This window comes from Falco cherrug, chromosome 8, assembly GCF_023634085.1.
Source record: "Falco cherrug isolate bFalChe1 chromosome 8, bFalChe1.pri, whole genome shotgun sequence".
Lineage (NCBI taxonomy): Eukaryota > Metazoa > Chordata > Aves > Falconiformes > Falconidae > Falco > Falco cherrug.
The window spans coordinates 50,556,932-50,629,020 of record NC_073704.1 but is presented as its reverse complement, the minus strand read 5'-3'; positions in this window follow the sequence as shown (position 1 = coordinate 50,629,020).

Sequence of the window (72,089 nt, the reverse complement as noted above, 5' to 3'; positions counted from 1 at the left end):
GAACCAAAATCCATTCCCTGTTACCTGAATTAAAATTAGGCTGAACAAAGAAGTAAGATGATTAAATAGGCCTTATTGCATATGTTAGTTTGTTGTTTCCAGACACCAAATTAACATAGCCGTGCGCTTTCGTAACTGGACTCCTAAAATACATACATCAACAATTAATCAACACTGAATTTACTACGCTACCTGTGGGAACTTCGTAATAGCAAAGTTCATGGCTGAGAGACAGATGAGAAGTCATGCATTAAATTTGATTTTAAAGTAACAAAGTCTAGAAGAGTAATATATAACTAATAACAAGAATAATTTTCTGTAATATATTTTTGTTTAATGCAGTTAGGTTTCTTCTTATGCATATCCAAATGCTCATACAAGTTCTCTTTCTTCTGGGTTTTAATCAGAAATTCGCTGAAGAACAGGGATGTGCCTGTTTAATTATGTTTATTTCCCTGGGAGCATAATGAAGCAGTTCAGCATTGTATGGAGCTGCTCAGACAACTTTCTTCATGCTGAAACTTGATAACTTTGAAGGCTGATCACTTAACTTGGAGGATTCATTATTTCAGTGTGAAGGGGCGGTTACATTACTGGCTCTGTCATAGCTGGCCCTAGCCCAACAGTGTCAGAAGTTTAGCATTCAGCTGTTTCTTCCTTTGGTCATCGCTGTGTTTATTGTCAAGGAGACATCATGACCCATTCAGTTGTTGTCTCATTTTACTGTGTTTAAGGTTTTTTTTATGTTAAATCCCTGACACACATGCAAGCTGTAGGTTTCCTCGATGTGCTTCAACATTTGGCAGGCTAATTTAAAAGTTGTTTCACTTGGTTATACATGCACTGTGGGTTAAAAATGTGCCTCAATTTCTTAATGGCTAAGGATTTTTGAAAACAGTGCTGTTTATTGTAAATTTGCAGGATTTGCTAATAATAGTTGTACTGGCAGACTTGGCTGTGGCAACGTGTTTGACTTTAAACATAGAAGGAAAGGTGCAGAGTGGTCAGAGCCAGTCCAGAGGATGGAAACAGATATGATCACAGAAAATATGATCTCTCAGAAAAGACTGACACAACCAGGCTTGTTTAGACAGGAAAATACAACTGACCTGAGAGAGGATACAGTCTTAAAAGGAATAAAGGTTATCACAAATAGGAAGGTAATAAATTGTTCTCCATGTCCATTGCAGATCAGGACAGGGGATAGGACAGAAAGTAATGTGATTCTTTTTCAGCGAGGGAGCTTTAGATTGCACATCAGGAAAGAAAAGCAACCAAAACCACTTTTCTAACTGTAACAATGGTTAAGCACTTGGATATGTCACCCTGGGAGGCTGCAGACTTTTCTGCACACCAGAGATTTTCAAGAACAGATTAAGGAAACAGCTGTCAGAAATCATTTTGGTGTAGCTTATCCTGCCTGGTTGAGGGAGATGGATTTTATGGCCACCTAAGGTTTTGAGGTACCTTCCTGCCCTATATTACAAGACATGATGAATTTCACTTTTTTCGCAGAAAAAACCCCTTTGCTTAAGTGAACATAACTATCAAGCTAATCAAATTCTTTTTCATGGAATATGTGGGATATAGGGATGTGTATATATATCTCCAGATTTATTCCCAAATTATTGCTAAGTCATTGCTAAATTACTATCCAAGCTATTAAATATTTTCCTCTCTGCTCTCCGTTCTAAAAATCCTATCATACTTCTTTCCAGTTCTGCCTCTGAGAAATGGGGAGCAAAAATAAAAATGGAAAATGTTAACCCTTTGTTCCTCTGTCAGCTGTAATCCCTATACAAAATAGGGTCTTGATTGCTTTATAGAGAGAAGATTCAAGAAATAAATTAGATTTTTGATTCCAATTCCAGTGAAATACTTCAGTCAGTCATAGTTCTACTGTTTAGCAAATGTGTCACTCCATGACCTGAATTCCAGTGTTAAGTTGCTGTTTATTAATCAATAAGCTAATGTTTGGCTTTTCCTTTAGAATTTAATATTAACTCAGCTGTCAAAACTAAAGCATTTAAACGCTATCCATGCTTTCCATAACTTAGAAGTGGCAAACCATCATGGCTGGAAATTGCAACAAATTGTCAGTCTTGATGCGGAACTGTAATGCTCTGAATTTTTATCTACAAACTGCCTAAATATAAAAGAACATTAAATATTACATATAGTGACTATATAGAAATTAACTTAACTTTAGTCCAGTTGGTAGTCTCCTCTAATTTTGACTATAAACGCTTATTAAACTCAGACAGACAAAGGAACAGTATATTAAATCTATGTATCCCCAGATTTTCTAAAATTCCTCCTTTTCTCCAGATTTTCCTTTCCCTCAACCTACAAAGTTTCAAATATTTTCCAGCGAAGCCAGGAATACTTTCTAGATGTTTCAATAAGTCTTGTTCACTAGAATTCTTTGATGAATAACCTGCTTCACTTGATTTTTTTTTTAAATAAGTTGAATGCATGTAAATATGTTAGCTATTTCAAAAGCATTTTATCTCTAGTCTCACAAGTGGTCGTCGTTAGGAGTTCATGTACTTTCCTAGTATTTAAAAAATAACAAAATAATAATAGTAGTAGTAGTAGTAATAATAATAATAATAATAATGATTATGATTATGATAATAAAAAACTCACACAAGTATATCTTGCAATTCAGGAAAGAAGGTTAAGCTATTTAACCCTGAAGATTTTTATAAGAAAATACTTGTGCTTTCTTTCAGTACATCTGGACTTAAATACAAAAGTCCAAAACTGCAAAGTTCCCATATTTTATTGGTGCATACTTTGAAAATATGTAGAGGAGGAACATGGAGTCCAGCTGATTATCCTTGATTTTCTTTTAGAACTAATTATGATTGTAGTTACAGAGCTATGGAGAAAGCTTTTCCTATGTTACTGGAAAATTTTCTATGAAGGAACAAATAAATTTGGCGATACGAAAGTGGAATGTTTCCTTTCCCTTTCCTTTTTCAATAGACTTCTGAGTGCTTGCTTACTTTTATGTGGAGAAAGATAAAAAAAGGCAGGTTTTGCAAAATGTTTCTTATTTGTTTGGAATTGGTAGTTTTACATCTGCCTTTCTTTTCTCTTGTCTGTATGATATATACCTTCCAAAATATTTATTACTTTTCTTGAAATAAAAAATAATTTTCAGCTTCAATTACAGCATCACGGTTATATAGAAATGCAATATTGCAAATAAAATATCTAGGGAGGAAAGTGTCCAGCCAGTGATGAGAGCCAGCTCAGCTGCTTGTTCTGATCTGTACTTTTATTGTTCATATATCTTCTTCAGAGGTGAATTCTGAATTTCTTCTTCAGTGCAGGGTAAAGACTGTAGCTGATGAGTAATTAATGCATGCTCACTAAAATAATTCTAAATTCCAGATATGCCTTCCACCTATCTTTGAAAAAGACTTTCAGTACTAATCCTGTCTTAACTACATCTTGGTATATGGAGTAATTATGTATTTTATCTAGTAATAATGTATAGATACACTGTGTGTACTTACATATCAAAAAATGTCATTAATAACCATTCCATCTCAATAAAAAGGAAAAGATGCTACTTGGTAGGTATTATTCTCCTGCATAATATGGTATTTTGGAGAACAAGATCCTAATTATTGTGATAGATTCAATATGGGACCTAGGATTCTGCTTTGCACTTTTGAATTTGAAGATAGAGAAACTGTTTTTTGAAAGGGCAGCAGGGGATTTTTTCCATGTTTACTTTGTGAAATATTGTATGCCCAGAAATCGAGTATGAATGTATAAGCACACACACAAATCAGGTAAAAATTTGACTTAAAAAGCATGCTGGCCTTAATACCAACTTCATTCTTTCTACGTTTGATTCCATTTCTTCCTTCTTTTTGCAGCTTTTATGAAATGGGAAACTAATGAAAAATGTTCGCATTCCTGATTATGGAGTGCTGAGCAGTGCCAGCTCTGAGCGCACGCACATATGAATCACAGCTCAAATGGATCTTTGATTGCTCATGTGGCTTTATACAGGTTATGATTTGTGATATCAGAAATCATTTTCAATACATTACATTACAGTGCACTTTACATCTGCTGTTGAAAAACAAGTCAAGGGTTCTTCTAGCCAGTTGCTATCCCTGTTGTTATGGAATCCTTTAGGATATTTCCTTGTATTCGTATCAGCTGTGTGGTTTAATTTAAAAGTAATACCAAGCATCTAACTTACTCCCTTCATTTTGAAAGGGTACTTCTTAAAAATTGAGAGAACTCAATCATTGGTTGGAGACAGAGACATAGTATAAATAAGCCCTTGTCATTGCATGTCTGATGATTTCTGATTTAAGTAGGTTTTTATTAAATACAAAATGTCTAAATTACTTAATCATTGTTGGTTGCATGATAAACCATTTTACAGTACTTATTCTCCAGCATCTTATCTCTTAGCTGCAGGATGTTTGTTGATAATGCTGCCTTCGTGTTAGACAAGCAAAGAGTAATTTGAGTGTTCTGTTTGCTATGTTGTGCAGAGCAGTACTTTAAAATTAAATTTTTCATGTTTTGTGCTGTGACAAAGTCTTTTGCTTTTATTTGTTCATACGTAGAAAAACTTCAATATTATTATTGTAGATTTTCTTTCCTCTTTTTTTTTTTTTCTTTGCCTTTTAACTTTTTCCTTGCCGTCTGTTTGATATATGAACATTGTTTTAGCCTTATACTCACACGCATGCTAGATGAAGAGTGTGGAATCTTCTGTCACCCAAACATGCTCTTCAAGCATTCACCAAGATAGCACCAGATGCAGAAAGAGTGGCAGAGATGGTTTCCAATATGAGAAAGTAGTCAGAAGTAAACTGAGAGTTGTTAATCCTGTTGTTGTTATAGGTTCTGATGGATATGATTTTTCTCAGACAAGATAATCATACTTTTAGTGTCTTTTGAGGTGAAAAAATATGTTGAAGAATTTTTTTAATATATATTTTCAGTGCCAGCATAAAGGTACTTGAGTAAACACTGAGTATTGCAGTTCTGATCTCAAATGACAGCAACAACAACAAAAAATCACCCCAAACACATTTTCAGTCAACTGTTCAAACGATGATGAGTTGGTGTCTAATTTCAGTAGAACCAATTTTTTTAATTACTAAATGTTACACAATTTCATAATAAAATAAGGATGTTTATAATGATATCTCAGTTCAGAGGCTATTTGAAACTATGAAACTATTTTCTGATGCTTATGATCTTCACTGCTTCTGTTGATAGTGGGTTACAACTTTGTCAGGATATGTCAGACCCTATCCAAGTTTTTGCTGGTGCTGTGTTGGAGAGCCTGGTTCGATTCCATCAAAGCCAAAGAGCCATTTCCAGTTGGTTTTGGCAAATATATTCACTACATATGTGCATTCATTGTCCTAGAAGGAAAACACAATACTACTGGAAGACAGATGAGTGGAGCATATTTTAATTTTCTATTACAATTCCTCATCTACTCTTGGTGAAAACACAATTTTGAGGGTTATAGATGCTCAAATGGTGGCAGTCTTATTCTGCATCTGAATATATGACTGCTTCCTGACTTCGCCCCGGTCGCAGCCTCTGTACTGAATGCCTTCAAAACAAGAGGCAATATGGCATCTACCTCCAGCTTTGGAAACCATCCCAGAATGTAACCTGGTGGGCAAAAGGACGAACTATCTGATTTTCTGAGTGTGACAGGTTACGGTTATGGTGCTTGTCTACTACCTGTTTGTACCGTGGCAGAGATTTCAGGCCCACCTTATTTCCTAATCTGCATATGCTGTGTTGGGCATATACAAGTACCTGTCCCATCTGTAGTCATGTTTATTTGTTTTAGAGAATTCAACTGGCATTAATTTACAAAAATGAGGAAGGGTTGCCATCTACAATTATTAATTAGCATGCACATCTGCTGAGAAGGTGTTTCCATAAGCCTGTCTGAAGTACTTTATTGTTGTTGTTTTTTTCATTTGAGGGGGATCAATGCTAATTTTCAGTGTTTACCAGCAATCATAGATGACTTGCAGTTAAAAAGCCATCAGCTCTGTCACATTTTTCAGCGAACAGAATCCCTTTCCAGATGGCCCTTCATTTGGATAATGGACAGCCTAAGGGGATAAAAATGTCACCTGTTGTAGCTAGTCAACAATATTAATAAAAACAGAGGAATAGATCATTCATAAAATGGGCAACAGCCCAAAAATAATTTGTGAATTGTATAGTGAATGTTTTTGGTAGCAATCTTGCTTTAAGAATTCACAGACGTCCTGAAATCTGGTCATTATTGCCTTTGCACTAGCTGTTACCTTGCTGTTTAATCATGAATGAATCTTAATTTTTCTTAATGTCTTTTCTGACAAAAGGCAAAATATATGAATGATCACATCGTGATTATGATTGCAAAAAAAATCATGATTAAAATTAGGTAAATAATAGATTTCTTGACTCGCCTCGTACAGAAAATAATTTTGGAAGGTGCTGCAGGTTTAATGGAACACTGAGATTGATTCAAAATACTGAAATTAAATGATTTATTTTCTTTTTATTTTGGCTGACTTAAAGTAAGAATGAGTGAGTGATTTAAAGTAAAATTTGATATGGCAAATATTTACATTAATATTTACATCGGTAAATATTTAAAAACAACTAAAATTTGAAATTCTTTAATATAAAAAAAGTATTTTTAAAGAAAATTCAGAGGGTCCCCCTCCTAATCTGGCAAAATTTAATTAATTTCAGTTTCTGCAATGGCTTAGTACGGATTTTTTACCAAATAAATGTTTTATCTGAAATTTTTTCTACAACAGTTTCAGCAAACATGACTATCTTGTGTTAACAATTATAGCTGGGAATTCTCAAAACATATATTTCAGAGTTTCCTGATAGATATAAATAAAATTGATAAAAGCCCAAGAGAGGAAACCAGTTCTCTGTGTAGCAAACCCAGAAGGAGGTATCTCCTACAGACTGTTCTGAGAATCTTTGAGGTCTTGCCCTGCATTAGCCACTGGAGGACAGAGTCTGCTGGAGGACACAGCATCTCCCCACTGCTGAAGAAAAGAGCCTGGAGATACAGAACTCCTAATTTGAGCGTGAAGCCAGTTTAAGAAGTCTGAGTGTCACTACATGTCACTGAGTGTCAGTGAGCAGCAGCAGCAGAGCATCAGCTGGCAGTTAGAGAAATAGAATTTTTTGTGGTGGGTTATTGTAGCACATTTTGAAAACCTTCAGAACCCATTTGTTTATGTCAAGCGTGAGTATGCATGGGTGGCACAGGTTTAGGCAGACAGATCTGAATAGAAGTGAAATTACTGGTACAACTGAATTACTACTTAAAAGTGAAATAGGGTATTCATTTCCCTGTGAGTCTGAACAGTTTTGAAAGATTATTTAAAATATGTTTGTGCATTATGAAAAATCAGTTAAAAATATGGATTGTGTCAAATTAGGGTCAAACTGGTTATGTCTACGCCATCTACCCTGGCCAGAAGGAGTGGAGATTTCTGAGTTCTCTGTCCACATTTTAGCATGTTTTCCATCAAATACCCTTTCTTTTTCTCACACACTCTCTTGCACTTCACATAAAAGCAAGAGTCAGTTTATTAATAATCCATCTTTTTAGAACTTGAAGGCACTCATTGGCAAACAGGTGATGTACACACAGGAAAATGACTGATATAAGGAATTCACTGGAGCAAATGGAAGGAACCGTGTCCTCTTTTTATTTTTATGTATTTATAGTTTCATAGAAATTTAGATGATGATTCCCTGTGTTCCCATTCAGAGACCTCAGGTTACTCTGCTGCAGTGGAGTTGTTTTTTCCCCACCTGTTGATCAACTCATTCAGATCAGGCATAAAATTTTGACCTAAGTTACTTGACCAGGTCATGCAGTAGGAGGAAAGCCCATGTTTTTCTTTAATAATAATGCTGATTTCCATTGTATGTCCTTCAGCAGAGAAAAAAATGTGTCAGTAACTTGTTCTTAACTCCCAGTCAAGAAATAGATCTTGAATACATAACAGATACCGTATAATTTCCACTCATAAGAACAAGAATTTTTTTTAAATAAAAACGTTTCACTCATGCTGAGCAAAATATTTTAACTAATTACTAGTGGCTTTCAAAAGACTCATGCTGGGTACTCAGCTCCATCCCTTTAAAGGAGGCAAATTTGGTACTTTAGGTATATATTAAGTTTTGAAAAATCGTACCAGTCTACCGAAAATGCATAGGTGAAACCCATGAAGTTACAATGGGTTGTCCTATAGTAACTGAATTAATGTAGTACATGTATCAGTAGTAGTGCCTACAGCTGTGAACAGCTTCATGTGTAATAAGTTGTATGTGTTTTTTGAAGCTAAAGCGTGTTAATTGGAAGTCGTCTTTGCAGGTGAACAAATGCTGAAGATGTTGTGCAGCGATAACCCTCCAACCATCTGGAGAAGAAAGTGTTTTCTCTTGATATTTAATGATCCCTGGTTAATGTAAAAGCACTGTTTATGGGTTTAACTGAGATCAGTAATTAGCTTTTTGTAGGTAGGAGGTAGATTGAGTTAACGTAAACTCTGAGTGGTAATGGAAAAAACAGAGTGGAAATCCTTAGAGTGGAAATTTTTTGAAGCAGTGTTCTCAGAAAGGAAGAGAAGAAAACCTGAGAGTTTCTGACGGACTTTTGAGCATATTTTGGAGTTGTGAACAAGAATAATTGTGTTATAATTTGTAAATGGCTACATATTGATTGAAACCATGTTTTGTTTATCTGACTGTTTTTTCCATTGAATATATAAACAGTGTAGATTAGGCAGTTTATTTTCATGGTAGAACCATTTTTTTTCAAATGGTAGGTGTGTTTAAACATGCAAATATATGTCAGCTTTACAGTCTGACTAAAAAACCTCTAAAACTAAGCATTGTCATCATCAGAAGCTGATGATTCCATTCACTTCTTTCCTCCCTCGAAGCTGCTTATAGCCAGGCAGGCAGAGGTGGCCATGTCCCAGAAGCAGGAAACCTAATCATTTCTTCAGGGTCGCTCTTGCCATTGCTTTTATTTGTTCTTCATATGAATTTCTAGCCACCAGTCATATGAATATATGATCATTATAGGGTCAAAAGAAAAACGTTTGTCATTTCTGAATCTGGAGCTTTATGGTGGGTAGAATGTTGTGTGTGTGATAATAAAAGAACACTTCAGTTTCATAAAATAATTATTTACTGATGTGAACAGGATACATATCTACCTTTGTGGTACTAGAAAGGTTCTTAGAAATAGGTAGCTTTTATTTATGAAATAAGTATGTAAGAAATGTATTTTTATTTAAAAATAGAGAATAGCCAAATTTCTATTTGCTACCTGCGGAAGTGGCAAATATAATCTTCTGCTTTAAATGTATTATAAGGAATTTAGCAGGAATTAGATACAGAAAATTGCAAAGAAAATCACATATACAAAGTTCCAGGGAATTTCCTGATACTAATTAAATTATACTTAATTGGGCAATATTTCAGTCAGACCAGCTTTTATTTTTTTTATTTGCACAACAGAGAGTGTGTTTGTTAAAGGAGCAAATACTTTGAAATTTTTCTTAAGTATTATGTCATGTGATGTGTCTTTTATCAGATGCTATGTTTAGTGCTTTGGGTTTTCGCCTTATTCTGAGTATCTTCCTCATCTGTGTCTGATACTGAAAAAAATCTCTTGCAGAGTATTACAAGGCTATTTTTCCACTTTGAAGCATATTTTCTCTCTCAGATCAGAGTACTGTGAAAATAAATAAATTCAATACACCATCCATATAAGAACGTGGCAGATTAAATTTGTGGTTCATTATGTGGGTGCCAAAGTACTAGTCCTCTTCTCCAGGTAGGGTTTCATGTCATAGGTATACAGAAAGCGAGTCTTATTTCCAAAGAGCCTATTCTAACATTTACTGTTACTGTTCAATATTTAGCAACATTTTAATGTTGGGTCAACAGTGAGATTCAATAAAATATTTAAAAAATAAACAGTGAGTTAAAAATTCCTCTCCATTTCTCCAGCATTTCCCTGGAGTTTAGGTGTGCATTTGCTGCACAGATGGCGCAGCAGCAATATCACACAGTGCTGTCAGATCCCTGATATACGTGGTGCAACACCATGAGTGCAAGATAAATGAAAGCCTGAGCTTCACATTTCCTAGTGTTTTAGGGATTAATTCTACTCTTTATTGATCCACTGATGCCTCCTGGAAAACTTCAAAAAAATATCTCTATGAGAATATAATTCCACATCTGTATTATACTAGATGGTGTCTTAGTTCACTTTAATCATTTTTCATTACTATTGACATTTCTTTGCATTTATATGATATTTTTTATCCTGAGGAGTTTGTCAGCCATTGGGTCTGATTCTATCAGGTATCATAGTCATGGTTGTTGAGGTCAAAGGCTTCCACAATTTATCTCTGCTATTACAGAGCCATAGCTCAAGTATTTAATTTTGTAAGGCCTTGCTTAATCTTCAAATTAAATTTTTGGGGATGTATTTATTAACTGCCCATATTTTTTTTTTAGAAGTTTCATATGTTTACTTATTGTGTGCATATATGTTGGAGGTAAATGTTAATTATTTGGTATACAGTATACTGCACTGGGGTTAATACAGACACAGTGAATGACTATGATTAACAGGTTAAGCTTTGCACTTTTCCAAAAGCAGTAACGTGTAAGAGCTATCTGAGCATTTCTTGTAGGATAAAGTGGACCTGGGGTCCTCCTCATGCCTATTGGAATTATTTTAGTACTGTCTGGTCAGTGCTGTTATTTTATTTGTGTTGTAGTAGTTTCTAAAAGCATCTCTGCATATTGACAGTGAGGGAGCCTCACCTTACAAAGAATTCAAAATGGGCAAGGAAAAGAAAAAGAAGTTACTTTCTCTGCTGTACAAGTAAGGAACTATGTTGCAAGAAAATAGGTAGTTTGTCCAAATTATACAATGAAGCTATAGCTGGTCTAACAAGTGACTCCTTATCTACAAGGTACAGTGCCTTAAGTCAGCTCTTCTCTGGTACTATTGATGAGTTTGTATGTATACACAAATATTTGGTTTGTGCTGTCACCCTGCTGACATGACAAATGATTACAAAGGTAAGGCAACCAAAGATGAGGTTAGCAATAGGCCATCTCCACATCAGGATTTTACAGCACCTCTTGTATGTTTTAAAAATTGCTTCTCATATTCTGTTTCTATTACAAAATGAAGCATCTGACTACACCAGGTTACCTGAGGTGATGTCAGATCACAGGACACAAATTAAAAATAAAAGTCTTCATAGAGCCAGATGCTGGAAATCGTAAAATATTTATCATTCTCATAGGCTGGTGCTCAGCCAGCAGTTACAAAAATATGAATTATACTTAATGTGCATTATGGGTTCAGTAGTATTTTGCTAGAAGGGAAAGAGATTTTGCAAGATTTCAGGGAAGAGGTGATGCTGCAGTATTTCTTACCTAATGTAGTATAATACCACATACATATATAATGGGCCACATTTCCCAGTTGATTACTGAAGGGTAGTGTTCAACATACTAGAACAACATGACAACAGATACAGTGGCAAAGTTAAAAATAAAGCAGAAGGTTGTGGATGAAATATATTGACTTTGTAGCAGTGAGAAAGCAGTTCTACCAGATCAGTGCTGGACTTGGTCAGAGTTGTGGCATAGGTCTTTTCTCAAGCAATCACTTTGTTCATTTAAGATCATTGGTCTGGAGATGCAACGAGAAGCTGAACAGGTATGAAATACCTTATTGCATACTGCCTGCTTTCTTCTTTATCCTGTACTGGAGAATTTAAAATGTGCCTAGTCTGCTATGAAATAGGACGAGGCTCAAAGAATCTCCACAACTTAAGACTGAACAAACAAAATGCTAGTGTAGTAATTTTCAGCCAGTGAGAAACAAAATAATCTTTAGTTTAACTAATTTGGTTCTGGTTTTATCCCTTTAAAATCAGTCAAGATGATACATTAAACATTTGTATTGGGTCTGGCTGAGCCCCACAGCAGCCCTCACAGTGCTGGGCTTGTACTGGTGGCTTGAAAGGTGGTGGCAGCACACCAGGGTTTGGTCACTGCTGAGCAGCGCTCACACAGCAGCCAGGCTGTCTGTCACTTTTGACATGTGGTGCCCTTAAATAGGTACAAAGCAACCGTGTGAGGTACCTCAGAGAGGGGTCGGGTAGGCAGCTGGGGGTCAGAACCACTACAGCCTGGGGAAGAGTGGCTGGAAAGCTGCCTGGCAGAAAAGGGCCTGGGAGGCTGTTTGACAGCCAGCTGGGCAGGAGCCAGCAGCGTGCCCGGGTGGCCAAGGAGGCCAGCAGCACCCTGGCTCATAGCCGGGACAGCGTGGCCAGCAGGGCCAGGGCAGTGCCCGTCCCCCTGTGCTCGGCACTGGTGAGGCCGCCCCTCGAACCCTGGGTTCGGGTTTGGGCCCCTCAAGGCCAGAGGGACATGGAGGGGCTGGAGCGTGTCCAGAGCCGGGCACGGGGCTGGGGAAGGGGCTGGGGCACAAGTGCTGGGAGGGGCGGTGGGGGGAACTGGGGGGGTTAGTCTGGAGAGGAGGGGGCTCTGGGGGGACCTTATCGCTCCCCACAGCTGCCTGACAGGGGCTGTAGGCGGGGGGGTCGGTCTCTTCTCCAGGTAACAAGTGACAGGACAAGAGGAAAAGGCCTCAGGTTACACTGGGCGAGGTTTAGATGGGATATCAGGAAAAAAAAATTCTTCACAGAAAGGGTGGTCAAGCCTTGGAACAGGCTGCCCAGGGAGGTGGTGGAAACACTGTCCCTGGAGGTGTTTAAAAAACACGTAGGTGCAGTGTTGGGGGACATGGTTTAGTGGTGGACTTGGCAGTCCTCGGCTAATGATTGGACTTGATTTCAAATGTCTTTTCCAACCTAAATGATTCTGCCCTTCAGTTAAGCTAAGGAAATAAATCAGCTATTCAAAGACCAACATGTATGTGGAATCCTTAAAATCGCATGCCTGGAGTGGCAGTCAGCTACCATTCACTTCATGTTCTCATAGACCTTTTCCCACACATCATATAGCTAACAGTTTGAAAGAGGACATCATGAAATCCAGTGTGCATATAGTAACGATGTTTCACACAGGCATGAAAGAAAATAAATTTACAATTTGTGCTTGAGCTTACAATTATGTACAATGTTTATTTTTATCCAAAGATATCAAAGATGTTTTCATATCTGAACTGTTCTTCCCTTGTATTCAAATTGGCTTATAGCAGAACAAAATGATTATGAAGCTCATTAATCTTAATTTTTCACACTGGGATTCATTTTACAGAACTGGATGCTAGAGAAATGGAACCATCCACTTCTTTCTCTGTCACTAGGATATCTAAATGTAATGCAGATTGAAAATTAAATGCAAGAGACAAGACAGCAGTTCTAATAACCTAGTAATTTCTAAATAAATAGACATATTGATGGAAGAGAAAAAGTCTGTTATCCCAATAACAGAAGATAGTAATACTTGTATAAAAAAAGTCTCATGTTGATTAGGATTTTCTAAAGACTGAAATATATTCCACTGATCTATTTAAAAGTATGTGGAGTAGCAGAGACACTTACTCTGCTGCCTCATATCTTCTCTAGCCACTAACAGGAGGTTGTAAACCGTGGCAGATGTGTATGGCAGTATGTGCTGCTTTCGGCTGGGATAGGGTTAATGATCTTCGCAGCAGCTGGTTCGGTGCTGTGCTTTGGGTTTGGTGTGAGAACAACGTTGGTGACACACTGATGGGTTCAGTTGGTGCTGGGTGATGTTTATACTAAGTCAAGGGCTTTTCAGTTTATTGGACCCTGCCAGTGAGAGGGTGGGGGGGGCACAAGGAACTGGGAGGGGACACGGCTGGGACAGCTGATCCGAACTAGCCAAAGGGCCATTCCATACTGTAGAAGACAGTACCGAGTATATAGACTAGGAGGGGGTTGCCCAGGGCATGCGTGTCACTGCTGGGGGACTGACTGGGCATCCGTCAGCGGGTGGCGAGCAACTGTATTGTGCATCGCTTGGTTTCTTTTCTGCCTTCCCTTTGGATTTCATTCCTCTCCCATTCTCCCTCCTTTTCATTATAACCGTTGTTGTTGTTATTATTATTGTTTTAGTTTTATTTTATTTGTTATTAAATTATTCTTACCTCAACCCTCAAGTTTTACATTCTTTTCCGATTTTCCTCCCCATCCCTCTGGGTGGTAGGGAGTGAGTGAGCAGCTGCGTGGTACTTGGTTACTGGCAGGGGTTAAACCATGACACAGTATTTCAAATCTCCTTTGTACAGTTTTATCAAAAGGGCAAGATAATCAAGAACTTGGCTCTGTATAGTGAATAAATGTTCGCTTTTCTTAACTCGGTATGTAATCTTCATGAAGTCCATACTTCTATCCAGTAATATAACATTAAATGCTGTGATATTTTAAGAATAATTTTTAGATTCTGTTTTACTTAGTTCATATAAATTATTATCTAAGAAGATAACAAAAGAATGTTATTTCCACCAACGTTTTTACAGGAGAAAAAAAGGAATAATTTTCCATTACTGAAAGGTTTGTGTTTTGCAGTGGGTGTACAATAGCAGGATAGGATTCAGAAAATTATTGGTTCAGAGGTAACCTGTGTGCTTTTCTGCAACTGAATGAGTATTATTTTTCATCTTTTAACTTGCTTTTGTAATGTAATGTTTCAGTAGCCCCCAAAAATAAAAATGCAAAAACCTCACTTCGCTTCTTTCATTTAAATTCAGATCAAGTGTTCTAAACCCATCAAATTCATCTGACATTGGTGGAAAACTAGCCCAAGGTACATTAAAATTTGGCATTTTCACAGTTGAGTGCAGCAACCTTGTTACAAAAATTTCAGGATGTTCGGGTAATTTTTGTAAGTGTTGATTTTTTACAAACTTTAGGGATGTACTATGAACTTGTCACACACATTTATAATCAGTAAGCAATTACTGGGTATGTTCAATGGGAACTTTGTATCTTTCTCTTTGATTAGGAAAGCATTAACATACTTAACTCATGTGAGTGCCTGTGAGACCTTTGGATATGTCAGCAGCTTTTCAAATTGACTTTACCACTGGATGATAGCAAAGGTGGATTGGAATCATGTTTGAGTGCTTCTGTTCCTTACTTTTGAGAAATCCCAGAGGAAGGTGCTGGGTAATTGCTCATTCACTCTGAGAGCTCTCTCTTCATTATAAAATAAATAAATGAATAAAAGTGAAAAAGGAAATTGCACCATTTCCTAAATAGACCAGACGTTACTTCATAATTGTTCAGCAGAGAAGAGGGGGAATCAAATCCTGTGCTCTAAAACATGCAAGCACAAGAGAAGAAATTAAGGAAGCTTTTGTATCTGTGCTGTAGACAACACTGTCTGTGTTTCATCTACCTATCTACCTACTAGGTAAGGATCTTGCCCTATGTAGGATCAATATTACACTGGAATAAAGAAACAAAACTGCAACAGAACAGCCCATTTTCTGAATTATGAACTCCATTACAGTTCTCTCTTGGTAAATCAGTATATACGTGAGAGGTTTTTCGGTATGTCAGTTTATTATGACAGAGATTTAAAGAATGTATAAGAACCAGCTAAGAGGGACATACTACTTAAGTCTAGTGGTAATTTATTCTATATTTTTTGTTTCTTGATTTACTTAGCATACTCCAGTGGAGTGTGATAGAATAGCGAGGACTACTCTCTCTCGGACATGTTCTCTAATAAGGTGCTGTGGCCATTTAAATCTGAAACAGCAACTGTCAGAAGCAAGGTTGCCCGTGCAGTGGAGAACCCAGGCAGCAGCAGAGGAGAAGGCTGAGGTACAACTGATGTACCACTTGGTGCCTAGGAAAGGGAAAACACAGGATTCTACTATGGTTCTTTTTAAGTCCATGTCAGGTGCTTTGTTGTGCAGTAGATGTGGCAGGGTGGCTCAGGGATCTCCTTTCAAGCCAATCAGGACAAGTTTCAGAAGAGAGGGAATAGTTTATAATTTGCTGCCTTCCTAATAAAAAGGAGATGTGAAAGAGAAAAGCAATTGTCTGCTGGGCTGTCTGACTGAGGAACAGCCATCAGAACTCTACAGGTGCGCGGGAGTGTAAAAAAACCGTCATGTTCGCAGTGTTGCCTGACAGCAGAAACAAGGGTATGGAACTGAGGATTTTGTAGTGGACAAGGTTGGATGGAAATGGTTTAAAAGCCAGCTAGATAAGCCCACTCAGCGTTACAGCCTGCTTCATGATCCAGGATGCAAATAGACACTTTGCTTCGCTATTCATTCAGATTAGAACAGCAGAGCTGAATTAAATTTGAGGTCTGTTTTCTATCAGGTGCCTTAGTTTTTTCGTATTTAAAAATTTTCTCTGCTTTCTTATTATGACATTTACTGCTGCCAGATTTCTAATTTGAAAATTTAGGTGAAGAATCCTATGCTTCTTCTCAAGGTTAAATTAGAGAGCATGCTGATCAGTCGAATTTCCCTGACACAGGCTGTCCCCTGACATTGCGCAGACAGCGCTGGGGTTCTGGGCTGATCTAGCAATCTAATGTCACCTGGAGATTAAAGCCAAAACAAATCAAAATTCTTCTGAGAAACAAGAATGCTTCTGTATTTGCACAGTGTTCGTTGAATAACAAACTGATATCAGACTGGCATTGGATAAAGGGGAGATTTAAGATAACTCACTAAGGATTTGGAAGAAACAATAACAGGACATTCTGTAAAAATACTCATGCTTTTCAGTTACCTTTTCAAAATCTTTTTTACTCTATTTTTCTAACAAGAATGAAGATAAGACCAATACAACTAGCCATATGTGATACTGTGAGGACAATACATTTGGAGTTACAACAAAGTGCTTTAGAATTAACCTGATACAAGAATAAGCCTTGCTGTTTGATGTAGGCTCTTTTGCCATGCATAAAGCAGCGACTATTTGGCAGTTTCCTCTCCCAAATTCTCTCTGATGTCTCTGATACCTCTAATTGCAATATGTAAATTAAAATAAAATCAAAAGCAGAACAGTCAGATGGCACAAAGAGAGCAAAATTACAAAGAGCTGCACAGGTTGATGATGTTAGTGTCTTGTATATAGAGGTTACTAGAGCTGATGGCATGGAAAATATGGGAATTCTTTAGCTGCTTTACTTCAGTCAACCATCGTAGCTTAATGCGTTGATGCTATGTTTTGGCAGTGTTGCTGTATAGGTGGAATCTTCTGATGCTTTGAGTAGGACCAGGTGAAGGTCTCTGCTCATGCACTGAAGGAAGTCTTCCCAAGTTTCACATTTAACATCCTATTTTATGCAGAATGGCCTCAAACTCTAATTGTAGGAAGAACAAAATCTTTAAAGGGATGTTCGTTAAAAAATAAATGAATAAATATATATACAATGTGTTTTATTTTTTCATACTTCTGTGAGAACTGAGCTGTACTTAAGCGTAATAAACATCTGGAACCAGGTGGCTATGTTGTTGTCAGGTTTTTTTGTTTGTTTCTTTTTTTTTTTTTTTGTGACCGTCACAGGAAGGGAAAAATGGGTAGGATGCCTTTTTGGTGAAGTCTAAGAAAACAAAGATGTGGCTGTCATCATAGGCAAGCTTTTTAGTGGTATATTACACAGTATACTTCCAAATCCCCTTTTATTTAAATAGACCTAAATGATTAGAGTTGCATCTGTAAAGTTTTATTGTAACTACACAAGGTGAGGCTGTGGATACAGAATGGGAAGCCAAAGCTATACATAGGAACTTGGAGCAAGTCACACTGTGGTAGACCAAATGATGTATTTTAAGGTCTTGGAAATGAAAAAGCTGTGCCCTGAAAGACAGGCATCTGAAACCCTGACAAATGCACTTGGAATCATCAGAATAAAGTTGCTGATCTTAGAAAATTAAATTTAAAGTTCACTGACATATGTATTGGCCTGTTTATGTATCTGTGTCTGAAGAAGCCAATTACAAATACTAATGTTACTGTACATATGCTATGAGAATGGTATGTTAATGAAAAGAAACAAGATTTGTAAATGAGTTAGCAGTAGCCTTCTATGTCTAAAAAGTAGTCATATTGTTTCAAGCTTCAGTAAACTAGTGTGGATTGGAGGAAACATTCTGCCCAACATTAAAGAATCATCTTGAGACAGGGAAAAACTCACAAACAACACATCTGATCAAATCCAAATACCATGGATTTGGAAATATGAGGCCTAGTTAACTGATAATTCAGTGTTTTGTGAGTAATAACTTCTGGTTTAAGTCCTGGAAAACCTATATATCATCTTCATTTGGGTGGAGAAATATAAACTCTGACAGAGGTGAGTGGTTTTTTTAAGAAATTTGTATTATCTGATTTCCAGTGAGAAACTGAGCAAGTGCAAGTGTTAAGCCTAATGAAAAATAAAAGTACAAAAACTCCTGATTGTGGCCAGTATGAATACTTGACTAAAACCATGGCAATTAGGGAATCGTGACATTTTCTGAAACTTAACACAGTATACAATTTTGTATTATAAGAAACAATGATGAACATTTCTGCCTTGGTTTTGCTAGTAATATTCACTAATGCGTATTTGAAAATGCAGTATTTTCCATAAAAAATATACTACTGTATGGGGAGGACATTGGTGACAGAAATATGATGTTTTGATTCACCACAAAGCGCTTAAAAATGCAACTATAACAAACCAGTGCACAAATGTAAATAATAGCGGTAGTATTTTTATATGTCCATATAGTGAGTTTCTTGGAATACATTATGGCAGTCCTCATTTATTTCATCTTGAAATACCCAAACTATTATTACTTGTATTGCATCCAGTCTTGTAACAATTCTAAAACATTATTAGTGCTCAATGATGTGAAGTCAAGTGCTTATAAAAACAGTCTCTTAAGCACAGTACAAAGAAAACAACATCCTAAGAGTTACTTCTGATGGAGTACAGGACATTAAAATGCTGCTAGATGATATCCCAGCTTGGGTTTAAAGAATTAATGAAGAACAAATGTTCTAACTGACATGTAAGCATGAAATTCTCTCTGTGGGTTGACCTTCATTCTTCTGCAGTTAGTTAATGAGGATTCTCTTTGTTATCTTTCTTGCTGAAGAACCTCAGGGCCTTGTATCATTATTGAATGAACACAATGTCACCTCAGCTGGCAGAAATGTTTTGTCTTTTGTCAGGAAAAGAAGTTTCCTCATGTCAGCTGGTGAAAGCACAACACAGCAACAAGCAATTGAGACCAGACATTTCAATTCAGCTAACTTAGCCCAGTGGAGATGTTTAACCTGCTGTAGCTGTTTTGATCAGAATATTTAGGCTTCTTTATTGTATGACTCTTGCACCTACTTCTGAAGTTTGTGACTTATTGTTAAAAATTAATGATAAACAAAAGCATTTTATCTGGAGAACTGCTCTCAATAATTCCCCTTTTACACAGTTAATTACCATTTGTTACAGAAAAGTAGGTATTTTTTGAAATGAACACTTAAAGAGCAATTGCTTTTTATCTGATTCAAAATGACAAGCGTATTGTTAACTATCAGTGGATCTTGTAAGGTAGGGATCACATCTGCTCAGGAAACTGGAATTGTAACTTTGAGCTTTTCTGTGAGCTGTATCGTATTATGCAGAGCTCTATAAGGGGTAGAATGATAACTGTAAGTTTTATCCAACATGACCCTATTATTTAGGGTGCCTCCAATACTTACACGGTTTCCCATTGCTCAGGACGTCTATGGCCATTATACACCGCAGCAAATCTGGGGAGAAAAAAAAAAAAAAAAAGAGTGATTTTTCTGTCTGTACTTAGAAGTGTCACAGGGCGAACGTGCACGTGGGAGTGAAGGCATTCACTGAAAACAGTGTAAGGAAAAGTTATTCATTAATTATTCACCCAGGTGTATTATATACAGGATAGTTGATATAGGATCTTATCATGGACATACAGAAGACCTGTGTCGAGGGAAGTACTAGGTGTGCAGATAGCAAGTGGAAACAAAACAAAAAAAAAAAAAGGCAAATGCCAGTTTTCTATCTTTTTTGGCTGGCTAGTAGGAGAAAGCTGACACTGAAGAACACTTTCCTTGGTTTCCTGTCCTATGGGGACACATGGGAATGGAATAGACTGCTTTTTTCTTGCCCCCCCCCACCCCCCCCCTCCCCCCCAAGATATAACTCCAGTCATATATGAAGATGATTTAAAATTTCAGGCATGTGAAACTACTGCTATGCTAGATATGAGACTGGAAGAGAGAGATTAAAGATATTTCCCCACACTGGGGACATAAGTCAAACAATTTGGGTGGGAGTAAAACTGGCCCATTCATGACAATGACAACACTTCCACTGACATTGGGTAAACTCACAATTTTCCTGTCTTCTACAATTTTTGTATATGGTAGCCAAAAACACATACTGATTGGAGAAAGCTAAAATTTTCCGTGGGAACAGACAGTTGAATCTGCAAGTATGACCACCTAAATTGGAACTCCTAGTTCTTGCTGAATGGTTAAATGTTTTAGAAGCACTGAAAAAAGTATAGGGTAGTATCTCTGACTTATGCCTCTTTCCCATCCCACAAAACCTCATTCAGATTTTAAAAAATCATGCTGGGATCAGTCTGATATCTTTCAAAGGTTTCTGTGAAAATGTGATCCACCCTAGAAAAGGAAAAAATCCAGCAGTCAGGCCTTCCTTTGGAAAGAGAGAGTCAGGCGGGAATTTTTATTCCAGTTAATATTTGTGTATTTTTTACTTAGAGATGCCTCCTTTCACTCTAGGATTTTGACCAAAACTTACTTCTGCCACTTTTTCTTCCAGAAGTGTGGGTGATCTAAGATGTTTTAAAATAAATTGTTTGTGATAAATCAATATTTTTCAACTAAAAAGAAAAAAAGTGGTTGAAAATTACCAATCACTCCAATAAAATCAACCTTTGTGTGAAATAATGGCGATTATTTAATTTAAATAGGGTTGTCTACTTTGATACTGTGAGTAGCAGTGCTCTGTTACAGTCCATGTCATACGCTAATGAGCAACAGCAACTGAGACATGAAATTACATGATATATTCAGAGGTTGTTACATTGCACTTTGCCTTATAGCTACTCCCTTAGTTTTTGAGGTAAGAGTATTAGTTACATATTATTGTGAATCCCATTTTTTATTAATATATAATGGAAAGGAATGGCATTTGTGAGGTTTGTTATACCAGTATTCAGCTTGTCTTTAATCCTGTAAACTGCATTTTTGAGCCGACAGGCACATATGTTTTGTTAAAGTCATTAGAATAATGCTGTATTAAATACTTCTCTAAAGTAAGTCAAGTACAACTGTGTTACCTTCTGGTTATTAGGATACATATGTCTAATATACATTAATTTTGGAGTCCCTTGGGGGACAGCCTTGTTATTAATACAGCAGAGAACAGCTGAGTGAGCATATGGTTTATTAAGACATGCTTATATTAATTATATGTGAATACATTCAAAAGGGTCACTGGTCTATAACTGAGAGACCCTTTGTGATCACTACTTTGAACCTCAGAGCTCAGTAGGATTACTCATGATTTGATCTATTTGGCTGGAAAAAATATTATATTTGTGTCTGAGTTGGAAATTAATGAAACAGTTCAGAATCTAACACCATGAAAACTCAAGCAATTAAGGAGCATGCAAAACTGAGGGAAATTTTTCAGGCATGATGAAATTGCACACAGGAAGGTCTAGAGCTCACATATTTCTGTAATATCTTATGGAGCAATCCGATCCATAATGGGATCTTACACAGTGTACATAATAAAGCAGAATAATCTAATAGTTACAGTTCAAAATTAAAAATCAGTTACAATCCTCTCTGCATGGCTTCCATCCCCATACTGCTCAACTGATTTGTTTTTGAATATTGCAATTCCTGTTCTGTTGCTTAACACCAATTAAAATTTGTGATGATCTTTTCTTTTTAAGGCTGTTTTTCATTCCAGAAGATAATACAGAATGCAGTGTGTCCTGAAACACATCACTGCATTTTTTCTGGAGTGCCAGGCAGAAAAGTGTATGAGCCTGGAAGTGAAATTACATGAATTTAAGCTTGGAGAAGACCCAGTGTGGAACAAGCTGAGGACTGTTGAGTTTTATATTACTTCCTCTCACTTTAAAGATCCCAGAAAAGGTGCAGTCAGTACCTAACATGTAGAATCATGTGTGCTGTGCCTGCTTTGCTTGACTTGTTGACAAGTTTTAGACTTTATGTGATACTGCTGAAACAGAAAAAGCTGCATCTGGGCTTTTCTATCACTCAGCTCTGCAGCTGGTTCCTAATTTGTTGCATAGTACACAACTGCAGGGAAAAAAATGCACTGAAAGGAGAGGTTGTTTCATTGATGTTTCTAATTGTTCTGCAGATACAAAATGAATGATATGTTGGATATTTTTCTGTGTTAGGAGAATCTGAAAATGCAAACGTAATGAGCCAGGCCCCAGAACGATGAAAGTAAAACAATATAGTAAGAACAATCTTTTAGTAATACTTTTAATGCAATACTTTTTATTTAAATTCTTTGAAAGCTCAGGTGTACTTTTCAGTATTACTTCAAAAGCATTAGGGCAGGATCTCTTACTAAGTTGCATGTGAAACCCTGCACCCATCATGCAATTAATCACAGGGTGTTGGGGCATTAATATAAACTCAGCTGTGAAATGTGGAAAAGCAAATGTTGGTTTAAGTGTATAAAAGTAAAACTAACATAAATACTTCTGGCTCTATCACTAGCTATTTTAAAACTTTCCAGGATGTTCAGCAGCCTGTGCGGTGGGCAGTCTGGAAGGCAGCATGTCCCCAGGGTTCCTCCTGGGGACGAGTATGTTTGTCCTGGCCAGGGATGCCATTCCTGCCACCTCTCGGGGCATCGTTTTTTTCCAGCTATAAACAGAGATAACACACGTACACCATTGTAGTCCTAATACAAGAGCTATGGGTCTTGATTTGGAGTATTTCACAGTTCTCAAAAAAACCCACAACCTAACAACACAACAACTAAGGGACTTTAAACCTCTAGGATCACTTAGAAATATATTCTGGAAAACTAAACCCTAAAGTAACCCAGCAATGAAACATAATTCTGATTTATAAATATATAAATTATCCACAGAGTAGAAATTTGCAGCAAGGTTTTGTTGTACTACTTCAGAGACAACAAGAAAAAAAAATAATAAACCAACTCTCCCTTGCCCTGGAAAACAAACAAGCCACAGGTGCCCGATGGGGGGTACAAGCAGCATAGCATTTTATCAGTGTGGAGCAGCAGGTGTTTAGAGTTAAGCTGAGCATTTCTTTACATAACCAGCTTGGTAGAGAGCCAAAAAAAGTGTCCTTGCCTCAGGTGAAAAGGATTAGCTTTGGCTCGTTTGCCATCCTTCCCAAACTGTGAGGGTGACAACCGGCAGTGGCATGGTGGTACTGGGCTGGCCCTGGCTGGTTTGTGGAATTTTTGTGTTCGATTTGGCTTAAAAGGTACTGTTGTGAGTGAGCTGACATTGTTCTGTGCTGTTCTGGTTTTTAATGAAAGCATGTGAGGGAGCTGCCTGTGTCTGGCACACATCCCTGCGAGGCAGGCAGGGCTGCCGCTGTGCCCACTGGGACCCGTGTGCGGCTGAGCTCCCTGGGGCTCTGCGGGTGGCAGTTCTGGGCGGCCTTGGGCAGCAGGTGTGACTAACACAGTGAGTTCTAATAACGTTTTTAGGAATGCTTGGTTTATGTGGGGAGTTACTTAATAAGAAACACCAAAATTGAAAACCTGAGGTTGAAAAGCATGGAAGGATCAAGCCATGGTGAGGTGGGACTTCTTTTCTTGACTGGGTGCTGGAGTCTTGGTGAAGCTGTGGTGGCCCCAGGGTGCCCGTCTGGGCTCCTGTCAGCGGGTGCTGTGCTGCCTGCCTTGGCCTCATGCCTGTCCCTGCTCCAGCCTCCCTTTCTCCGAAGAATGTTTGCTGGGAGTGCAGCACTGACCCCCGTGGCCTGGATTCTCATAACAGGCTTAGAGGTGTTGTACTTCGCTCTGGTGTTGTCTGGCTCTTTAAATGATTTGTTCACATAGAAATTATTTTTCTTTTTTCTTTACCTTTACAATAGGGGGAACATTTTACAGTGGTGTTGTGAGGGCAGTCTTTGACAGCCCTTGAGGGTAGTCTTTCCTCTACAAAGAGGAGGCCCTAGCAGTTCTAAAAATGCATTATCTGGAGGTTCTTATTGTGGCATTTAGTTCTCAAAACTAAGCAGAAATCTTGTAGTTGACCTAAAAATTATTTTTGTGGCTATTTTTTTTTTTAGTTGCACCATATATGGCAAAGGAAAAAAATAAAAATGCAAGTATAAAACCAGTAGGGCACAGAAGACTCTTCTGGTCTTCCAAAATATTCCCTCTGTCTTATGAATTTCCTTTCAGTGAAGTAGCTAAAAGAATCCTTATTTTTATAAGAAAAGTGTGATGCAAATATCAGTGGGTAAGCTTCCTTCATATATATTGGATTGTATTTCATCAGCTACTTATAAGCAACAAACAGAAACAAGAATGGTGACAGGAAAGGAACTCTAATGCTCAGAGAGAGCACTTCACTGCTGGTGTTAGTGGGGTCTTCCTCCCAGTACAACTGGTGAGGCAGCTGCTGTCATGAGGATGGCTGTGGTTGGAATGCATTTAGTCCCACTTGAAATGGAGCTGTGGGTGGCATGGTTTCCTTGCCTGCCTCTGCAGCTGCTATGGGTTGAATTAATGTTTATAAGTACGGAAGTGCAACTCTTGCTTTGGATGGTGTGGGGCAGAAAAACTCATGTTGATAATCCACTAAAATTCCTCTAGAGAGGTGTGACTTCTTGCATAGCCAGTAGCAGTCTGGAAGGGTGAGAAGCAGTCGGTAAAAGCTTTACCTTGTTTGTTCCTAAAATAGGATTACTTGGTAGGGCACTTCTTAAAAGAAGGAAAAAAAAAAAAAAAAGACAAATAAAACTTTGTTTATCTCTTTCAAGCTAACTTTGATCAATGTTGATTGTAATAGCTGTGAGTATAAAATGAGGGAGTCTTTCAGAAAGGCAGGTGTCATATGCTGTTACGAATAAGCCAGAGTTGATTTATTCTATTTAGAGCTGTGCAGTCTTCAAAAGCAAATAGAAACACTGGCTTTATTCAGTGCAGAGGCATCTGTTATATGCTTGCATATTCCAATGAAACTTTTTTGAGGAATGTTTGGTTATTAAAATAGAATATGTATCTCATCTTAAGTTTTGGATTTAAAACTTTTTGTTGGGTTTTTTTCCTTATCTTAATCAGTGCTGGTGTTTGACATATATTATGTGTCCTGGAAGTTTGAAAACAAAGTTCCTAAATGATGCTGTGGTTGGCAATGGACTGAAATATTCTGACACTTTTAATTTGAAAATACTTGAAATGTAACAAGCTGAGTATTTGAAAATTGACACAATTCCATAGTTTTACAAGCAGAGGAGCCAGGTGTTGTACTTTAATCACACTAGGAGAAGCAGCTGATGCATAGTGCAACAGCAATAATTCCAAGCTAGAAGCCTACAAATAATCTAGCTACAAATTATATTGTCAAGAGAATCCAAATACTTTGTAATATATTCTAATACATATTAATTTGAGAGCCCTATAGGGGACAGTCTTGTTATTAATACACAGAGGAACAGATGTGATAGCATATGGTTTACCAACTTGTATTTATGTTAATTCTATGTAAATAGGATTTTAATAAGGTAACATTAGTCTATAGCTTCACTTTCCTAATATATCTTTCTTCTTTGAAGATAATGGGATCATCTAAATTGGGAACTGGGATCACAGAAAAGGTTGGTGGAATCAGTCCGTTTTAGGTAAGACGTAAAAGTGGGTGTTAAAAAAGTATCCCTTTGAGTATTTTGCGATCACTTGAAACTTCAGTGATTAGCTTAAAATTATTTTATTTGCCAGTACTTACCACCTCCAAAAGTGTTGCCTGATACTTACTTTTTCCAGATTTAAATTCTTATTTAGTATGTCTTGATTGTTTGCAGTTTGGACTTTCATTCAGCTGGCTTGGAGAAGCTTGCAAAACTTCATAAAAACCCAGAACCTTTCCAGCATCACCTTAAATCTGATGTCTATTGAACTTGCTATGCAACCCACCTATTGCTGTCAGTTGGAAAAGCTGTGAATGCAGTTCTGAGTTAGCTCAGGCTTCTCAGCAGCTTTCTCTGAGACACAATTTTTTTTAATTATGCTCCCAGGCACTGCTAGGAGCATTTCAGTTTGTGATAAGAGTAAGCAATCTGTGTTCCTGCAAGCAGGTGAGGAAATAAAATGTATTGATCAGCACTAGTGCTTCAGAGGACTTTGGAAAACTTTCTGCCTGCTATCAGGAATTTCTGTTTTCAACAATTGAGTCAACTTTCAAAAATATTCCAGCGCAGCTCAACAGAATTTTGTCTCTGAGGAAGCACAAAAGTTTAAGTTCTGTTCCGATGGCCTGGAGAGCCTTAAGCTGCATTGCCTCTAAGTTCCGGGTTATGACTGAAAAGCTGTAGGTAGAAGTGCAATTTAGTTCTCTTCCCCAATAGTTAAGGACATGGTTGCTTTGTTCTTTCCAGGAAAAACAGAAAATTATCTGAAACCTGTTTTGAGTTTCTAATGTACGCAGAGCTCTGTGTTCGGGGTTTGTCTTTTTTTTTTTTTTTTTTTTTTTTTTTTTGGGGTGGGGTGGGTGTTGGGGAGTGTGAGTATAAAATTTGTTTAAACTTAAATGCGTAAATACAACTTATAAAGAAGCCTAGCAGAACTTCGTGTGTAGGTATGTCAAAAATACTTCATCGATCTTCAGTTTTGTTTCTCTTCCATGTTAGGGAGGCTGCTTAGACTATCCTTTGTGTCAGTTGTGTAGTTCTGTTTTGAATAGTAAGCCAACAGCAGGATTTTGTGTTGTAATTGTTTGAAAAATGCTGATGGAAGTAAAACTCCATAGTAAATACTAAAAAAACCCAAAAAACAAAACCAACAAAAAAACCGAACAACAACCAAAAAACCAACCTTCATACTTTCCACTGTCATCTTCCTCAAATCTTGGTTGTAACTTGGAACCCAGTAACTGACTCCTCACAAGGTGTAAGTTCTGTGTTGGGCTATTAGAGACACCTCTACACTGTAAAAGTGCTATGCTTCTGACCACCTCTCATGACTGTATGTATAACAAGATCATATGAAACTTTGAATGAATGAGGTGGACGCAACTTGGATCTGACTGCCTAGTTGTATAGCTGCATCAGATGATGTCTTGTCATGATTTAACCCTAGCCAGCAACTAACTACCACACAACCACTCATTCGCCCCCTGCCCCTCAGTGGGTTGGGGAGGAGAATCAGAAAAAAAGCAAAATCCATGGGCTGAGATAAGAATAGGTTAAGAAATGAAATAACAATGAAGAGAAGAGAGAGGAATAAAACTAAAGGGAAAAAACATCAAGTAATGTACAATACAGTTGCTCACCACCTGCTGACTGATGCTTAGCCAGTCCCTGAGCAGCAAGTGGCCTTCCCTGGCTACCTCCCCCCAGTTTATATACTGAAAATGATGTTCTATGGTATGGGATGTCCCTTTGGTTAGTTTGGGTTAGCTGGTCTGGCTGTGCTCCCTCCTGGCTTCTTGTGCCACTCCTCTCTGGCAAAGCATGGAAAACGGAAAAACCCTTGACTTAGAGTAAGCACTACTTAGCAAAAACTAAAAACATCAGCCTGTTACCAACATTATTTTCAGCCTAAATCCAAACCACTGCATTGTACCAGCTTAAGAAGAAAAGTAATTCTATCCCAGCTAAAACCAGGACATGTCTGCATTCCTGACTTCACACTAACTGCTTTCTAGCTCAGTAAATTCTTGCTGTAAAAGTTCAGGTCATCACCCTGGAGGACTTTTACCTTGCACTGAAATTTCCACTGACAGCTCTGGGGTTTTGAAATGGTCCTAATGATATTTGTGGTACCTTTCACTTGTACGTACTGCCGTGGGTCACAGAGGTGGCACGCTTGCTAACATCTTAACTAGTTTGTTGTTTTTTTTGCTTAATATGAGTATTTAACTTTATACATTGCCTTATTGTGACTGTAAAAGGTATTATACAAAGCTAAGTTGTTCTATTCAATAATCTGTTTCATCATTTATGTGCCATGTCATGCACATGTTTGTAACCGTTAATTCTTTCTTGCAAAACTCTGCTACTAGGGTCTTGTTGTAAAGAGCAGCAATAATATATAGTAACCTCTTTAAGAATGTTTGGAAATAGTACATACGCATTTGAGCAACACTATGGAAACAGCACCTAAGGGAGACAAGAGACAATGAAAATACTTCTAAGTTTTGATTCCCGAGTCAGACAAGCAAATACCCTCAAACAATGTGGAAACTAAACAAAACAGAACTTAAATTTAGGAGTCTTATATTTCTTTGTTTATATCTATAATAAACCATGTTTGAAGTGGTCAGAAAGCAGTATTTCCCCTCTCACCATGAGCTACATGTTTGCTTATAGTGAGAAACAGTGGAGATTCATAACACATCTGATGTGAAAGGACACTTTGTGTCATCAGCAGCAGAGGGATATCAGATCATATATCTTTACCTGACAAGAGGTGGCAATTTAATCTGACAAGTTTCCTGCCAATGAGGACAGCTTTAGGAGTTCAACTGCCTTGGTAAAGATTTGACATGTCATTGAGGGATGTTGTGCAGAAGCTTGACAATAAACTGGAACTTGCTAATGCAGTTTAGGATTGCTGTAAAAATTTATTAGAAACCAGAGACTGTAAAATTACTATACTCCTCCAGAAATGTTTTTCTTTCCCTGCTTGAATATATGTGATATTTAATGCATAGCACACGTTTAAAAACTTGTTTCTTGATGGTGTAAAACAAATCTATTACAATGCACATGAAATGGCAAGGAATTCAATTAAATGCATGTGCGAATAAACAGAATGGGAGAGCTGCCTGCTGGAGGCAGAGAAGAAATCTGTCTGAACTTAAGGTTTGATTGCTGAATTGATATGTCCTGCTCTAAAATTGTGTTTATGTGTCTGGAGAGGGAATGAAGTGGTTTGTGGCTTTTAGAAGCATGCAAAACTCTGGGTGACATGAGGAACCCATGCACTTGGGCACTAGGCTCATGTAGGTGCTGGAGCAGAGTCTGCAGACAGCTTTTCAGCAATACTAGTTTTCTAAATGCCTTTTAAAGTCTGGCTACTATCTGAATATGGAACCAAAATACTTTTTTGTTTCATGTAAATAGTTCATTTCAATATAAAGTGAAATACATTTATTAAGCAGCTGATGTTTTAAACTTTGATATGGAGATTTTTGTGGTGTTTGGAATAGGTCGCTCTTAATACCAAATGGTGAAAATGCTCTCATAGCAGTTCAGCACTCTGGGATGTGTTGACAAATGCCGCCTGGAAGGATATTAGCTATGATTTCACCAAACTTGTGAATAAAGTTCAGAATGAGAGGTGTGTATCAAAAAAAAACAAACTAAAAAACCACCAACCTGTGAAAGAGCTGAAGGATACGACAGAGTGTGTTTTCAAGAAGTTTTCTAGGGTGCTATGAATTATAGCCTTGTTGAATAATTTCCCTACATGTTCCTTGGAGAAAGACCGGCATGTTTAATACACCTATCTTTCCTAATGTGGATGTCTTTTTAAAACTTCTAACTAGGCAGTCACCTTGAGACTTCATGTTAGCAGAAAACAGTCTCATTGCTTGAAAACTTCATTGGTTGCTGATGAAAGGTGAATCATCATACTCTTTTGCTGCACACTTTTTGAAATCAGCTGATGTAGATGTCTGGGCTAAACTTCCTGTAATGTTGTTTGGATAATTTTTATAGTTGTCGGTATTAAGGTGGGTCATAATACCAAAACGTCGGTTGTCCATTTGTATGACTACTTTTAGCCAAAAGGGAAGTAAATCGAATGACAGAATCTCTGTTCCAGTATAGACTAAAACTTGGTACATATGAAGTCTAGGAAAATCCAAGGAGAGTGCAAGGCTGGTCTAGTTTGTCCTGATTTTTCCCTTTTATACTGTTAGTACAGAGAGACTGTATTGAGCTCAGAAGCTAATGAAAAGCTTAAAAAAAAAATTAAAAATATTCAGAGGGCTTTTACTATGACTTTTGAACACATTACAACTAATTTGGAAACTGAGGTCAATATGGTTGCCACTGATGGCCAAAGCAAGTTTCTTAGAGTGTAAGAGCGAGCTGTGCTCAGCCTGGATTCGGACTTCCATGTGTCTGCTTTTTATGAAGACTCGCTGTAGCTGCAATTGTTCACTACTTGCGCGCTTTGGCTCTCCTTTTTTTTTTTTTTTTTTTTTTTTTTACCAGCATGTGGTGGCATCACTATTCTATTCTAAATTATGTGTAACTGCATGTCTTGGCAGCTGTGATCTTGCTGGGGAAATAGGCTGGAAAGGGAACCCAATTGCAGTTGAGCGTTTGCAAGTGGGAGCCGTTTCAATAAAACTTCTTGGGCACTGACTAGTATTTCTTAAGTGGTAACAAAAGATCAAAGGTCGGTTTGGGAACCTGGATGTACTTTGTGATTGGACATTAGGGCAGATAAGGGTTAGGAGAAGGAGAAAAAATTCTCAAGATTGCTCCTATAATACACTAACAACTTAGCAATTGAGTGAGCCCTGTTCAAAGCCAAGCTGTGCTAAATGAGATTAATAATTTAGTGATGAACGTGAATATTCCGCTTTTGGTGTAGCGTAACTGTTAGAACATACTTATAAGAGATTGGGAATTAAACCAGTAAAATACAGGTGACTTTTGCTTAAATGGATATTGTAATAATACATGTGTTACAAAAATTAGTGTCACAGACCAGGATTTTTCTGATGAGAACTGTTTAGTAAATTGTTTTGTGGGAGGCTGGCAGACTACTGTCTGTTTGTTCTAACAGAAAATACTGGTGTTCTCTGACAAGTCTTGCTGTAGTGTACGTTGTTTGTATGTATGCCTGTTCTGTTTGTCTGCCAGAACCCTGCCGCTGCATGGTGCAAAGCCTGCAGCAGCCCCCAGCCTGCTGCAGTTTGTCTGCTAGTGAGGGCCAGCGAGATACAAGGTGCAGGGGTGGGGGGTGTGTGGCTGGGCTGCCTTCACCACCTTTCTGCTCTCGGTTTCTCTCCCCTGCTGCTTCAGGGGGATCAGCTGCATGTTGCCAATTAGGCTCATCAGCATTGTCAATAACAGATGTGGAGCTCCTGGTAATCCCCCACCCTTGTTAGTGGACTGCAAAGGCTTCTGGCTGTTTGTGCTGAGATTTAACCCTTATCCCCCTACAGGGAGCCAAGTCACTCTGTCAAAGACCAGGAGTCATTTTTTTTTTTCTGTTCTGTGTTTTAAGGGTTCTTTTACCACTCTCTTAGCCCCAGTGTGTTTGATTAGATTCTGGTTTTAGTATGGGTTCCAGCTTGCAGGAAAACATAATTCATTTCATCACAAATGGATACAAAAAGGATATTTTTAAGAACTGCTTCAAGCAAAAGGTAACAGCACAAAGTTTCATTACCTGTCAGGTAGATTACCTGGGCATGTCTTGAAATGCAGGCTGCAAGCACAACTTTGTAGTGTTACCAGCCAGCATGCCATTACAGGATAAACCTGTAAACATGTTCATTAAACAGGACACTGAAAGACTCGCCTTTTGCACTCTTGCTGTCGTCTTTGCTAAGGGCAACCCCTCAATGCATGTTCTTTATTTATTTTAAGATGAGGCAACTTCAGTGCTTGTGCTACAACTACTTTCCTCCTCCCAAGGGAGTGATTCAGCTTAGGGGGAATATAACACTTAGTCACTTTTGCAAACAAGTTGAAATCAAAGCAATCTACCATAAATTTGTTCCTGTGGAAAACCTGTCTTGTAGGGTATAGGCTTTTTGAGACAATGTTATAAATAATCTGAACACTTTTTGCCATCTAACTAATTGGGGGTGAGGGTGGTCCAAACATTCTGCAGAACCTGTAGTGGAATAAGGAATTGGCATCTTTGGACATTAGAGTGGGGGAAGATCTTGGCATGGTCGTTGCGTTTCTCTTCTAGCTCAAGAATAAAATTGGAGGCTTACCACAATATTGATGCTGCATTAATGTATAATTACTAATGATGCTAAAGAGGAATATATAGCATCTGAAGTTAATCTCTCATAAGCAACCTTTACAGTATGAGACATCAAAATATTTGTGTGTGTTGTTATGCACCCTTGAAACTATAAAACAAGTATGCAAACAAAATCTCACCTGAATGTTCTGTGAGCCATTTACTGGTCTGAACAGCAGCCAGTGACAGGATGGTGCTAGTGAGCCTTTGCATTTAGATACTAGTGGCAATAAGCCAAGAACACTGAAAAGCATAGCACAAAAATGAAAGTGAATAATTTCACCAGGTAATTTGGGGAATATGAGAGCCTTGGACACGATTTCTATCAGGGACACGAGTTGTGTACGGGGTAGGAAAACACATCTGATATGAAATGGGCTAAGAATATTTGATTCATCTGAATTGCAGCATTGAGTAATGACCTTTGTACTTACCAGTAACATTCTTGATACATTTAACTATTGAGATTGCGTGTGTGTATTGGGATACCTTAACATCTGAAGTCAGACTAAACCACAGTGCTTTGCTGGCTCATCTTTTTAAATTGATCACTGCAGTAATTTCTTTAAAGCTGAACAGTATATCACAAGCTTTTGTTTTACCCAAAAATTCTAACAGAGATTTAAATATCAATAACAATGTGCTTCACAACACTATGGCTGATGGGTTATTGATTCATAAAAGTTTTAGTCCTCTGGATATTGAGTAAATTATGAAGATATTACATTGATGTCACTACATTTCATCTTGTTTGTCATTAGCAAGTTACAAACTATTTAACTTCAGTGCTTTGTCAGCAAAACTTTATTGAAATTATATTTAGAGAAAGTAAATCTTGTTGTATGTTATGAGTCACCCACTTAAAATGAGTTTTTATGAATTGATAAGTGCTTAGAAGTTCATATTTGATTTCCAGCTGAGATGAGGTTATAGTTTTTTAGAAGGTAACATGGTAACTTTTGCACCTTAAAAAGGAGTATAACATAATAATCTGTTCAAGGATGAGTTCATTCTGAATAATGTATTATTTTCATGTCTGTTTTGCTGAACCCGGTGGGGTCTGTTTAGGGAAAGCATTTCACAGAAAAATATACACTGGGGTGAATGTGCAGGTCTGTTTATGTCGCTCTGTAGATGCGCAGAATAGAGGAGTTTCTGAAGGATAATAAGTTAAAACAAAAGTGCCAATGGGTTGCTCAGATACAGCTACCATACTCAAAAATCATATATCCCTGCCTTAAACTAGGATTGAATCTCAAGTTATTGTATAGCCCAATATGTTGATTTGTACTTTCTATGTTTCAAAATTGGGGTTTCACTTACTCCTTCTACCAGTTCTTGAGTTTATGTCTTTGTTTCCTATGGCAACAGATCTTGCTGTGATGCTGTGACCGAGAAAGTATCACTTTTGTTCTTTGGGTATTAGCTAAGGTAAGAATACAGAGACTCACAGAAAGGACTGCTGACATAGAGTTTTTAAGGATTTCTTTCTCTGAACCTTAATTGTTTGTTTTAGATTAAATTGGTATGATTTCTTATCCATATAACACATGTAAATACCCCAAGCCTTGATAGCAAGATATTATTCTTTTTGTAAGCAAAATGCCTTTAACGCTTGAAATCAGAACTATCATGAAAAGTTAAGTGAATAGCTCAATTTGGCTGTTTGCTTACATTTGTATGCTTGGCTTGTGCTCACTATTTTAACACTTGGGAGGCATTGTGTGATGCTAATTACACAAAATGCAACGCTATTCTTCTTTCTTCATAGAAATACTTATTTCTTTTTTTGACACTTCTACGTGGCTTCTGTGGAAAGGCCATGCTTTCACCAATAAATTCTAATAAATTCTGTTATAAGTTTAGCTATGTCCACTAGCGCTGTCTTGATCTAAGTGCTTTTTTTGCCCCAGGAGTTACATCCACAAAATGTGAGTACCTGTACCTTAAAGAGTAGAAAGCTTTCTTCCAAGAGACATGATGTTGACAGAAAGACATTGTAGTGAGGAATTCATCTTTACTTTCCTGGTTTGTTTTATAATGTATAGTAACTCCCCCAGGCAACAAGAGTTACCTGACAGCAAGGCAACCTGCAGCATCCAAACCAAAGGAATGTAAGGCTGAAACAAATATCTATCTAGTAATTAGCAAGTAGTCAGAAACAACAAAACCAGTGCTTCGCTTCCGTGAATTTCTTCCTTGATGAAAACATACATACTTTTCATATGAGCCCCTTATTATTGTGATTGAGTTCTGAAACTTCAGATTATTATGGATAACTTGACTGTGCTGTAGACAGCTACTTGAATAAAATTATAGTTTGTTTGCTGAAAGTGGTATGATCTGCTAAGCTAGCCTTAAAAAAGCCATAGGTGCGAATTCTTCTGTTTATATGCCTTCAATGAAAAGGAAGGTAGATAAAACAGCTTAAAAACACACACAAAAAACCCCACCCTGATTTGAAGTTTGCCTCCTATTCTTGGTAGAAAAATAACAGTAGCTCTGTTGAAGAGCCAGAGCAAGCTAATGATGACATCACTAGAAAGAACTCGATATGACACTGACTGTGGATGGCAGTTTGAGAACAGCCGATTCTGTGCAGTTTTGCAGCCCTCAGTATTGCATTAACTTTACAATTTGACCATCCAGTCACTTGATTTTTGTCTTGTAATATTCTCTATTGCATTTGTTAGCCCAGCATATGTATGCTGATAAGAACAGTCTTGTAGCAGAGCTTCATTTGAAAAAAGTGAGCTTGTTCTTATTTTTGTGTCATATTCTGCCTTTATTCTGTCATTTGTAATTTAGAGATTGGAAATCAGTGAGTTTGACTATACTTGTTTAAGTGCCAGGATATTTTCCCACTTTTCAAGTGAATGTGCTGTGGCTTTGTGATAAGTAACATCAAAGCACATTTTGTTAATTTATTACTTTCCGCAGGGTTTAATGTTTGCTGCTCTGCAGCTGTATTTCTTAAGCCTGTGTTACCTCTAACTTTTGATACATGGTAAATAGGAATGTATAATTTCAGTAAATTGGCTAGTTGTTAAGCAAGATGAATATTGTTTGCATAGCTTTGCCAATAGTATTTTATCATTAAAAATGAGGGAACTAGAAAATCTGGTAGAAGAATGGTAATAAACTGTTAGAGAAAAATGTGAAATTTATGTTTTACAATATTTATAAAAAGCCATACCTGCTGGTTCAGATGGGCAGTACTTGCTACATGCTGATTTCTGCCTGTACAATGTGGATGGTCATGCAACATGGATGGGAAGAATCTTCGGTCTGAGGTATTATCTTCTTGTCTGAGAGTTAATCTGCTGTTCTGTTTTATTATTTTTTTTTGCTGGTTTAAATGATGATTCAGAAAAATATACACAGTCCCCAAATAATCTTACTGGAAAGTATAACAACTGTCAAGCAGGAATCACTGCCAGTGTTTGAAGGATGATGTTTTTGCAAAAGGGAACTAGAAATGGTGTAGTTAGTACTGAGCAGCTCTTACTGTTGCAAAGCATTTATCCTTAATCAGGGTGCAAAAATGGAGGGGCATCTCTTCACATGGTAATTCTTTTATAGTAGATATTAATAGCTATTCATGAAGAATAAAACTTGAATACAGCACAACAGCCCTCATCAACTTTATTTTTAGATAATATAGTATGTGTTTGATAAGGCATGATATTGATAATTCATCACAATAAGAACAAGATTAAAATCTTTGTTTAATAGGATTGTTTTTCATCATATATTGAATCCTCAGAATTCAATATCATAAATCTTTGTTAGAGAGGGAGGATATTTCTTTTGCAGGTCTGCTGATCAGATTTCTATGAAATTGCAGACATGTTAGAAAAATAGCTAAAAGGATAGAAGTATGAAATATTTACCTTCACAGTTCTCCTACTCTTTACCTCCTGATGCAACCTTAAAATTATGGTCTTATGAAAGCCTGAACCTGACAGAGAAAACGGCAGCAAAGAATGTAACCAATATCTACAATGGCAACTGTTTTTGTGTAAAAAGGTCATAGAATGTTTCTCAAACTTGCCTGACTGCAGTAAAGGTGTCAAAAAACCAATATGTTATTAATCTTTGGGTGGTTCTCTTTGTTTCCATTTGTAGGTAATAAGGTGACAATGTTTATTGGGTTTTGTGATTCAGTTCTCCTTGTAAGTATGGAAAGAAAATTCTTCTCCCTTTCAGTGGCAGTAGGATAAGATGCTATTGTGTAATTGGACTGAGCTGGTGTTAGGATTCCAGTAAACTACAGTTCTAGACTTGTATGTAGAGTCTGGCTTAAAGATAAGTAGTTGCGTGAAGAAAGAATTTTTCAAAAGCACAGATGTAAAATTGTCCATTGCCAAGGACTCCAATCAGCCATACTTTAGGTAGTGGTCAATAATGTTTTAAAGAGGTTTTAAGGAATACTCAAATTGTGAGTACGAAAGGGTGTTGTATTTTGCTTATGTCCAAGGGTTTGGGTGAACTGGAACACTTTGTTTCTAGGCTTGAAGACAGAACCCTAGGTCACAGCCTTCAGACTGTACAGCAGGTACACACAGTATCTTCTATTGCTTTTATGGGTTGCGAGCATAAGAAAAAAGGTAGCAAAAACTTTCGGGAGGGCTTTTTGTTCATGTGTTTATTGGTCTGTTACAGAATTAAGAAATGCATACCTAAATGTCCAGCTAGTTACAGAAACTAGAATTTACAATTTGCTTTATGTGCATTTGCACACACCTTTTTTACGTCTTAAATATGGAGCACTTCTTTATCAAGCAGCAGCAAGCTTTATAGTGTTTTCCACCAGTCATTTTAGTGTTACCATAAAAACTGCTTTCCCTTTGCACCTATAAAAGTCATAATTTGCTGCAAACTCAGTGGAGCTATTTGTAATATTATTTTAGGTTTAGTCTTTATCATGAGCCCAATGGGCAGATTTACTCTAGAAAATGAGACTACAGGTTGAATTGGAATAGGCTTTTGGTTTGACTTTTTTTTTGTTTTCTACAGGGACAAAAGTTTTTTTCTGTTGCATGTATTTCTACTTGATACTGTGTTTCCAAAGCAATCAGGTTTTAAAAAAATGTAATTAAGTTTATTAGTCAATCAACAAAGTAGCATGTTTAAGAATAAAAGGAATTATGGTAATTAACAAGTAACTAAATGTTTACATAAAGTGCTATGATTTACAAAAGAAATATTAATGAAGCATGTTTTCTGAGGTTACTGAGAAATGCACATCTACAAAGTGCTCAGGCCTGGATGACTTACCTTGATGCGCATTTCAGAGTAAACTCTGATAGATCAATTAGAAATAAAACTGAGTGCTTCTGTTATACCTGCCAAGCTAAAATTACTTCAGTGCATTAGTTCATTATAGCTTAAGCTTCACATTTAAGTATCAAAAATATAGTCATTGTATTTACAGATTAGCTTTGCATTTATCTGCTTTCTATGATACACGGGCATCTGTCTTTGCTAATCTTAGGAGAATGTAATCAGAGGGGACTTTATTTCTCTTTATTTACAGCATTTGCAGCTTTTCCCCCATGATAACAAAAGCCTTATGAAGTGCTTTTGTCTCTGGATCTCAAAACTATGTAAATTGAGACCCATCTTTGAACCCTAGCTATACAATGCATTTCAATGGCAAAAAGCCCTCTATTGTAAATGAGTAAATGAACTGAGCATCTGTATTGACGTTTATGAAATGGGAGGGAGGGAAGCAGATTTGGTTCCATCCAAAAATCACAGTTCCATTTTAAGTATGGGTTTTGAATAGATTTGGAAACTTAAAGCTCATCTCTGAGCGCTGCAAGTTAGTGCATGTTGGTTGTAAGAGTGCAACTCTGCAAGTGAATTGCAGGGGGACAAGCAAAGGCAGTGCTCATCCAGGGTTCTGTCACTGCTGCAAGCTGCCTCACCAGGGCAGGTGCAATAGTGGCTTCCTTTCAATGTGTTCTTCAATGGTTATGTTTGTAAAAGGTGTGCAGATATCTTTGACTTGTGGTTAGGGTAAATGAAGCCTAGCTGGGTCATGTCATTACTGAAACTAACTTGGCAGTAATTCCAGCTGTGGACTTTACATAGGTTATTGTTCTGACAGTCAGCTGCTTAGATCCCCCGAACTTTTGCCCATAGTGACTTTTTCTTATAATCTAAAAAAAAGGCCTTTTCATTCATGCCTACAGCAATGTCCCATTCCTAAGTGAACTGCTGTTTTTTTGAGGCACCGGCTGAATTTCTGAAAATGCTTGGGTTGTAAACTTTCCTCTAAATTTCAATTAATTCTAGGAAATAACTTCAGCAGTTTTTGTGCCACTCAAGTAACTGTAGCCAACACAGTGTTCTACTGCTTTCTGTCACTTCTACTACCATAATTTTTCACCCAAATCTCTTCAATACTACTTGCTAGAAAACATCTAGAGGAAGGAAAAATGTTTGGATAACGAAGGGGCCTCAACTTCCTGATTAGTCAGAGGAGTCTGAGGAAAGCTATTCCTTGTGTTTAGTGGTGTGATTGCCCATGTGTTATTTCTAGCCTTCAGTGGATTCTAATAAGGTACCTGCACGTAAATCATGGACTTCCTTAAAGAATGGGCATTCTAGTGGCTGTGTCTATACTCCTGTAATTTTTTTAAACCTGTCTTTAAAAGAGTGCCTCTTCCTGATAGCCTCCATACCTCGCCACCTGTCTGAAAAGCAGGATGTCTTCCCTGAAAGCAGTGTCTTTCAGAAGCCTGTTCTCTTGAGCCCCCTTAGCCCTGCGAGGGCTGGTAATCATAGACCCTGCCGAGAGCTCTTTATGTCCCTTGTTTGACATGTTCTGGGACTCTCTCTTACTTGGTTTTATGCTTGAGTCCATCCAAAGGCTACTTTTCAGTTTTGCTGCTTGCATATCATCTTTTACTGTGCTCCTATGTGCCTAGATTTTGTATTTGTTACCAGTAGCAGTTTTTCCTTTGCTGTAAACTAGTTAAACTTTGGGCTCTATGAAATAAAAAACCCACTATCAATTGATTGTGGGAAATAAGAAGAGGATTTGGCTTCTGTTGCATTTTTCTGATACTATATAAGGAAATACTCCTCTTTGTTGCTGTGTGACATGGGACCAGTGTGCCCTGCACTGAGGGGCTCAAGTGCCACCAGGCTGAGCTGGGCTTATGCCTCCGCTAGCTGGGACATCGGCTGTGTCTGTACAGGATGCCAGCACAGCTGTCCTCCTCCAGTCATGCGGCTGTTCTGCCTGCGGGCTTGAGAACAGTCAGTAGCTGTTTGCAAGGGCAGGTGTCCGGCTCTGTGAGCAGACGTTCCTGCATCTGGGTGCTGTTTGTCACTCTAATGAGTTGGCTTCTTACCATCTCATCTCTGAATTCCCTTAATGTGCTTGTAACCACCAGTTCCCATATTGTGGCCACAGACTGATTTATGGGTTCCTGTCTTGCTGACCACTCTGCTGAAGCTTCTGATGTGCTGCTAAAGCATTTGGAATGTTTGATGTGGTTTTAAAGTGCCTGAACACTCTCAGCGTTTTGGTGATCAAATTGGGCCTTTTGCCCCAATGAGTAAGATCCTCCAACCCAACATATCCTCATCAATTTCTGTGCTGGGTCACTTAACCAAGAATATTATGGTTGTCTGTATCAAATAGCTCCTGAAAGCTGTTGGAAAGAGACCCGTTGTTGCATGAAGTTTGCTTCATTTGCTGGCAAATTAGTGTAAATAAGCAAGAAGCTAAGAGTTCAGGTAACAGTCTATTTATGTGGCTTTACAGCATAAGCAGTTGATGTATTATTTTAATGTACTTCTCTTGACCTTTATTTGTAGAACCCCTCTCCAAGGGGGGATTTCTGTCTGATTGTCTGAGGACAGGGACTAGAGTTTTTGCATTAGGGGAACTGAGGAAGTAATTCTGATGGCCTGGAGAGAAGTGAGGAAAGGACGCATGTAACACACATTGCAAGCGGTGTGCAGGTGCCTTCAGCTTTTGCTCAAAAGTTTGCACTGAATTTCAGACTACTTAAGTTTGTTTCAGCTTGATCATGTGGGCCTTGATGATGATTATTTTTCTTAGTGACACATAACAAAACTAGGACTCAGCCATTTGTAAAAGTTTTTTTTATTAATTACTTTTCAAATAATACTTTTCTCTCCAGCTGGAGTAGGTACAAGCTACTTCTAAATGTAGCTTATAGTTTTTTGAAGCCAAAGAAAAGTAACATACAAATATGAACACTTGGCATGGAATTTAATTTTTTAACAAGGTTTTTACTAATAGCTTTTCCAGTTGGCTCCTTACCTTGATTTTTCCCTCGTGACATTCCTGGAGGGAAAGCTGCTACATGAAGGGTGCTTTTGCCTAAAAAGACTGAATACTAAGGACGTCCCTTCTATACAACATTCCTCCAAATAGCTTTAGCAAGACTGCTGCAAGCAATATATTTGGAAGGGATGGCCCTGTTAAGACCAGGTGAGGACAAATCTCCCCAGACAGGACTGCAGTGTTGTGCGGGTGGAGAGCAGTCTGTGTTAGCTTGTGCTGATGCTGCACTAGCAGGGCTCTGCACACGGGCTCCTTGCTTGCTGCATGCACTGTGATGTGGTGCTGTTGGCAGGGGTACACAAGGCAGGGTGCCTCGGTTATAGGGCTGAAACAAGGCATTTCAGACTCTGCTATGGCAAATACAACAACTGTGGAGGTAGGCTGTGCAAAGTCTTGCCTTAGGTTTGTTGGTGGTTGGGCTGCCTTATGGCCCAACTGAATGGTACCAAAGAGAAATAAAGCTGGTCGTGCTGTGCAGTGCTACTTGGCTGGGTATTGCAGATGTCATGTAGCTCTATGATATGCCAGGGCTGCCTAATTTGGAAAGTGTCACAGAAGCAGTCTGAAAAAATGTTATTTCTTATAAAAAAAAAGTCCCTGGAAGCAAGCTGGAGAAAGTGACTGGGACTATTTTGTTTGGACAGACTCTTCCCCAACACATTTTTTTGAGGAAAATTTTGCTACCCACAGAGATCATGGATATTGAGAGACAAAACTTCCCCAGATAGTAATATGTCTGTCATGACCAAAAGCACAAAAAGTACTGAAGCACATGGCTTCAAATCAGTACAATTGAGAGGTGGGATATGCTGCAACATGACTCTTCAATATATACTTTCCCAGTATTTCTTGGTTTTGAAATTTCAGTGAAATTAAAGTTCAGGTTTCACCCCAAAAAATCCATTGTCAGCTGTTTACTAGAAAAAATATTATGGAAGGGGAAATGCCAGGTGTCTGTATGGGAAATACACTGTTCCTCAGCTGTTCCTTCACTAGGAGGTGTGCTTCAACTTGTACCAACAAAGGAATGAAGTAACTTTTTTCAGTTGCCCTATTTAAATGCTGAAAGAGTGATGATAGGCTTTCTGCCTATGCCCCTTCACAGACAGCAATACACTGCATTCCTTTCATGATTTTATCTCACAGGCATAGTAAATGTGCAAGTCCCTAAAAGATAAACCAGAAAATACAACACTATTTAGTATAATATGGTATGGATGGTGCAGAATTAATCTGAGTGTGGTTAAGTCAGCGCCCCAGGTAATGGTTGAGGCTTTGAGAATGGGAGTAAGTAAAGCAACTTGAACTGACTTTGCTCCAACCAGCGCAGCTTAACAGGATAAAATTGAGACAATGATAAGCACTGCTGTGTTGCACTAATACTTAGTGCCTCTCCAGTGAATTGCATGGCTGTGTGTGCTTGCACTGTGACGCACAGGTGTGTGCTTGTTGGAAATTACTTTGTAAGACACTGCACCTAAATTTGAATGACTGTTAGTAAGGACTTTGTGCCCAAAAGATAGCTTGTAGGTATAGTATCTAACTAAACATAAGGAAAACAAATGTCTAAGAAACAGTAGGTCTCATTTAACCCACTATGAAATGAACGAGAACAAGTTTGGGTTTGCGTGCTTAAACGTGCTCCTGTCTGCTGTTTCCAGACTCCATGCTAGGCTCCCAATGCATCAGATAAATGATAGGCAATAATAACAGTGTAATAAGGGTTACGTAACTAAAACTCTGCTTCAGATGGTAATAAGTAGATACAATTCAGCCAGTTTGAGTCATGAGCCAAAGGTACGCTAATCTCACTAAGAGAAAATTCCCATTGATGAAACTTACACATTTGAGAAGCTTTTACTAATGTACTTCAGTTTTTTTCCAGTATGATCTAGTAGGATGAAAATCAGTGACACCAAGGCCGCTTTTAAATGTCAATTAGGATTTCCTGAAATATCAGGGGCTGCTATGTCTCTTAAAAGTGATTTTTTTTTTTAATTTTTTTTAATTTTTTTTTTTAGCTTCCAGAGAATAGATGGAAATCCCTACAACTTGCCAGGCCAGTATTGTGACTGAAATTTTCCTTCTGTAGCTTTCAGCAAAGAAGCAGAGGAAAAAAGTAGGAAAACTGCTGAAAGGCCTCTGCCAACACTTTAATGTCATGTTTGGTGCTTATTTGGTTATCTAAGCATGTAAACAGCTACTAATTAATGGGATGCTACCTAGTGACTCTCCAGTCTGTTCGGATTTCTTCTTCCAAGACTTTGTTGGGTGGGCTGGGGGAAGTTGAGTATTTTTCAGGTCTGTTATAGATCCAAGGACTTGAAACATATTTACAAGTGCTCAAAATATTATAAAGTTTAGGTCTGCCTGACTTCCCCAGGATAGGTTTTCTTGTCCAGAGCAGGGAAAAAACAAATCAAAAAACCTACACCGAACAAAAGCCTCCTTTAGGACTGAGCCCAACAACAAATCCCAAACTGATAAATGCGCTGCTAGTGAATGCCTCCGATCCCTCTGAGGCAGTAAAGCAATGTGCTGACATCAGTCCCAGTAGGAGTTGCTTATTAAATGTAAACGGTACAAACTTGATTACACTTTCTTTTTTCCCCAAAAGACACTGTCAAGTATTTTTCCTCTTCATATATACTGGTTTTCTTGAATAAATAGGGGCAGTTGAGAGGCGGCAGGATTCTTATCTTTCTTTCAAATGTTCCCCCCTAGTGGCAAAGTATTATCAAAAGGAGGCAGTGACATAGGCCTTCAGAGCATGCTTGGGAGAAGACAGATAAACGCTGCTAGCTGCAACCTTTGATTCAGTAATGAACCATGCCCAAAGAGTTCATAAGATCTGAGTTACAGAATGGTTTGGGTTGGAAGGGACCTTAAAGAACCTCTGAATAAATAAGCAGGATGTTTGTCAGGACAGGAGATTTTAAATGCTCCTGATTTCTCCGCTTATTTCTCTTTGCTTTTTACAACTAGACTATACTCTTTCTGTATAATAGTATTAAAACAGTTTACATCTGTTTTACCAGATTCATACTAATGATACTTGTTCCTGGAGAAATTAAATTCTACCAGTTAAAGAAAAATCAAACCCGCCTTCAGTTCCTGCATTCAAGAAAAGATTAAAACCAATTCTTAGGATATAACAAAAAAACCCATTTAAATAAACAAATACCAAACACTAGCTCGAATTAATCTGTTTCTGGTAGTTATAGATGTGTATGTTATGTGTGCAGTGACCAAAAAGAGTGGGTCTTAGGTGGGACTTCAGGTGGGATGCTACTCCCGGGATCAGTAGTTTCTTCTTGGAGCATGGTTCTTTGTACATGACAGTTGCCCAGGTAAGGTATGCACTCTTTGTGAGAAAGAATGTTTAATGCACATCTACAGGACAATGTGGATGGCTTAATTACTTTTTTTGGATGTGATACTGGCAAAAGTGTATTCAGGGCTAGGTTTTAACAAGAACAGGAAGGGAGGTATGTTAATTGCATATGGCTATGGAAGATGACAGCGAGACTATCTTGCCATAACTCGAATCTTTGCTGTTCCTTCCTAAACCTGCAAAAAGTTCAGATTGCTCTGGGTACATCTTAGTATTAGTGAAGTTATTGTAATGTCAGACAGATACCCAGACTGTTTGTGTATACGCCTGTGCTTCATGCATTTCAGCAAAACTCTGTACTTCAATGTCTTTATTCCTGTAGAGATCTGATTTAATTAGGAATGTTTCTAAAGATGTTATTTTAAAACTTTTAGGAAAAAAATCTATTGTAATATTGTTTGTCTCATTCAAGTAATTTCACTTTGTTTTCTGCTTGTGTTGGGATTATGCAAATTCTAAACTTTCTGGATTAATAAAAGCTAGAGAAGAAATGGAAGGGGACACTTAAGGGTGAGGAGAAGAAACTTTGATGGAATCTGAATTCTAATCTGATTTGTCCCTACTTGTTTAGTCATCACTGTATTGGTATATGGACTGCCTATTGTTAAGTAGTGTGTAAGCAGGAGCAATGTTAGAGGAACAATGTTACTTCTTGTTCAGATGGTTTCAAGTTGCATTTTCTTTCTGTGGAAAAAACCTAGTAGAGCTGACATCGCAGTCTTAAAAGACCAAAATGGAATGGTGTAGTTGCAGATCAATGAGCAAAGCAGAGAAGATCACAAGGAAGCTGATCTATGCAGTGTAGGAAGTATATTAACATGAATGTGTTCAATGTGTGCTATCCCTGATTATCCTGAAAATGCCAGCATGTGGGAACGTATGATGCACTAGGTGTGCAAGTGCATGTTTTTCCATACGGTGTACAAATATGATATGGCTTGATTTGTTTCATGAAGTCTTCTTTGTGGGGAATGAAGTCCTCCAAGCATTTTTGTAGTACAAGTCTTTGCAATGACAAAGAATGGCAAAATCATCCTTTTATATTACTAATAGATAAGAGTAATAGGGTTTGTTACTGACAAAAGGCATGGTAGCTTAAAGTTGCTACAATAAATTAGTTGCATCTTTTGTGTAAACTCAGCTTGGGGCACTTGAGGAATGTAGAAATCTTGAGAGGAAACTATCTTCAGTGAAATTGTAGGTGTTTACAGAAGAAGTAAGCTTTGCTGTGAAATGCTGTAAAAATGCCATAGGGCATAAACAATGTTTGAAACGCATTCAGACACACTAGTCATGAATTATAAATGTCTTTGTGACCCTTCCTCAGCAAGGCGGCCACTGGGTTAACTGTCATCTAGTCAGGGTTTATGACCCAATGGAAATGTGCCTGTTGGCTGGCTTTGTGGTCCTGCAGTCCCAGAGGAGCTACCAAAAGCAGAAGAAAATAATTATAGTTAGAGAAATTTGAAAAAAGGAAAGACATTGCATTTCTAGCTATGTTTTTTTTTATTGCATTAGTCCGGTAAGGGGGGAAAAAATAATCATTCCTTTAAATAATAATTTAAAAAAAAGCCTTTAACCTGTGAACAAAGAAACTGTAATCTTTGCTTTCTTGTTCCTATTACAGCTTTTTGTATCACACTTATTTAATACTTTGTAAATTAATTATGGCAAAGAGAACTGCAAAGCTTCTGCCCTTTTCTCAAAAAAAAAAAAAAGAAAAGTAAATGTACTTCTAATGCTGATAACCTTATTTCTGTGAGGTAACACTTCTGCTCTCATTTTATGTACAGCCGGAAGCCTCTTCAGCAGACTAGAAGGTAGTATGGAGACAATGATATACACAAAAAAATATACATTCTTGGAAAAGAAGGTGTGTCTGTCTGTTGTGTGATAATTTGTGCTTTTCATAAGGTTTGGGGGAGTATAATATAGTGAACCCTATATGAGGTGCTTTCAGTGCATGCTCCCTAAAGTAACAACGTTTTCTGTACCTTTACTAGATGGTCAGAGAGATATCTAAAAGTTGTTTTGCTAAAAAACCCTGAAGTTTTCTAAAGGTTATCAGTTTTGCTAATATTTGCAGGATGTAAAGCCCAAATTCAGGAAGCACTGTGCAAATAAACTGAAAATAGAAATATTTCTGATACTTAATGGGAATCGAAAACTGCCTAGTGGAGCTATTGGTGGCTGATGTTGCCATGAATATAAAACCTGTGGTGGTGGGTCTGTACAGATCTGAAAATGAGGTGAGGTATTCTGTATCCTAGCAGAAAACTTGAGTGTTCTACAGATTATCCCTGGTAACTAATAGGTGGTTTTATTCTGATCCTGAAATGTTCATTCTTAAACCAGCTTAACCATATCTGACAAATGATTTTACGGTTTCAGAGAATGTGCTGGGAAACTAAAGCACTCGTAGAGGAATCCCAATATTTTGGTTTATAGACTTGCTCTGCCTTTAGGAGATATGTCCTTCTTAGGAAGCTACCTTGAGTGAGATTAAGGTAAAATGCAAATAAAGGATTTATTTTTGTAATCCCAGAATACACAGCACGGTTGCAAGTGTTTATATAGGAGATATAGATGAAGGAATAAAAGGGGTAGGGGGAGAGAGAACTCTGAAAGTTCTGTCTTTTCTGTATCTGTTATGCTGCTGCTGCTTTCCCAAGCAAATGTTATCAGGGATCCTTTTTCTGTGTATCTCCTATATTGGGGAGCGATTATCAGAAAGTGACTGCTTTACTGCTCTGGGTTACTTGTCATGGTTTTTGTTTCTGTACAATAATCTCTCAGGGTATGTATGTGACGAATGGTAAAAGTGACTTTGAAGTAGCCAGTTAGTAATAAATTACTACTTCACTCTATTCGTTGTGTCAAATTGAATGCAAAAACAATGTTACCTTGTATATCTCTGTAGTAATCAAGTTGGTCAATCTGTGTGGAAATCCTGCATTTACAATTTTAAATTGCAGATCTTTTAGAGGAGAAAAATAATGAACATGACTCAGTAGTTTGCTTTTCCTAGATATATTAGCGCATGCCTTTCTCTTCACCCCAAATACAGAAAAAAATTTCCTAGTTATTGAATAAAATTGTGTTTAGCTGGAGTTTCAAGACTTCTGTGGGTTTTTGTTTGGTTTTAATTAAAATAGCAAAATTCATTATTTCTGGAAAAAGCGAACATCAGTCATACAAGGACTGTAGACCTCAGCTACGGGCATCCTCCTGAACACTAGGGCATCAGCAACAAATGGTTTGTCAGCTGTGCTCTTTCTTACTAAGTGCCCTCTGAGGTATGTTTTGCTTTCTCTAGGAAGTGTACCCATTAAACCTCAGAAAGAAAATGGAAGGTTGGTGCTGGATGCACTAAGCAATCTTCTCTTTGCAACAGTGCTCTCAGCAGGACGGAGCGAAGAATGTTTGGAGTGCAGCAGTGATGGCAGACATGAGGTAGCTGAGTTATTGTCAGATGATTTTTTTGGTTAATGATTGTGCAGTGCTCTGAAGACATAAAGTGCTATATCACTGTTAAGCATTATTATTATTATTCAGTTCCCAGAAGATTACAGAGCAGATAAGGTTTTTATGGTATTTTGCCTTTGGAAAAGCAGAATGTGAACAGGGCACTCTGGCTATGACGATTTAAATGTGTGCGATTTAAAAAAAGATTGGATGTGATGCTTTTAACTATCTCATTCAAACTCATTCCAAAACACTTCATCTTCTGAGTGAAACAGTTCTACTGCCTGAAAATTAATCCAAAACAAGATTCTGTGCTAGCTGTGAAAAGCTGGATTGAGCCAATTCATTTGTTGGGACCAATCCATCCATACAAATGCATGTAATGCAAATCCTGCTTCTCATGTCATTGCCTTCTCAAGACTATGCAAACCCTGTACTGTTTTATCATCTTTAATAAAATCTGTGCCAGGGCAAAGAAATCTGCACCAATTACTGAAGCTAGAAGATAGGTAGGTCAATAAAACTACTTATGAATCTCAACACCTGCATGTTGTTTTTCCCAAAAAACATTAATAAGGAAGAAATTGTATTCTTCCGTAATTCTGCCCATAGCAGACGTCACATTGTACTGTATGTCTCGTCAATATTGGTTAATTTTAACCTTGTATTACGACCTTCTTTCCAAGTCCTGTGGCTTTTAGAGACAGAGCCAAGCACAGATAGATTTGGGTTCTTTGCTCTTTTTCTGGGATGCTTTAGAGATGGCAATGCATGTTCTTTGAAGTCTTATGCAACACAGTTAAAGCAGATTTTTAGTGAGAACTGTTGCAGAATTTAGCCAAGAGAAACAGTTGTCTTCATTCAGAGGGAGACTTTGATTCATGGCTTTGAGTCAATGCTCACAGTACACCAAAGATCTTGTATTTGCTTGATAACAGTATTTGGACACTGGGTATCGGAAAGTTAATTTTGAATGTGCTGTCATCTTTTGCTACAGAGTGAGAGGTGGGTGATGCCCAGCTTCTTGCCATGTAGTTTGCAGTTTGGAGGGTGGCTGAAAAACCCTGTTTTTCAATATATGGGGCTACAGTTCTTGAAGTTCTGATAAAGTTTCAGTGCTTTACAAAATCCTGTTAATTTCACTGAAATTTTATTTTGGAGAGAGGGAAATATTTCAGTGAGGAGAAATGGTAAAACAACTGGTTTTGTTGGAGAGTGAAAGCTTTAATTTTTGTTATTTATCATAATGAAATTTTAAATATTAAAACACACTTCCCCCGGGGAAAAAAATCTGATAACCTCTGCCACAGGTATGGTTTCTGCCTGAAACTTTATTACAGTTGTATACATATTGAGGATGGAGTTGGACAAGTTACAGGACAAGAGGCAATGCCATAAATTTAAATACAAGAAATTCCACTTAAGCATAGGGAAGATCTTTTGCTGTAAAGGTGATTAACTACTGGAAGAGGCGGTCTGGAGATGTTGTGGCATCTCCATTCTTGGGGATGCCCAAAATCAAGACAGCTCAATCTTAAGCAACCTGTTGCAGCTGCCCCTGCTCTGAGACTGGAATGTGACTCCAAGTGCCCTGTCCAACTTCAGTTATTTTATGGTTTGCTGTGTTTGAGTGGGTAGTCAGTTCTATGAGTGGGTTTTTGTGTTTGTTTATTTTTAAAGCACGTTATATTTGACAATAGGAGAAGGAGTTGAAAGAGGGAGACTGCTGCACTTAATTTTTTGGGATTTGGGCTTGTCTTGTTCTTGATCTCACTCAGTGTCTCATTTTCACCCTGTTAAATAAGTATCGTGGTTATTTGTGCTGTCCATCTTACTTGCAAGTAAGTCTTATGAAATGATTTTTAATGCCTAGGGTAAATGATCTGAGTGAATGAGAAGATTATTACAGATTTAGTCTTGGAATAGACCTAGATCCATTAAACAATGCAGTGGTTAGGTCTGAAGAGGTGGGAGAAGAGCAAACCTCATGAGGCAAAATTTTTCTGGAATATGCTGAAGTATTTCTGTTCAAAAATGTAGTAGCACAAGCTAATGTGCAACTTAAATAAGTTGAAATACAGACAAAGTGGCAAGGTTCTAAACAGCTTAAATTTGCAAGTGTTTCAATCTATTTTATTATAAAAAAACAACCCATAATATACCTTGTGAATCTCAAACTACCAGGCAGCCTAGCGTGCTAATACTGTGCAGCAATTTTTAATTTTTGTTCTCATTCTACTGGTTCCACTAGTTGGTATGTTTGTCAGCTACCTTCTGGCACGTGAAGAAAAAAGTGAATTTGTCATTAAAGGCTGAAACTTGTTTGTAAATTCTAACAGTAATATAAATCTAGTTAGGTTGAACTGGATACTGTGCAATGCATCCTTCGCTGATTAATTTGTCTATTCTAACTCTGTTTGATCTGGTGTCTGACTTTATTAATTCAGGCCTGCAGTGTTAAATAAGTCTTCAGAGAATTGGACACTATGCTGATGTTAAACTTTTTTGGAGGAGTAAAAGGGGACAAGGTATCTCTTCATACTTTGGGACCTTGGTAATAAGTTGCAGTAGTCCATGATCCCACTGTTATCCGTAGTACAGTTAGTTTTGGTATTATCAAAAGAGCAATTAACACCTGCAGATATGATCACAGATGGTATCGGAGAAAAAGAGGAACTCGATTTTACACTGAAGCTCAGTTTAGACTTTTATATCTGAAACATCAGTACAAAATTGGCTACACAGCATAGTTGTGACCTGCTATTTATATTTCTAGATGCAACTTGTTAAGTCACGATAAAAACAATGCAATTACTGTGAATAATGATTACCTTACAATTTAATTGGAGTAAACATGGACTGAATGTGAGGAGAGGGTACTTCTCCCTAGTACAGGGTGAAACAAACAGATTTGCTTTCAAACATAGCAAAGCTTAGCAGAAATGATGCTGCAGAAAACAGTTGTAAACTTGGAAAAACAAGACCAGTGATCAGTGATGGCTGTGAAAACTTGTAGGAAATACTGTATCAGATCTGGATATGCATTTTGTGCAGGACAAACACCACAAAATCCTTGGAATGAGGATAGCAATAGTAAAAAAAGAGGCATAGGAATAAATTGGTGCACTGTGATTCTCCTTCATTTCCTGTCATGAATAATGTGTCCGTTCCATAGCCAGCGTGTCTTACTGTGGCAAGTATCTTGTGGCAGGTTTTCAGAGCAATGGCACCTGTTCTAGGGTCCGTCTGGAGAGCAGCGGGAGTACAGCAGCCTTATAGCACACACATTATATACACATGCTAGCTATGAGTCAGGCCAGATACTAGTAGAACTCTTGGCAGAACAGAGCTCAACAGGAGCTGCAAAACATTCAAAGATGATAAATTGAATAGCACAGAGTTATCTGCCACCATAGATCAACTGCCACTGGTTCCTGAGCCAGTTTGGTTGTGGCTAGTGAGGTATGAATGTGTTTGGAATTAGTATTGCTCTTCTCACATTGAGACTTTGTCATCATCATAGTAAAATGGCAATCACCAATGACTTTCTTATGGTTATGGTGAAGAAGTTTGTCTCTCCTCCCTGGTGTTAAAACATCTGCTTTCAGGAATGTTCCATAAAACTAGTTAAAATAAATCTTAAAACCAACAACAAAACCAATGAAAGTCAAATCTAGTCTGAAGTTATGGTAAACCAAGAGTTGAGAGCTCCTGCATTTCTTCCCATTGAGTAGAGCTATTACCAGACAATGCTTCAATGCTTCCTTGTTTTAATTTTGTGTTATTATATTATATATAAGATATTATAAGGTCTAATTAAGTAGTATTTCTAGTGATCTTTTAGATCAAATACTTAGGAAGTATTTTCAAATTCATTTTAAAGGTGCCTCAAGAAAGGTGAGGTATTTACAATAGTTATAAATAAAAAGTGTCTTGTTGACCTAGAATAAATTCAACTTTATTTGTAAGGTCATCTTGATGGTTAAATCTGAATCTATAGTGCTGAAAGCATTTTGCACAAGGGTGCAGATTTATAAGGCAATTGCCCATTCTAACTGACCCAAATAGTTCAAGAGAAATAGATTCATGGCAGCCCTTTTCCCGTGCTGTGCTGCTTATAAATGAGTGAAAGGAACAAGATCGGAGGAGTGATTTGAACTAAGATGTTAGGGTGTGGTAAAGAAAAATTATATACCCCTTTTAAATAATATTTGTGAACATACAGATATCAATTATAGTTAGCCTTGATGTATTTCTCAATTTTATTTTACTTTTTCCAAGGCTGCAGATGGCTTCAGTACAAGAAGTCAATCCTGTTCCAGTATTGTCTGACAGACACTTCTGCTCTTTGCTTATTAGTCAAAATTAGGTATCCCTTCTATGAGATATTTTAAAATGCTAAATAACTGAAGCTATAAATAGAAAGTCACTGACCATCTTCACTCATGTAACACCAACACATGACTTGCCGTGACATCTACTGAATATACCTCTGGAAGCATCCTTGTTTGATCTTGTGCCGTTCACACGTAACACTTCATATGTTCATGTCCCAGCTGTTCTCCAGCCACCCTCCAAAAATGCATTCCTGTGGGAACAGTGCGTGTATTTTTGCCTCAGGCAAAGAATAGTAAAAAATAAAAATACTAGGGTTTTATCTCTTCTTCCTTGCGCCGCCATACCACACACACACACCCTCCCCCAAGTTCCCTGTAGGTTTTTTTCTTCTGTGTCTTCGGATCAAAAAGAGAAGCCAAGGATTGGTGATGAGTCTAGGGCAGGAGATGAAGCAGAGATGTTAAATGTTAAGTCATGTGAACTGGAGATTCCTCGTGTGCCCATTCAGAATTTACTCTCATTCCAGCAATAATGTATTAATACATGTGACATAATGATAGGTAAGGGGAAGACCCAGCTGTAGTGATCTGTTGGATACAGACAGGCATTGTTACATACAAATTCTTGATGTTGGTGCTATTTGTTGGCAACTAATACATAATTGCCTTTAGACAATTGAGAAACTGATAAAGCATGTATCGCTCATCAACATGTGGAAAGAAGTGTGTTGGAAAGATGAGAGCAGTATTTGAAACTGTTGACACTTGCCTTTGACTTCTGGTGCTCCTGTGTGGAGTTTTGTGTTACACCAGGCATCCGTTACTTGCTGTTCCCTATCAGGTTTGTACTTCGCATGAGCTGCGGCTGGGTCATCGGTTGTAACTAACTACCGTCTGTGCAGGATTTGTCACCTTCCACATATCCTCGAGAGTTCTGCGGTGCCCTTCTGGTTGGAAATGAAATACCAATCACCTGTTCGAAGTTGTTACACAAAATATTGGGGGCGTGAGGGGAAAAAAGAAAAGTCATGAGTCAAATTGAAGGGAAAATTTTGTTTTTCAAATAAACAGAAGGCTCTGCTACTTCAGGTCAACTTCTCTATTTGTGGTAGTAATGCACTGTTAAGTCATTCCTTGCTTTGTATGTCACGGACAAAACAGATTTATCGCTGCCTGTTGGGATGCAGCCACAGCAGTGGGTTTCTCGAGCTGTGGATTTTACTGTTCTGGAATAAGTTGACCTAGAACTTGTACCTCAAGGCCCCCTTCACATGCCACTTCTCGAAGAAGAGCCTTTGAACGCTCTGATGCTTGTGTACTGGGTGAACTCTGATTTGCTCTTACACACCAGCCCAAACAAAGCCAGAAGATGGTATGTCGAATGATCCCCTCTTCTCACAACTGGAAATAACCTTTAAGTATTTTTTTACAAGTGTCATGTACATATACCAGCATTGTGGCAAAATCAGTTTGGATGGAGAAGTAATAGACTCTTTGTAATGAGTAGTGTTCCACGCTGCAGATGGGCTCCCAAGGATGTTCTGTCTCCTCTCAAAGCACAGTTTAGCCTTACTGAAGAGGACAGCTGCACTATGCTGAAAGAATAAAACTGCCAATAGTAGCTCTGGGACAACATTCCTGGGTGTCTTCTCAGTATCCAAGCATGGAAGTGTATGAACTATGTTGAGACAGTTTCATTGATCCTTACATTGGGTTTAGAAATACGTATTTTGTTAAGAACAGTGAGCTAGGTTGGGTTCACTGATATTCGTAAAAGGACTCAGCAGATAGAGAGTGCAGTAAATGGTTAGCAAAACGTTGAAACACTTCTAAGTTCCAGTTGGCTTTGAATCAAAGTCATGTTTAGGTCCATTAAAGGTTCTTTTGATTGAGCAAAACCCGTAATTCCACAGGAACTATTGAAAAGCATTCCTATTTTCTTAATCTGTAATGAATGAAAAATTAAACAATAATCACTTGCATCACAGTAAAGTTGAACATCTTGAAGGTTCCTGAAGTATGAATTTAATAAGTTGCACTGTAACTAGCTTCTAGTGACAGAGAATTTAGGTTTTTTTCTGGAGTTTTTGTACCTTTTGTTAATAGTAAGTATTCACGCACCAAAAAAAGCAATTAAAATAGATGCTGTTTGTTACTTCAGAGTTCCAGATTGAGAGACTAGTGCCTTTCTCTTTGGGATTCATAAGGTCTTATGTAATCAAGATCAATTTTTCTGGTAGGTGGTAATAAGAAGACTTTTTGAAATATCACTCACTTGCACTGTTTTTTTCAATGGTGGGTAGGAGTCAAATTCTATTCCATTGAATGCATTTATGAGGCATAACAAATCGTAACTGCAGCAAAGAGTTTTCCTCCTTTCTTTCTCTAGCCCTGTTACGTCCATGTTACTGGTGCTTTATACCCAAGGAATGATTGTCAGAGTAAGTGGTCTCTCGACCTTGGCCCACTCCTCTGTAGCGGTGCACTAGTTCAGTTTAAACAGGCTGTGTGTGTACATTTCCCAACTAACCAAATCTGCAATAAGAATAAAACTTTGCTTTATGAAAGCAAAACACAAGAGTTATGCTGTCATCCAGTGCTGTGGCAGGACATCTCCAAAGCCAGGCTTTCTTCTCCAGCCAGCTGCGGTGGGTGTAGGCAGCCCCCTTGCCCTTGCTGAGGGCTGCCAGGTGCCAGCTGAGGCTGTATCCAAAGCCACGTGGCGGTGCTGCCAACGTCCTGTACCAGCGTGCTCCATCTTTTCATGAGTCTGCTGGACTACAGGGAGAAACTGCTTTTTCTTTGCAAACTTGAAGCTATGTTTTGTTACCAGTCACACCCACCCCCCCCCCCCCGCCCCCCCCCACCCCCGTTGTTTAAAAAGAGCAAAGTCCATTTAGAATAACTGTTCAAAATGGTTTGAAGGGAAATAGCGCCGATACTTCCTGAAAAAATTACATCTTTTCACTTTGATTTTGTGGTCTCAACTGAGATGGGAATCTGTCTGAAAACCAGGAGGAAGCCTCTAAGAGGGAAAGCTGTTTCCTCTTCCAGCGTGGCAAATAATTACAGTGTGCTGATTGTCCAGCTAAACCCCAGCAGCTTTAGCCTCTGTGCCCTTGATAATGTAATCCTACAGGCGCTAGTATAATCACCGTGGTGTAATAGCAATGTGGAGGTGTAAAGAGTAAGCTCCTTAGGGCATGCACCAGCTTTTGTTCTGTGTTGGTGAAGTCTCTAGTGCGTTGGGCTGTGGCAGGAGCTTCCCTGGACATCAGAATACCAGTACTACAGCACTGCAGAGCTTCAGGTGCGTGTGTGCAGGGATTGTTCTTGTTCTGTTTTAAATAAACCCAAAACTTATACCTCCTCTCATGCCCCACCTTGCAAAACACCCCAAACCGTTTTCACTGTTTCCTTTTGGACTTCACTTATCTTAGAAACTACTGTTTCATTTCCTCCCCTTCAGTTTAGGTTTTCCATCTGCCTGAAGTATCTTCTCTGGTTTCCGTTCCATTTTTCATAGTCAAAGGAGTGTTGCCTGAACTTAATGCTACATGCTCTTGAAAAAGCCTGAATAGGCTTTTAAGGTAGACCCCCCCAAAAAACCCCAAAAACCACTAAGGGGAAAAAAAGGATTTAATAGAACTCTTTCAAGATTTGAGATGTTTAAAAAAACCAAAAAAACCCAAACTACTGGATAAATAAATAAATTATGAGTAATAAAATATTGGCATAATGGGGTTTCTTAATATATTCCGTTGCTGCTTATGTAATATCACTGTGCAGATTTAGTATTTGACAGTTAAAAAAAAACCAAACCCAAACTATCTCCCCGGCAAATAAGCTCACAAGAAAAAACAAAAATATTGCTCCCTTTGACCACTAGGTGATAGTCTTGCTCAATTTATTCATTTTATCAAGGTCATTTATATAAAGATTAAAAATGTTGCACATTGAAGCTCTTAAAGAATTGGATTCATGAAAAATAAATCTTTTTTTTCCTTGAACATCAAACCAAACTTTACTGCTTTTCTGGTTTATAAATATGTATGAGTCACAACACAACCTTTTCCATTGCTATATTGGATTTATTTTGCTATGATTAGTCCCCAACAAACATACAACAGTGCACAGTAAATGCACATATACTTACCTTATTAGTCTGGCTCAATGACACCAATGCAATTAGAATGGTTGGGTTTTGGTGTAGATTGAATTCTTGACATTTTAAGTCTGATTTTTATTGCTATTAGTCCGCATAGTTAAAGAGAGGCTAAAATATTTTCCCCACTGATACTAGCTTAGTGTCTTCTTTAAAGGACTAATTTTTAAGTTAAAAAAAAATAGTAATTTTTTTATGTTCTGAAACACTGACACACAAACACGCTTTGGTTTTGTGAAGGGACTATCTCAAGTCAGGATGATTAAAATTCAAAATATAACATACTTAACACTAAGTATTGAGCCTTCGCAATACTGAAATATTTTCTGGAGAATTTACTAAGACTTGTCAGGACTTGACCAGCAATTAACATATGTAGCTTTATTAAGATAAGAAATATCCAATATTTCTAGTACCAGAGGCAAAGTCAATAACTCTGAAGTATGTTCCTTAGATCCAATCATACATTAATATATTAATTTTTGTAGTACTGCTTTCTTAAAATTAATGTATCTGTTTAAATTTTTTTTTAGAAGAATAATAAAAGCTTCTTAGTTGTTTGGGTTTTTTTTTTTGCAAGAAAGGGACAACTACTTGTGAGTACTTTGAATTGTGCTCAGTACAGCTTTTCTCTCAGTGTCTTTGCTTTGATCTGCTAACAGTCTGACATTGAAAAGTATTTCTCTACATGTCTACCTTTTTTTTTATATATACCAGAAATCTCATGTGAAGGCGACTATGGGAATAAACAAATTCAATGGAAATATTATGCGTGCCATTGTAGCGTTAGGAGAGGAACAGGACTCCAGAGAACATGCTGTAGTCCATATTCTATGAAAATGTGTCCTTTGAAAATAGACATTGTTCACATTTCATTTATTTGTAAATCATCTGCTGAACACTCGCACTAGTATTTTCTTGGCTTTGCCAGAACGCAACTTCTGCTTTGTGAAATCACTTTCATGTTCTTTTCTGTGAAGCTCAGGGCATGTAAGGCCCAGAAACTGGGTGGAATTTTCCGAAGGAGTTGTTGTGATCCGGAGTCGATGATCCGTTAATGACACCTGCATTCCTGTTCCAGTGCTGGCAGCAGTTACACTTCCTTCTACCAGTCTGCACAGTGTGCAGGTGCTTTCTAAAAGGCAACCAAATCATCTGTTACGGTCGTTCTTATTACCGGTTTCTGCTTAGTGTTGTTCACTCCTGGTGCGTTGTCAGTTGATGTTCAAATCTGAGAGAGGTGTCTTCCCTGCACTGATTAAAATACAAAGTATGTTACCTTGCTTGCTGTGAAGAAGTGACTTCACTAACACCATGATTCAGAAGATCTCTGATCCTCTCTGCCTGTGGTCACTAGTGTTCTTTCCTTAGTCCTGATCTTATTTGGAACTAGGAAGACAAAAAGTTCTCACGGTTAAAAAGAACAAACAAACCAGCCTTTTAATTGACCTCTAGGAACGAGTGTGTGATGGATTTTAATGTGTGGTTTATAGCTTCGTGAGTTCCCCTTCCTCAGACATAGTTAGGTCCCAGTCTTCTGTCAAAAGACTGCTCCCTGGCTGGAGAGCCCTTTTCCAGGCACGATCATCTGAAATAGAGCTGTACTATGTGATACCCATCCCATCTGATCCTACCCTGCCATTGCTTCTATTGCCTCATTGTCCGTACTAGTTCCCCCCAATTCTAAGATATTATTGCTCATCCACAGGATGCAGTGCTTCTGGGAGGAAGCAGCCAGAACTGGCTGTACCTGGACAGGGAACCAAACAGGGAACAAAAGCTGATGAGAACTTTGAATTAACTGAGAGGATCAGAGAAGATGACTTCAAAGAAAACAAAGAACGCTTTCATTTTTTTAGCTTGAAGAGTCTCTGTCTAATGCCAAAGCTGTTCAATCCATCAACGTATGCAAGCTTCAGCTGAGGGAGGATAGGAAGGCAAAAGCAGCAAATTAAGGAAGTGGGAAAAATATTGCTGTGACACTTTATGAGGAGTCAGGAAAAATGAACACGTGCAGCCCTGAATGGTTAGGCACTCTGTGTTGAGCAAGCAGGGAAGAAAGTTAAGTGGCATGCGCAGTTAGCGATACATTCACATATACCACCTTCCATTCAGAACAGGACTTGGAGCTCATTCAGATACAAGCCGATGACTGATCTCAAACTTGCCCTCTGAATTTTTTTTTAATTTTTTTTTTTTTTTTTTTTTGCTTCCTACCGCTGCTTTCTGCAGCACGTGCCTGGCTCCTTCAAGGTGAGATCAAAACCCTGGATGGCATGCTCACCCCCAGCCCAGCAGGCACTAGAGAACAGCAGTTATTGCTGTGTCAGTAAAACCACTGGACCTTGAGCCAGCACAGTGATTTCTTGCACTTAGCTGGCTGAAATTCCATTTTTTTAATGTAGGTGGATGGTTTCTTCAGTAGAATTTTGTGTTTTGGTCTGGAACAGACATTTTGTTTTTAATGAGAGGAAAAAAAAAGAGGTGCCAACACTTGCAGAGAAAAGTTGAACCCAGACTGAGAGACACAAGGAGTTTTGTAGTCATCCTCCATAATTCCATTTCATGTTACAGTTCTCTGATTGTCTTAAGTGAGAATGAATGAGCTTTTACTGCTGCCTGTAGAAGTCATATTTCTGTATGATTTTCATGGTCCCATGCTTCTGTCATCTGTTCTTTTCTTATTCTGTTAGGTGTTGAAAAGATAAGACTAGTAAGTGACATCCTAGTAAAGAAATACAGGTTCTAAATCAGGCTTGGATTTGAGCCCTCTTTACTTTGGCCAAAAGCATTCTGCAGTCATGCAATAACAATTTGTATAATAACTGAAAATAAATAAATTCTAGAAATGACCTCATGAAGCTACTCAGTGGCAGCAGTAAGTAGAGAAAGATACCAGGGTTAAGGATGGCACGGTGACACTGCTGACCTTGATATTATAAATTATATCAAAATATAGTTATTAGAGGGCTGGAGCACAATATATGCAGAGAAACTAGAAAATCTTGGTCTCTTCCAAAAGAAGGTTAGGGGGAGGATCCCCTTGCCATCTTCAAGTACTTAAAGGGAGTTTATAGGGAAGGTGAAGACTCCTGGAGATGTGAAAGGGCGGGGGAGGTGTGAGGCTTAAAGTGCAACAGGAGAAATTCCAGTTGAATGTAAGGGGGGATGGGGAGTGAGGTATGGAAGTGATGATAGTCAGCTGCTGGAACAGATTGCCCAGAAGAGGCTGGGTGATATCTGTAGATGGAGATGCTCAGAACTCTGCTGAGCTCTGCTACAGCAACTGGGTCTGGTTTTGGGTGTAACCTTGAGGTTGCCCTTGACCAAATGATCTCTAGGGATCCTTCAAATCTAAATCAGTCTGATTCTACTGTCCTGCTTGCCTGGCCCTGTAGAATAGTGCTTACCTTCACCCTCGTCACACTACCTGGAACTGACAGTGTGAGACCCCATAGTAATCTCCAATGACTTGCAATATGACAGAGTAAAATTACTTCCAGTTGTTAGGTTGGGGACAAGTGCATAGTCTGATGGGCTCAGCAGTGGTGTAGCACACGTCTTTTTAGGAAAAGCTTCCTCAGGTAGTGTAACACTGCCTGGAAAATAGCTCTTCTGAGATACCCAAGAGGATTTCATTGCTTTTGTGAAATAAGGTCCCCCAAGCATGCACCTAGGGAATGAGGCTTTCTGCTCTCTGCAAGTCAAGCAAACAGTAGGGATGACTGATCAACCTGAGATACAGATAGCGGGGTACACACTGATACAACACCACGCTGAAGATGCTTGGCAATTTGTAGTGCCCTTCAAAAGGGAATGGTGAATTTCTGAATTCAGCATGAGCTATTTGAAATCTGCTACGCCAGCTGACGCAGTATTGTGGTACAGCACAGCTACAGATCAGCAATTCATGCTCTGACGGAGGCCGGTGGCTGGGCAGCTGGCTCCAGCCAGGCATGCGTGCACTTCTACTGCTTGACCCTTACACCTGCCTAGTGAAAATGATCTTTGACTGGCATGTTTCCAAGGCAAAAAAAAATTTTTCCTCTTTCTGTTGTGTTTGTCTGGGAACTAGTAAGTTTCCTATGGATTCTGTGAATGGTGTGTTTGTACTTTGAAATTACTTGCATAAGCTGGCTACCTAGATATTCAGAAGAGATAGTGTGGCTTTTGGCATTAATTTGTTAGAAAACTTACTAATGACTGTAAAGGACATCTTATTACACTTTTCATTTTTGATGCATGTCATGTGGTATTTTATGTGTGTATCACTCCTAGTTTAGATTTTAATTACACTATACATGCAGCTGTTAAAAATTTGAAGTGATCAAGTATTTCAGAGTTGCTTAATTATTTTAGTGCATTCCACTCCACTGAAGCTGCACAAAATCATGCTTTCCTGTCATTTTAAACTTTAATACAATAGTAATTTCTCTGCTTCAACAGATTTTTAAAAAAATAACTCTACTGTGCTTGAATATAACTATCTATTTAAAAAAAAAACAACTCTATGAAGCAGTGTGCCAGAAGAAACACTGACCTTTTGTATTTTCCACACTTACCTAAATGTGTGAGGTGTCCTAAACAGCTTGAAAGAGCAAAAAGCATATTTTTAGATACTGGATTTCTTTTCCAAAGTTAAAGTAGTCTTTTAGGGAAAGAAATACCACACTTATCCTAATGTTATTGAAGTCCTTAGTGATGGAAATTTAGGAATGCTAATGACTGAAGCATGTATGTATTTGTTTCTGCCTGATTTGATATCTTCTCCTTGAATAATTCATATAAATTATTTGCCTTTAGAGTTGGACCGTGAAAAATACTTCTGGATTTAGTTGTAACTAGGCCATAGACACTCTCATCCAACCTTTTCTGGAGAGGTTTTATCTGAAAACTGAGATGTGAATGATACATCAGGTAACAGCTAATCTGTATTCCTTAATTTGTAAAGTGAGGATTGTTCAAGCTACAAAAACTTTGTGTGAAAAATATTTGCAAATAAATATAATATCATAAAGCTTTCATGGTTTTTCCCTTTTCCCAGAACCAGGTACATAAAAAAGAAGTTCTGGTACCTGATGATAAAATGTAGATTGCTTCTGAATCCTCCATCTGACATGTAAAGCTGGAGGTTCTTCACAGTTTCAGTTTGCATTTAGGAGTACGAATTGTGTGTGTCAGCAGTGTGAACTTAAGAAGTATCTTTGCAATTTCATTTATGGGCTCAGGAACATTGTTTCAATGTCAGGAATCTTTTTCACTTTGAATTTCACTTAACAGTTTGTGCTGTATGTTCCTATACTACAGTCTCGTTTTCTGCGGTGATAACAAAAGCTAACTGCCATCAGATAAAGGATACTCTGTTTTCTTTAAAACATACATCTTGCCTATTACATTGTCATGATATTTAATGTATAGAGCAGCTTGTTGCTTAATGCTGTCATACATGAAAAGGAAATTATTGTGAAATGGTAAATCTGTCGCTGTTTCTGTTCAGTGCAATGTAATGTAGCCCTGGAACACGGAAGGACTCCACAGGAGCAGCAATTTCAACAATTATAATAAACCTCATGTATCTTGGTCTAAAATTCATCTTTATGCATACGAGAGAGACATTCATGAAAGACCAGTTACTGTATTTCCCTTCTGTTTAATCAGTACTGGTGACTTAAGTTAGGATAGAGAATTAGTAGAATTACAAAGTGAAAGCTTAACAGGTGGCTAAGGTGAGAGTCTATTAGCTCTGGAACATGTCCAAGTGACTTGCACAAAGGTCTGAAAAATATATTAGTGGGGGTAAGATTAGTCATAGAGGATGGGCTTTAGGAATCCCCAGTTATTGAGTGAAAAACGTAACTGACATCTGTTATTCCTATATATATATATATATGTATATCTAAATTGTATTGCTTTGAGCGTGCAGAAGAAAGTTAATACTTGCCATTAAGCAGAGGCTTTCACATGTGGCTTGTCACAGAACTGTATGACAGGAGGCATGTGTCCTGATCGGGTTAGCGCGGTCATTCAAATAAGAAAAGGCTTTGGCATGAGAAGAATTGGCTGCTACTGCAGAAGGGAAATATGGACAAGAAGGGCTCGTTTCTGACTTACCTTATCATGCAACAGAGCAGCCGCAGTGTTAGCAAGGGCAGCATTTGAACCCTAATATAACGCTTCATTAATACATGTGACTGCTTCATTAAACACGTTGGCATGACAGAATAAACGTGCCATCCCATAATGAAAGCTGCTACCTAGTGATGGACACAATGACAAAAGGTCAATTTGTGATGATTATGGAACAGCCTCATGCCTGAACTTCCTTTTTAAGCAACTATTGGGCAAAATATGTGAAAATTATGGTAGATTAATGTATGAGAGGGTGCTCAAACCCACCATCGTGTCTTGCCAATCACTTGACCATTCGTAAGATTTTCTAATTGCAGGTTGACAGACAGAGGTGTTAAATGAAGGGGTTTTATTGCATAGCCACATAGCATGCTGTAATCAGGAATGCAAACTCTTACCTGTGTTAACGCTGAATTATTACATGTATATATACATGTATAGCCGTTCAGGTTTAGAATAGGAATATAAATTCTTGCCAGATGAGTTAAGGCTTAGTGATTTCTGCTCTCCCCTCCCAGTAGTTCTCTGCACCTAACTCTCTAATGTAAGGAACATGTACTTTATTGTTTTTACAAATATTTTCTACCTTCTTACATCTGCATGGTGTTAGCATGAAGTGCCCTATGACCACAGCTGGACTTCTAGACTCTCCGTAACAAAAACAGTAAATAAGCAGGCACAACAGCTGCTCCGCACTCGTGAAAATGTTAGTCTTAACACAAACTCAGTGAAAAAATACTGTTCCAGAATAATACTGTTATTAAAAAGTATATTATATTGTTATAACTAAGAGTACTTAATCTTGAATGAATCTGTACTAATGCTACATAAACAATATAAATCATTTCTGTTTTGACAGGAAATTTTTGCACTGCCTTTTCCTGACACACTTTTCGTTTTATGTTCTTTCAGGGGAAAACTTAGCTAGTTCTCAGCAGAGTACATCAAATATAGCACTCCTAGTAAGAGTATCTGATTATTTAACTTGTATTATAAAATGTAGTTCTCTGGAATCTGACACATTCAGCTGTGTTTTTGGTGTCGTCCCCCCCCCCCCCCCCCCCCCCCGTTACTGCATTTAACAGTTCCATCTTCTGTTTAGCAGCACTTTAAGTCTTTTTATTTCTTTGTTCCTGTCTCCTCTGCTTTCTGAAATTATTCTGCAAGTTCATGAACAATGCTGTAAATCTTTCTGTAGTCAGTATTTCAGACATTCACAAGCAGCATGCGGTATGTGAAATCCAGGAGTTCCAAGATCTACCTTTCTTTATCCTCTTGTGCTTCTATTCATTCTGTGAAGTTTTTGGCATCATTAACGGTATCAAAATTGAGCATGTTGCCCTAGCAAGCCAAATACAATAATGAATTTGTAGTGGAAAAGGAAAATAGTCAGGAGACCCCTTACTACCTCCACTATGTTTTGCCATTTAAAGAACATACTACAGGGATTTTTCAGCAATGTCCCATTCTTTCTCTTTTGAGGAACATGCTAGGCTTCCAGTTCATTGATCATTGCATCCGACCTTTTATTTTTGTTTTCATAAAAATGATGTTGTTTATATTTAGGATAGGTTTAAAAGTACTGTCTATTTAATTATGTTTTATTTTGCCTCCTGTGTTTCAGATAAACTTAATGTCCTGGTGTAGAACAGTTATTGCACTTACTCCTGATTCAGTAACAAGTGCAACTTCTGGGTGATGTGAATGTGGAGATAGTGCTGGTACATCAGGATCTACCATTTTACTGCTTTTATTGCTCTGTATATCCAGAAGCTGAATGACAAAGAATTTTGTGTCTGAGGGAAAATTAGTAATGGGTTACTATGAAACTGATTGAGTCTGTTTGTCCATCTTTTCAGATTTAAGGGTTGTGCCTGTTGTTGTTCTGATACTCCTGTTTCCTTTTCTTTCTTATTTAGTTTTTTCCAATTCTAAAAAGGCACTTATGGAAAAAAAATACAGCGGATATAGTTTTTAATACAAATGCTAGAGATCCAACTATTTGTTATTTGATGTAAGAGAATAATATATTTGAGTAGAAGAAAGAACTTGTTGTCATGGTTTAACTCCAGCCAAAAGCCAAGCCCCGCACAGAGGTTTGCTCACTGCCCCCCTATGTCTGGATGGGGGAGAGAATCAGAAGAGTAAAAGTCAGGAACCTCGTAGGCTGAGATAAAGACAGTTTAATAGGTAGAACAAAAGCCACACAGGCAAGCAAAGCAAGGGATTCATTCATTACTTTCCGTCGGCAGGCAGCCATCTGTGGGACAGCTGGACACCAACATGTAATAGTTGCTTGGGAAGACAAACGCCGTCACTCCAAACATCCTCCACTTCCTTCTACTTCCCCTAGTTTATATACTCAGCATGACATTCTGTGGTATGGAACATCCCTTTGGCCAGTTGGGGCCAGCTGTCCCGGCCGTGTCCCCACCCAATTCCCTGTGCCCCTCCAGCCCTCTCGCTGGTAGGGCCGGAGAAACTGAAAAGTCCTTGATTTAGTATAAGCATCACCCAGCACCAACTGAACCCATCAGTGTGTCACCGTTGTTCTTGCAACAAACCCAAAGCACAGCACTAGACACACCAACAAAACTGCCTTTGAGTGTATAGCCTTCATTCTTATTTGAATTCTTCTTCTATAAGGCAAATGAATGATGGGTTGTTTGCACAGCACAGAACTACTCAGCAGGTGTGCTTTGATGCTTTGGTTGGTTCAACCTATTCTGATAATTTCTAGTGCTCCACTATTTCCTTGAATTTGTACAAAAATTCTTAGATCTTGTCATTCTTAGAATTACTTAGATCTATTGGATCTGTTTCCTTTTTCTTTTTTTTTTTTTTTCTGCACTGATGAACTTCTAAAATTGAGGAGGGGAGGAAGGTAGTATAAGTTCTTCAGAACAGCATAAAGGAATATATTCTAGATCAGATTCTGAAACAGTATGCATCTCTTCCTTTTGCCTGTTCTGTGTTACTAAAGTTCAGCACTCCATTTTAATAGGTGGCCACCAGGGATCACAGTAGCCCAAACATAATGGCTAATGAAGCATATGTTCTATTGTCCAGGAAGGCAGCAGTTCTTAAATGAGTAACTTAAAAGGGAATTATGCTTACAGAGGTGAATTATCCTCTCCTAAATACGTGGCCTCTTCTTTAAATATAAAACATTTAAATGCATAGTGTATAAACTCACTTCAGGCTTAAAAAAACCCAAAAGCAAAAAAAACCCCAAACCCAAATGCAAACAAGACAACAAAATAAAACAAACAGCCACCTGAAAATTATGTATCAGCACTTCAATACATTAGTAAATTGACTCTGAATTATAGAAAAGTTCAGAGGATGACAACGGTTCTCGTGCAATGCAAATATTCACAAGAAATAGCAAATTATTATTGAATTGAAAGTGCTGCAATTGATATAGAGAGGATTAATAGACCCAATGCTTGATGTCAAAATGCGTTTTTGGATTATCTGGATCTAAAGAAACTTTTTTTATATGTTCAGAAATAGAAAAATGGAATGCTTATCCTAAGTGAGACCCAGTCATTTTAGCTGTGTATGTTGGAGGGTCCAGCTCTTTCATCTTTTGTTTGCTGGTGATAACAAAAGCTCTATTTCTTTTTAATTTGGCAGTCCAGGAGTAAGGATTCTTCCCCCCCTCCCCCCCCCCCCCCCCCAATGACTGTGTGATGAGTTGAGTTGCTGAACTCTATTTTTGTGCCCACTTCCTATTACAATCAGAAAATTTATTCAAAAAACAGACCAGTTCTGATGTTGTAACTGGTACTGCAGTCTGTGGTAAAAAGCTGCATTCTGTTGTGTATGGGGATGACCTCCTGAAGTCCTTCCAACCTGAATTATTCCATGATTCTCTGATTCATATCAAAGTGCAGGTCTGTGGGCCTAATTATTACTGAACAGTTTGCCATCAATCATACTAGTCTGAACTATGCTGTCTGTAGTCCATAAAGGATTCAGCTCAATCCAATGATTGGATGCACTGCAAATGAAAAATATGGCATTTTCCATTTCCAACCCCCCAAAGTTTAGTAACTTTGGCAACAAATTTTCCTGTTTAAAGTTAGGCTCTGGGCCTGACCTGAGTTTTTGGGAATTTATGCTCTTGGAAAAATACTAAAACATAAGATGTTTGCTCTATTTTCAGAAGAATAGTACAGAACTGAGTTGATTTTATGACCACAGGTATTTATGTTTAATATCTATTTACAGTTCTGTCCGTACGGTCTAATATACGTAAATCCTGCAATGAGCAAACGGAAGACTCAGACGAATACGTACATACTCACTAGCTCATCTTGCTGTCATTTCTTTTTCTGTCATTTTACCTTTAGGATTGTGTCCAAATTATTTCCAATTTTATTGTACCCAAAATATCACTTTTCTCATAGCAGAAGGAGAAGTGGGGAAAGCATTTATATTTTCTTATTTGAAATAGTCTGTAGAGGAACTCTGTCACCTAGAAGTACTGAATTCAGGTAAAGTTTCAGATGGATTGTGCTCAACTTAAACCATTCTTTTCACTCTTCCAAATTAGCTTTCCCTGCAGTTCTGTTCAACACAACCATCTTTGTTACCTTTCTTCTCATGCAAAGTAAGTGTTCAAGGAAAACATGTGTCTTCTACTGGCTTGAGTATATTTGTGACAGTTTGTACTCACTCTCATTCTAGTAACTGTATAAATCAAATCCAGCAATAGGTGTTCATCCTTGTGGTTAATACTCCTACACCATCATTCATCCAATGATCTCTTATTACAAACAGTTAATTGATTAATCTTCAAGATGTAACGCTTCTCTGAAATGTGTAAGAAATGTACAGGGGTCATTTCATACAGAACCGGTGGGCAGTCAGTCACCTCTGGAATAAGACTTGGTTACTGTTCAGCAGTGTGCCCTCAGATGGTCAGTATATCCAGCTGAAGCTTCATTCAGAATTTAGGGAGCCAAGAATATTATTGTTATAATGGGTACTTGGCCAGTATGCTTAGGTCAAACAACACTGTCCTTCTAACAAAATGAACTGGGGAAATTTTTGTCAGACCCACAACTTGGGATCTGATTTTCTGCCTTCAACCTTCCCTCCACAAACAAAGCCAACCTGTATGAAACTTGGAAACTAGACTTGGTGTCTGAAATGACAAAGTATCACCCGCTAAATGACTGACACACCTCTGCCTTCCTTATGTATTAATTTGAAGTCTGTCCAACACTGACTGAAGTTAGCTCACAATATTTGATACAGCTTTAGCTCAAGACACAGGATAAACTCAAATGCCTAGGATATTTTAGATATAAAAGTTGATATCAGCAGGTGATACTGTGCCACTGTGATTTAAATCCCTCACAAATCATTTGGCATCAACAGGAAAGAGAAGTAAGTGGAATTATTAATAGGATATTGAATGAGGAAGCACCTGTTTGTCCAGATGTTTGTTTAGATAGATATGTTTACCCTTCCACTACATAAAACAAGTAATGATTTTATGTTTACGATCTTAAACTCAGTATCTTTCAAACTTCAAATAAATAAGATATAAATTACAAAGACTCAAAGAGCAGGATTAAAAAAGGATAATTTTAGCATTAGATAATTGCTGTATTTAAAACAAAAATAGTTTCTTAAAACATCAAGATTGATGCAATTCCATTCAACTGAAATCAGTTAATGAAATATCATTTCCAGGAAAGTCCATTTTCTTAAAAGTCGATGGTTTTTTTAGGGACCAGCTATTAATTTTACTGATAAATTCAAGGGATGTGAAATGGGACCAGAGTTAAAATTTTCAATCAAGTACAGTCACTGTGATTTTGTTGTCACTGGGCTACCTCACTTGCTACCTTGGCAAGGGGCAAGCACATCACACAAGTGGGAAATGTGCCTTCTTTCTGCCTTGTCTGCATTTACTGGAGGAGTAGTGATGTGGGTCCTGAAGCAGGATGTCTAAGAGATGTCCTTGGTTTCAGCCCCTGCAATGTAAATTCTCTACTGCAAATATGTGTGGGATCAGCAGGGGAGCCGGGGAAGTTTTCTAGTTAGGAGCCAGGCTCATATTCCTTCTCTGGTGAACACTTCTTTATACAGAAAGAATTGCTTCCAGCAGGATGTATCGAGGCAGACCTACTTCAAGCTGAGTGTCTAACATGCTCGTGTAGGTTGTAGGAAGGTTCAAGTAGGGGCTTGCACCAGTTCTCCTGTGTCAGTGCCCTCATCGGTGTTGCTCATTGCTCTGATTTTGAAGTGCTTCCCTCTCATTGTTTGTGTGCAATTTGCTGTTTTAGTACAAGGAATAGGGGGAGAACCCCATTACGAGGGGATTTTCATGTGTTTACAAGCAAGTGAATTATGATTGATGTAAAGGTGTAGGTGAGTCTTTCTCAAACTACAGCATGTGAAGCTCAAGCATTCTCTAGTACATTCTTGGTTCCTTTAATCACACAGAACAAAATAATTCCTTCCTCTGAAAAGCTGGCAGCAACCCAGTTTCTCTAGAGTAAGGCCAGAAGTAAAACAGAACTACAATGCTTGTCTGCTGCTCTTTATATGAGCCAAAATTTCCCAGCTACCTTCACTTTTGGATCTTACGCTTTTACCAAGGAGAACAAGATTTGCAGGTCATAGTTATAAAAAAAAAATGTTGTGTTGAGACTATTCAGTCAGAAATATTTTTAAGAAGAAGAATCTTCATGCGCCAGGTTGATGGGCAACTTTGGAAACCATGAAGAGTGAATGCATTTCAGTAGGATGTGTATTTCTAGAATTAAATTTCTTGAAAATACCATCTCAAGTAAGACACAACTTTGTAATTCTTTATGTAAAGTGAAAGATTTCTATTATTTCTGATCACTAACCTCCATATAAATGCTTCCTAATGAAATATTAATTTTATAGGAATAATTAAAAGTGTGGGAGGAAGGGATACTGAACATTTGCTCTAATTCTTGAGAAATAATAAGGAAATGAAGTGAACACCATTTATGATCACAGTCCTACCAAAGCCAAATAAAAGGGGGCTGTGAAAGATGTGATAATGTCTCAAAATGGATCACATCTTTGCTGGTGAACATGAACAATTATTGATTAGGTGGTATTTGTTATAATTTTGAATAGCTGCAGTGTTATTGAACTATAAGAACTACAACATGAAGGTTTCCTAATCCTGCAGCATGAGGTGGCAACAGGGCTGTGCAGTGCTGTCAGTGCTGGCACTCACTGTGAGAAACAGCCTGTTTCTGTAGCTGGTTCCCATATATGTGTTGGGATACTTTTATAATAATTCCTCTCTTACCACCACCACCACACCTCCCTTGGTTTTTGCTTTGGCTTGATGAAACTCAACAGCATTTCATTAGAAGACAGCTTGCTTCCCAGGAAGGGTTTGTTTAGGTTGGTTTGTTTTCCTGTTTCCGTCCCCAGCTCTAATAATTCATTTTCTTTCCTTGTTATTTCCACACGATAAAATCATAATCCTTTCTTTGAAGCATCACAGAATATCATGCACACACAGAGAACAACCCTGTCTTATTAGGCTTTGTATTTCTCCAAAAACATTAATAATGCTGGTGGCTCTTTCTGAGGGGAGGGCAATATGAACCAAGAGTAGTTTGCTTTGTGTGTGGTACAGATATTTAAAAATAATTTTGAAAAAAAATTAATCAGTTTGGATTAAATCAGTCTTACTTCAGCCTTTGCCCAAAGCCATAGGAGGCAAGGCTGTTCTTCTCATACTTAAAAGCTGTGACATTTAAAAATTCCAGTGTCTGGGTTTGTGCTTTCAAGTGCCCAACAACTTAAGTGTAAGGTAGAGACCTTGGACCCTTCTCAAACTAGAAAATGCTTGATGCTTTAAGGTAAAGGGAGTCAAATTGTCTAAGAATTTTTATCTTAATCCTAGCTTGATAGTGGAATGCTGTGGAGGTCTCCTGTTATTAGGGATTGCTCCATTATAGGGTTACATTTTGAAATACTTGAATTTTTTTCAACTTCTGTGTCAATTAGATTACATATCTACATATGTACTGGATTATCATTCCTGCATAAGCAATTAGTTGTGAAAAGAAAAAGTAATCATTTAAGATGAATTACAAAGAACAGGAAAGATGAGTAGTTGAAAGGAAAACTGTTACAGATGTAGCTTTACTGTTGAACTCAGATTTATTTCCTTTTTTTCTACTAAACATAAGAAAGAAAGGCATAAAAGAAAGATATATTTTCTGTGGTGTCATAATTAATAGGTTTATCAGTTTCACAGCAAAAGAAATAAAAAATTAACTTCTCAAAATGCAGCAGAATTTTTCAGGATTTCTCCTCCTCAAATTAAAGGAGGCAGGGTGGTGGAGGGGGAGTTGTTTTAGCTTTATTTTAAGTGAATTGCAACACAGGTGAAAAAGATTAGACTGCCAGCTCAGGGATTAACATTACAGGTAGCAATGGCGGTAATGTTTTTATTGTTCTTCTAATCCGTGAATTTAAAATACAATGAAAGGAACTGCTATTTGGGGAAAAAAAAAGTATTTTCTGATATAAATTTTAAATTGAAAGTCTTGGACAACATTTTTCATTGAAGTTAGGAACAAATACTTTGAAAGTCCTAGAAAGAAACAATTTAATGAGAAGTGATTTATTTTTTTAACTTCAGTTTGGCATTTAAATACAAACAGATCTTTTCAATGAATTTAAAGTTAAAATGTCACTTTGTTTTGGTTTGGTGGTTAAAAAAAGAAACAAAATGACATTTCAAAATGAAATAAAAATATCATTTTGAATCAATGCTAATATGAAAGGTCACTTTGTTTTCATAGCCAACCCCCCTCTCCGGAACAGAATATTTCATAGATAAACAGGAATTAGTATTTTTTATTAGTATTCTTTCAAAATGTATTACAAGAAAATGTAAACTATTTTGTATGTATAAGTATCAGCTTCGATTGAGAGTATTTGCATGTGAAAGGTATTGTCTGGCTGTATTAAAAATACATCTTGTTTCTCTGCTGTCTTGGAAATACTTCTCAGCTCTTTGCAGTTTGGGCTTTATTAGAAATGTGGATATAGGGCTTCTACAGGTGACGCTAGGCAGGCTGCTGCACTTCTCTGTGCCCTTTAGGTGATCCCAAACCAGTGAATGCCCTTCCCTCTCTTCTGGCTTCAAATTCCCCTCGACACCAGAACTCAATGGAGTTGCACAACGGCTGGTGTCCTTACCTGTGCAAAGGGAAGGTCCCTCCCTGTCAATTAATGATTGAACATAGTGTGGAGAGAGACTGAGGTCCCTTTCCTCCTAGTCTCAGCACTACAGTAAATTCACAGCTGTTGGACTTCATTTGAGTCTTCATCCCTCAGCTAGGGAATCTACAAATAAAGATAAGATTATACCCAACTGTGAACGTTAAAAAATAACGTGTTGCCCGCTCTATTTCTTTTTTTGTTTCCTTTCCAAAATGAGATAGTCTTGTGCCATGCTTTGCAGCGTACCCTTGCTTGTACTACAGAAATGTTTACCATTTTTCTCAGTTTTTACAAGCAATTACTGAAGATGCAATTTTGTGCTTAATGAGCAGCTGAGCACTGAACCTTTAAAAAATAAAAAGCTGCCACTCTCAAAATGTTAATTAATCTTTCAAGTTAAAATATTTTAAACAAAGCATCCAATTTTAAACACCCTGACTTGAAATACTCTCCATTTTCAAATGGTCAGATTATCCATTTTCCTTGAAAATTCACATGCAGCATAGCATAGAAAAAGCAAATAAGCCCAAGCAGACTTGCAAGGCTATCTTATTTGGTTTTGTTTGCTGCCTTTACTATGTACAGTGTCTAGTAGTTTTTTTTTTTTATTAAGGTGTTACTAGTCTAACACTAGCTGGAGACTGACCAGTTTTTTTCTTTCCACCGTCTGCCATACAAAGTGATTTCACTGGCATTACTTTCCTGGTAGTTTACTACTACAGGCTGGGGCTG